Raw genomic sequence first — 72,089 nt, 5'->3', positions numbered from 1 at the left:
AGAGATGGTCAGTGTAGTAGGGCTAGAGTCTGCTAGAGTTGTGGCCAAGTTTTCTGGGTCTACTGATATTGCAACTGCACCTAATGGGATATTTGATTTATCAGTCGTCACTACCTTTTCCACTAGGTAGGGCATCTTGATGGGTGAATAAGATAGGGCATCTCCTCTGACTCCTCCACTAGGGAGCTACATTGACTTAGGTCTCCCTCTAGCTCAGAATCATTGTTAGGATCATATTCTGAGCATGAATCTGTAGGTGGAGAGCATTTGCATTTCATTGCATTGCATCCAGACTTGATTTCAGTCCCTTAATGCAAAGTTTGACAACCATGGCATTGTTCTGCTTTATTCTTTTCATGCGCGCAAACTCATAATCATTATAATGTTGTTCAGTATCTGAGATTCATGAAAACATAAAAAGTAGTCAATTATCTATGGAATACATTGCGGATTCAACTTGAAGAGTGTCTCACTACGAACCCCTACGTATACAAAGTTCATCCTCCAACCATGCTGACCAGACCACACACAGAAATACAAACCTCTTATGTCTCTATAACAGGCGGACACACATTTCAAAATTGAAGTAGGATCATTATAATCATATCAAATTCATATTTGAACAAATAAACTAAGGAATTATGAGTGGCATAATGTTTAGCTTCAAGGGTGGAGTGCTGGTAGTGTGACACAAAGCAAGTAGGCAGATTGTATTCCATGTAAAAGATCGTAGTCTATGTAAAAGGTGGATATGGCACTTTCTTTCTATACAATGAGTGTTCGTTGCCCACACACTGGTGCGCATCGGTCCTAAACAAACGGTTTAAAACCCCTTTCCGCGACGACATCTGGAACCGTCGCCAAGTGAGTGTGGGCGATAGGGGGGTCCTTCCCACACGACCCAAAAACCGTCGGGGATATGCCCTCCTGGCACATACGTTCGGCAAAATGAGGTCGTGTGTGACTGGCAAGTGCTCAAATACGAAAATACGTATAGTAGAGCTAAAAAATACAATTATACGGCGAAATTGTTTCCAGTCATAAGTACATCCCACAGAGTCTGTCCCTGCTAAACGTTTTCGTTTGTATGTACATCCCACACAATCGCTCCAAGGAAAACGTTTCCGTTCACAGGTACATCACACACAATTTTTCCCGTTAAATCATTTGTGATAGCATTGTCATTGCACATGATATTAATAATTTTACCGTTTGCGTTATTGAATGCATCACACACGGTGCGTAGAAATAAACTATCTGGCAAAGGCTGTCCATCACACACACTTTTTATGTGATAAACATTTGCGCAAGGTGGCCTAACGCAAACAATTTTCAAGAGAAAGTCGTGTGTGCAGTGGAGATTGATCGCACACGTAGTGGAGCCTAGAAACGTGTCCGATCTCCACGTATATCGCATACGTTTCACTTTCGCAAACTGTGTGCAGTGTAATCCTTATTTAATCCATAATTAATCCCTAATTTAAAAATCAAATGTTATGAATTTGGAAGTAGACAATCACTTATTTCATATCCAACCATGTTTATTACAAATATAGGTTCAACCACGAATCCATAATTCAATGCACAGGTACATATACTAAAGAACTACCGAAGCACCAAGTAAAGAATGATGAACCACAGTTGTACTAAAGACTGTAAAGGGAGAGGCAAAAGACATTCTGGTTGCTGGAGAAGGTGAAGCGGAATGCCCATATTGTGCCCTCCTCCATGCGCAAGGCACACACGACTCTAGGCCAACCCCCTGTGATGGCTGCCTGTCCATCCTGCACTGTCTTCGTTAGGACTTCTCGATGCTCATTGTAGTCTGGATGAAATACTTTAACCTTCATTGCGTGTCCACCAATCATGTACTTTGCGAGGTAATCTTGAGTGAACTGCTTCGGGAACCACTGGGAACGAAAAAAAGATTCAGACATTGTTGTGTAACAAATCATTATGGGCAGTAAAAAGAGAAGGTTGCAGAGTTTGTAGTTACCATCCTACAACTCACTGTTGTGTTGGATAGAGCATAAACAAATAATTTGCTTGCCACCATTCGTATCTTTTTGCTAATAATCCTTACTACTTTCCTCACTTGATGCTTGTTCATCAATATCTCATTGTCTCATACGCAAAAAGGGTCGATGCGTGGATCCTTGCCAAGGGCATATGTACCAACAAGCAACAAGTCAATATTAGAGGCTAACTAGTGTCCAGGCCTGGATCTATATGCACTACATTATGTAACGATGGGGGGAGTACAAGCCTAGGGATGAATCTAACCTCGGCGGAAAATGGTGGCCACTCCCATTGTTGTCCTGCATAAGTAGTGGAAAGGCATGATAAGTACATCAATCTTAACATCAAACAAATATAGCAAAGGCAAACATCATCTCCAAATGATAGCTTGAATTTGTTGGTTTTAGCATGCTGTTAAAGAAGATATAAAATGGAAGGCAATGTTACCGACAGCAGGCTTAACAGCCATCAAATATTGCAATTCAAACTGGTATTGTTGAAAATGAATACTCTCTCCGTTCTGAATTACTTGTCGCAAGTATGAATGTATCTAGATGTATTTTAGTTCTAGATACATCCATTTTTGCGACGAGTAATTTGGAACGGAGGGAGTAGAACGTAGGTAATGCTTAAACATCACACTGGATAAATGTGTAAAACTGAAAATAAAGGGCATGTGTTAACTACACCAGGAATAACTAGAACCAAATATAGCCGTTCAAACTGGTATTGATGTAGTCAAGCGGCACGGTTCCGACTTGCACATAATGAACCACACATTGTGAATGACTGAAATAAACAAGGCATAAATGACCAGTATAACAACCAAATATAGCCATTGAAAACTGGACAGAGTCTCACTGCAACCAACCTAACAAGCAAATACAGATAAACAAGGCATATGCTTGAAAACTGGACAAATGCTCACTGCACCAACCTAACAAGCAAATAAAGATAAACAAGGCATCTGCTTGATAACTGGAGAAATGTTAAAAAAAGCAACCTAACAACCAAATATAGATAAAAAAGGCATCTGCTTGATAACTGGACAAATGCTAAAAAAAGCAACCTAACAACCAAATACAGATAAACAAGGCGTCTGCTTGATAACTGGACAAATACTCACTACAACCAAACTAAGAACCAAATACAGATAAACAAGGCATCTGCTCGATAACTGAAAAAATGCTCACTCCAACCAACCTAACAACCAAATATAGATAAATAAGGCAGCTACTCACTATAAACAACCAAATATAGCCATTCATGAAACTAAAGTGGACAATTCGTACTTAAACATCACATAGACCTATTGAACAATACATTTTTGCATAACTGAAATAATTAAACATGGCACAGTTAAAGCACCACACGACAAATGCTACTACAACAAAGGGTACGGGTTGGCAAGCTGGAAAAGGTAATATTTGCTGATAGAATGTTGCCTCACATTTCATGGACGGGATCCTTCCAGTTGGAAGAGCACATACCCATGGTGCGCTCTTTGATGTCACAGATGGGCTGTTTCACCTTGGAAGAACCTTCGTGGGTGCCCTCCTCGTGGTCGTGGTCGATGAGATCTGACTTGGCAATTGAGGATCCCAAGCCGCAGCCGTAGAACGTGTCCTTCAGAAGTGACAAAATGGGCTCGATGGTGTATAAAGCTCGCAAATCCTTGACCGCTTGGTGGAGAAGATCAGTGACAGGGCCGTCAAAGAGATCGACGGCAGTTGAACCAGAGGGGTTGGGGATGGACCACTTAACCTGTGACATGGCCCGCATGAAGCCGTCGGTGTGGATGAGCTTGATGTCATAGCCAGCTTTCCCGAGATACAGTAATACGCTAGCCCGCTGACATGAAGCCTTTGGCATGGCAACATAGTCAACGTCTTCGCCGGCGTCTTGCTCCGGGATCGACAGGTCGGGGCGAACGGCGGCCACCTCGCCAACATCCACCGGAGAGGCCACGATAAACCTCTTCTTGGCTGAATGCTCGTCGGGCTCCCCGGGATACATGCTCGAGCTTAGGCTGCGACATTCTGGAGCAGGGGATGTGGATCTGGCGGGGAGGGACACCGCATGCCTCATCTAAAAACTCAGGGGAGTGGGGCCACGGTATGGGAATCGCTGGATAAGCTGAACTTTATTATCTAAGCTAGGAGGAACGGGCAGACCGACAGGGTTGGTGGCGGCACCGGCAGCGGCCGCGAGCTAGGGTTCGAAGGGGGGAGGGGGCGGGGACTATGGAGGGGGGGGTGTTTGAGGATATGCCGCGGCTACTGAAAATTTTAATAATAGTGGGTGGGGATGGTGGTGGACGAGGGAGGGCGACGGTTCAAATGCCTCGGCTACTAAAATTTTACTATAAGGTCGGTGCTGGAGGAGTGTGGGCGACGGTTGAAGTACGGCGGCTACTAAAATTTGGGTAAAGGAATTGATGCGGGGTGGGAGTGCCCAAGATCATGCACAGTCCAATAACAGTATGCGTGTATGATAATAAGGAAAAGTGGCACGAATCCGCCGATTTTTGCAACGCTCAAGGCGGGTAGTTTGTTTTTTATATTTCTAGCTAGCAGGTCTATCTCACACGGTTCGTCCTAATTTCCAAATAAACTTACCCGCCTTTAGCTTCCACGGGTGGTGGTTTTATAGCGCACTTGCATCCCACACGGTTAAGCCAGTACCTCCACCCTTAGCTCGCGCTTGCACGGTCGTGGTGATTTCAGCGCACTTGCATCGCACACGGTTGAGCCAGTACCTCCACCTTAATTTGCTCGCGCTTGCGTGGTCGTGGTGATTCACATCGCACTTGTATGGCACATGGTTTAGATATTATACCCCGTGTCCGTTAAGGATCGTCAGAGTCTTTGCAGCAAAATATAACGTTAGGGAGGGTCAAAAGATAGCCACACCAGCATGTGGCCCAAATATATATGAGTGAAAAGGGTGGTATGTGATGTTCAAAATTCCAATGCACAACTTTGACCCCGCGGGCCCACGGTTGGGCGCATCATTGAAGATCTACGAGAGGGGCCAGAAGTCAAGAACCACCTGGAAGTGGCCAAATATATATACGAATATTGGGGATGTTTAAAACTTTAAATACACAATGCATAACTTTGGTGGCACCTGCCTCGCAAACCCAAAAGCACCCTAACAGCCACCTAGCTAGGATATATATAATGACATAATGTCGTACCTAGCTAGGATGCTTGGCCCACCACCTCCCACTTCGTGTCAGCGGGGCGGATGCACGTAATGATCGATACTTTGGTCATACATGCATGTCGACATGACCTACATAAGACGGACCAATGAATCTTTCATTTGGTCAAATGACAGTTGTTGTTGTCGATAAACCGCTTGGGCTAATAGATTGAACCATCATAAACATTGCACGAGAGGGACCACAAAACCAGCACCTCTTACATGCGGCCCAAAATGATGTACGTTGGGAAGGGGTGATGTGTGTTTTCAATATAGAATAATGTACAATTTATATGTGGTGCCTACCTCTCGATACAGACAACAACTGTCGGCATTCTGGGAATGGGGGTCCCCGGACTTGCCTGCCTGCGGCCCGCGGCATGGCTGAGCCAGCAGGCCGTACGACCCATCTTCACTAGCAAAGCATCCATGACCCCCGCAAGGGTCCAAGCCTCGCGAGGCGGACAGTGCAAGACCTCCTCGGGAGTGGCCTAGCCGGGCAGGCTCACGAGGAGCGGAGATATCAAGGCGGGGCAAACCTCACGAGACCCTCGCGACGTGAGCCATGACGCATGACACCAGGCGGACGCCAGGCGGGCGCCAGCGCGCACAACGTCCTTGTTTCCTCTTTGGTGCAAAGGAGGCCAGCGCAGGCGAAGAGTACCGAGGCATCAGGCAAATGTTGCTATATTGGTGCAATGAGACCAAGACCAGGAGGACGGCAAGACGGAGGTCATCGTGGAGCCCAAGACGGCGCCACCACAGAGATTTTCGCAGGCGAAGACCACTTTTGTTAGGATAGCTTGTACTAGCTGCCCCCTTCAAATTGGCCCGCCATTGTTGGCTACCTTCCCGCTCGATATTTTGGAAGGGGACCAGGGCCAATATAAATAGGACTAGCCACCACCTTAGCAAAGGACGGATCATTCAGACCATCCTCACACACACAAGCTCACCGAGCTCAAGAACACCTCAACCTCAGGAGGCTGTTCTTCCCTTGTACTATTCATCATCAGCCCTAGAGGCAATCCACCACCACCACACTAGAGTAGGGTATTACACCACAACGGTGGCCCGAACCAGTATAAACCTTGTGTCTTTCTGTGTTGCGAGTTCGCCGAGTTCGTCCGCGAGATCTTAGTGAGCTAGGGCGTAGATCGATAGGAGGGAAAGGCGTGCACCCCAGTGTTCAAACCTTAAGGGTTTGCCTGAACCCCACATCCGACAACAACCATGAAGGCAAGGTAGTTAAGGACGAGATACGTACGAGGGTTTGATGTAGGTCAAACCAAGCAATCGGAGCATCTGGGAGGGAATCCTGACAACACATGAACTCGAGTTTTTGTTGACCGACATTTGATGGTGACCGGACCTAACATGAACTAGGAGGAATCCATTCATGGCAAATACATACCCCTCATTATCGGTCAAAGGGATGATATATATACACTCAGGGAGCCCACATATATCCGTGTCATCACAAAAACCGCACAAGGGAGACGTGGCCGATCAGAAGACCCTGTATACACTGCATGCGGCCCGAAAATATGTATGGGTACGATGGTGTATGATGTGTTTAAATCCCAAATGCACAACTTGGATGGGCCACACTAAGTACATTACAAACCGAACACCATACCCGACTCCAAGCCTGGTTCAATACCTATGATGTCAGTTTCCCAACTTCGAGGCGGCAGCGGGGGGGGGGGGGGGGGTCGTCCCACGCATGTGCTCAAACTTTATTTTGTCTAGCATGGGACACATCTATATATATCTATACATCTATACACATATATAGTGTGCGGATAACTATGAAAGTTGCTCATTGGATGAAGCCAATCCGACGGTACAGAGATGGCAAATCCGAGCACTACTGGTCGTTGGATATCATCTACATTCTACCAGATTCTGCCACATGTACAATCTAGAAGACTCCATGGTTGAACTTAAGCATAATGCACAAACCTCTAAACATAAGCACTTCTCCTTTGTTCTCTAGAATCTTCCATATCTTAATTTCCCAAACCTTTTTTTCTAAATGAATTGTCAGTATTTGTTTTTACCTTTACAATGCACAATTCCATGAATCTTAAAACAATTTTTTTTTACAAAACTAATTGATTTTGGATGAGATGAACTATAAGAATTAAACGAACATCTACATCATGCATATGTGGGAGAAGAGGCGGGAAACCGATGAGAGGAGTGGTGAGAAACGGTAGCCTGTTTTGAATGAAAACCTAGTAGAGAAGGAAGCATGAGCTACACGACGCATGCGCATAGTGCTTACCCATGTACTGCATGTGCTGTCGAAAGGGCTCAGGGTTTCCGTTCAATTTGGGATCGTCCAATGGTGCACACGTACGATCCGTGGGGTTTGGGTTCTGGCCAGTCAGAACACATGACTAAGATCGTGCGCGTAGCGAGGGGGGGGGGATATCATATGGAAACCAACATTCGGTGGAAACCGGTGAAAACCACGAGAAAAAGATGTTTTGAAGTTAAAAAAAAATTCAAAAAATGCGGGATGTTAAGACGATTATGTTTTATTGGCACACAAAATTTCAAGCTGGAACACATTAAGATATGTGAGCTATGAAAAAGACAAAATCAGTGTTGAATAGTGTCGAATAGTAATGTCACTATTTAGGGCGGAATTTGTCTTTTTCATAGATCACATCTCGTAATGTTTTTCAACTTGAAATTTTGTGTCACAATAAAACATCACCTTCTTAACATCCCACATTTTTTTCCAGATTTTTATGAAACTTTAAAATATGGTTTCCACAAAGTTTTCATTGAATATCGGCTTTCATGAGTGAACCGTGTGCTATTTGAAAACATTTCATGAGAAGAATCTTGGTTTTAAATCCCCGTAAATCCAAAACTAAGCTGGAAATCGTGAAACCTGCCATGGTGTCACGACATCGCACCTATATGTCGAGGAATTCTTTTCGTCCATTGTGGTGCAAGTTTTATTACAAGCCTCTTACAAACCGGAGCTTCTCTCAAAGAAGCCTCGTGGTTCCGATAGGGAAACATGTCCCCCTTGTGGGCGAAATGTAATCACTGCCTCGTTTCACCTTGTATTTTCTTCTACGTGCAACATGGAATGACAGGATATCCGTGCTGAAATTTAAACTTATTCAGGGTTCGTTTGGGCTTTTTATACACTAATTGAGTTTCCTAGGCATTTAATGTCCATAATTCAAATCTGAACTACAAATACATGCTCCAGTTCACCAAAATGGCTAGAAAAATTATACATGTGCCCTTGGGTGAATGTTTAGGTCCCATGCCAGGAATGGGAACGAATTACAACCGTACTGGTGTCATGGGTCATACTCAAACATTTTGAAACTCGGTTTTTAAGTCCCCATAAATCCTAAACTCACCAGAAAGTCATCAAAGGTGGCATGGTGTCACGTCATGGCACATATATGTTGTGGTAAAAACATTGTCCAATTTGGGCCAAGCTTTATTACAAACCTCTTACAAAAACTTGAGCTTCTCTCAAAGAAGCCTCATGGTTCTGATAGGGAAACGTGTTCCCCTTGTGGGCGAAACGTAATCACTGCCTCTTTTCGCCTTGTATTTTCTTCCATGGGCAACATGGAACCATAGGATATCCATGATGAAATTTAAACTTATTGAGGGTTTGTTTGGCCTTTTTATACACTAATTGGGTTTCCTAGGCATTTAATGTCCATAATTCAAATCTGAACTACAAACACATGCTCCATTTCATCAAAATGGCTAGAAAAATTATGCATGTGTCATTGGGTGCATGTTTAGGTCTCATGCCAGGAATGGGAACGAATTACAACCGTACCGGTGTCCTGGCTCTTCCTCAAACATTTCGAATCTCGGTTTTTAAGTCCCCATAAATCCTAAACTCACCAGAAAGTCATCAAAGGTGGCAAGGTGTCATGTCATGGCACATATATGTCGTGGTAAAAACATTGCCAATTTGGGCCAAGCTTTACTACAAACCTCTTACAAACCGGAGCCTGTCACAAGAACCCTCGTGGTTTCGATAGGGAAATGTGTCCCCTTGTGGGCCAAACGATAATCACTCCCTCTTCTAGCCTCGTATTTTCTTCTACACGGGACACAAAACAACTGGATATTCAGGCTGAACTTTGAAATTATTCAGGGTTCATTTGACCTTTTTTATTCACTAATTGAGTTTTCTAGGCATTTAATGTCCATCATTCAAATCCGAACTACAAATGCATGCTCCAGTGCACCAAAATGGCTAGAAAAAACGTACATGTTTCCTTGGGGTGCATGTTTAGATCCCATGGAACGAATGTGAACGAATTCAGCCGTCTCACCGTCCTGGCCACAAACATTGCGAATCTCAGTTTTTAAATGTCTGTAAATCCAAAACTCACCAGGAAATCATGAAACTTGGTATGGTGTCACTACATGGTATATATAATTGTCCAATTTGGGCGAAGCTATATTACAAACCTTTTACAAACCGGAGCCTATCGCAACCATCATGGTTCCGGTAGGGAAACATGCCCCTCTTGTGGGCGAAACGATAATCGATGCCTCTTCTCGCCTTGAACTTTGTTTTCTATAGGCAACATAGAATAACATGAGTGTCGGGCTGAAATTTGAAACTGTTTAGGGTTTGTTTGGCCATTGTATATGTATTACTAATTACTAAGTTTTCTATGCATTTAATGTAGTCCATAATTCAAATTTGAACTACAACCACATGCTCCAATGAAGCAAAATGGGTGGGAAATCGTACATGTGTCATTGGGTGCATGTTTAGGTCTCGTTTAAGGAATGAGAATGAACTACAAACTTGTCGTCGTCCTGAAACAATGAGAATCTCGGTTTATAAATCCCAGTAAATAAAGAAGTCACCCAAAAAACATGAAACTTGGCATGGTTTCATGACATGGCACATATATGCCGTGGTAAGAAAAATCGTCCAGTTTGAGAAGAGGCGCACACATTAATAGCCAATGAAGTCCTTTTTGAAAAAAAGCTGACACGTTAATATCGCAAACGGTTGTATTATATTTACCGTGTCGAAATTTAACCATACTCGATGGCGTGCGTGCAACTGTTCGATTAGACGGGACGAGCGCGAGAAGTCTGTCATGCAGCTTCGACGGGACGCGTGCAAGCAGTCCGCCGCACAGGCTCGACGGGACGCGTGCATCCTGTCCACCTCGCAGGCTCGACGAGACACGTGCGAGCAGCAAGGCCGCCCATGCTCACCGGGAAGCGAGCTCTTTGACCTCCATGCACCAGCTGCTGCCCGCCTCGCACACAACTTCTCCATTAATGGGTTAATTAAAGCACCTGGACGGAGGGTGTTTGCTTGTGATCCCATGGTGGCATTTGCTTTGTTCGTGTTTTCAACTAGTATTCCGCCCTAATTTAAATTGCCACATAGGGCAACAGATAATACGACTACAAATAAAATGGCAACGGATAATACGACGAAAAATTTACAATGGCGCACATAATAATTGTCTTACATATTCCTGATAATTTAAAATGCCACATGCGGCAAAGACCGAAAGACACGGGGGGCAAGAGAAGAAGGAAATTGCAGACAACGATCTGGGTCGCTACTGTCTCTACTCGTCGATGGATCGCCGGGCGGTGAAATCCTCCAACTCCTTCTTCAATTCCTCACGACTTTGCTTGAAAGCAGCCACGGATTCCTCCACCTCCACCTCCTGCTCGTGCTCGATCAGGAGCTTCCTCAAGCCACCCATCAGTTCCTCGACGACCGCTTTCAGCGCCATCTCCGAGGCACTGCTCTTCTCATGCAGCATCTTCCATCCGGCGGCCTCCTCCTCCTTCTCGGCGACCAACTTGAGGAGCTTTGCATTGTCATCCATGAGTTGCTCGACGAGGCCGGTCGCCTTGTCAACCGAGGCATCGCTGAGCTTGAGCAGCTTCATCAAACCGTTGACCAGCTCCCGCTGCGTAGTGACGCCAGCGAAAATGTCGTCGTCACCGGCGAAGGACTTCTGGAACGCCGGCTCGTCGCGATGGCCGACGCCGCAGATGCGCTTGTGAGAGCCCTCGCGTGCCCGTGAGAGCTCGTTCGAGGGCTCCGTGGCACGCCCGGACATCTCTGCTGTGGTTGTGGCTTCGTGGTGGACCTCTCTAGTGCTTGTGCGGCCTTGGTCTTTGCTGCCTGGTTATATGTCCATCCTAAACTCCTCCAACCGGTCATGGCGGAACGACTTGACAGAGAAAACTAGTTTTGTGGGTGATGAGGAGAGGAACTGTGAAGGAATTTTCGAGTGGATAGTTTTTATAGCCCGGTGCTAAGTGTGAACACATATTAGTTTGAGAGGTGTGAACAGATTTGCAATTACTTATTGCATTATAGTCAGCAATGTGATGAGAAACAAGGTCAAAATTTATTGATTTTAGAAGGTTGACCACGTGGTTGCTCGCCGTGGAGGCGGCCGCGGCGCGCTCCGCTCTGGCATCCCTGCGCGCGCTCTGCTCGCCGTTGAGGCAAAGTTACAATGACAACTGTTAATAATTCTTAATAATTGTCTTACATATTCAGGATAATTTAAAATGCCAAATGCGGCAAGGCCCAGAACACTCACGACTTACATATGCATACAATTATAATAAAATATAAGCTAAAAGGCTGAGCTGGCGGCCTTCCGAGGATGGTCTTCTCGGACTCCATGATCAGCATAGCACCCTTGAGGCCATTCACTCCGAGTGTCCCGACCCGCCTCCGCCTACGGAGCTGGTGGCGCTGATGGGAGGCTCTTGGGGCTATTGGGCCTCTTCCAGAGGAGCTTGATAGCGTGCAATCACGCGCATGACAACTCCGCGGAACCGCTCCATTTCCATGTCTCTGGCCTGGTAGCAAATTCCGTCGATCACCTGCATCCTCAAGATATCACGTTGGCGATGTTCTACTTCATAGGGGATGTCACCTCCGCCAAGGACGCGCTCGAGCCTGGCCACCACATCATCGGGATCGAGGTTGACACGGCCGTCGCGGGCAATGATGAAGACGTGGACTGCCTTTGTCTTGACTGAATTGCAGAGGTCCTGTGCCCATTCCTTGCGGGGCATCAGGCTCTCGATGAGCACTGGTGACGGCGGTTATTCGGGTGGGTCACCGATCATGCCGCCGAGCAGCTCTGGATCTTTTGCAAGGTGGATGGCAAACTGCTCATCACACCTCCTCTGTAATATGTCGATTGTGCTCCCAAGGACTGTGATGCCGATATCATTGCCGATGGGCCATGGTGCCTGCACCGGCCGATGAAGCTCTTGCTCCCCGACCTGCTTCGGCTCGTTCTCCTCACCAAAGATGTAACGCAGGTAGGTGTCGACGTCGAAGCTTTGGTCGTTGCCTGGCATGCTTGGAATAACTAATGGTAGATGGGTGAGGACTAGATCTTCGCAGAGTGTCGCGGCGGTGCGTTGCCGCCTGGGTTATATGCAGCAAGCCGTTAGCTGGTGGCGGGAAACCGGTGAGGGAATAGGCGTGGATTTTACAATTCACCCATGTGGAGCGCAAGAAGCATTAGCTGGAGCACGGGAAGACTAAGTGGAGCAGACACACAACCCGAATACCATAGCCGGTGCCACGTGTTATTTATCACACAAGTGTTAACATAAGTAAATGCAAGTGTAACTTACTAATCATCGCACACGAGTACTCGCAGACGCATCGTCTGCGATACTCCTAGCCACCGCAAGCAACTATTTTGCATTTTTCAAAGTTTTTTGTACACACAGAATCACACACGAACTAACTGTATTAACCGTCTATGTTGTAAATTTTCATCGCAAACAGTTCATCCAAGTCGGCTGTTTGCCACGTATCACACACATCTTGTTAAGTTGAACCGTTTCTATTGCGTTCGCTAATCAAAAATAGTTTGTCCGAGTGAACCGTATGCCCTATATCACACACACCTTGATGTGGCTAACCGTTTATGTTGCACTCCCTAATAGCAAACGGTTCATCGGAGCGAACTGTATGCCGTATATCCCACACACATTGATATGGCTGCCCGTTTCTGTTGTTCTGTCTCATCGCAAACAGTTCGAACAGGTTAACCGTGTGGCCTGAATCGCACACGCAACTAAAATCTGAACCGTGTTTGATGCATCCTCCATCGCAAATGTTTTGCACCTTTTTTGATGGTTTTCATACACCACCGTTTGCGATTACTGCATCGCACACAGTTTCTCGAAGGGTCTCTGATCGTAGTGTCGCGTTAGCAGCATCTTACAGTAGTGACACATGATGGAAGAGATCACACAGAGAAATACTATTTCACTCATGTCTGCGGTTCCAGTATTTTGAAACAGGGTGGTCCACCCTAAAACAATATTGACAAGGCAATGATACGTCTCCAACGTATCTATGATTTTTTATTGTTCCATGCTATTATATTATCTGTTTTGGATGTTTTAAATGCATTAATATGCTATTTTGTATTATTTTGGGGACTAACTTATTAACCCAGAGCCCAGTGTCAGTTTCCTTTTTTTCCCTTGTTTTTGAGTTTTACAGAAAAAGAATATCAAACGGAGTCCAAACGGAATAGAACTTTCGCGATGATTTTTCTTGGACCAAAAGACATCCACGTAACTTGGAGGCCACAAGCCTCAGGGGTGTGCCCTAGGGGGGCGATCTAAGGGCTTGTGGACCCCTCGGAGGTCCCCTAACCCTAATTTCAGCACTATAAATTCCCAAATATTCCCAAACGACCAGAAGCGTCCACCAAAATACTTTTCCGCCGCCGTAACCTTCTGTTCCCGTGAGATCCCATCTTGGGGCCTTTTTCGACACCCTGCCGGAGGGGGATTCTATCACGGAGGGCTTCTACATCAACTCTATTGCCCTTTCGATGAAGTGTGAGTAGTTTACCACAGACCCGCGGGTCCATAACTAGTAGCTACATGGCTTCTTCTCTCTCTTTGATCTTCAATACAATGTTCTCCTCGATGTTCTGGGAGATCTATCTGATGTAATATTCTTTTGTGGTGTGTTTGTCGAGATCCGGTGAATTGTGGATTTATGATCAGATTATCTATGCATATTATTTGAGTCTTCTCTGAATTCTTATATGCATGATTTGATATCTTTATATTTCTCTTTGAATTATCATTTTGGTTTCGCCAACTAGATTGGTTCTTCTTGCAATGGGAGGGTGCTTAGTTTTGGGTTCAATCTTGCGGTGTCCTCACCTAGTGACAAAGTAGGGGTAGCGAGGCACGTATTGTATTGTTGCCATCAAGGATAAAAAGATGGTGTTTTCATCATAATGCTTGAGTTTATCCATCTACATCATGTCATCTTACTTAAGGAGTTACTTCATTCTTATGAACTTAATACTCTAGATGCATGCTGGATAGCGGTCGATGTGTGGAGTAATAGTAGTAGATGCAGGCAGGCGTCGGTCTACTTGACACGGACGTGATGCCTATATTCATAATCATTGCCTTGGATATCGTCATAACTTTGCACTTTTCTATCAATTGCTCAATAGTAATTTGTTCACCCACCATATGTTTTCTTTCAAGAGAGAAGCCTCTAGTGAAACCTATGGCCCCCGGGTCTATTTTCCATCCTATATTTTCAGATCTATGAACCAAAAAACCCAAAAATACCTTGTTGCAACTTTTCATTTGTTTTATGTTTCAGTAATCTTTTATATCCATCTCTATCAGATCTCATCCTTGCAAGTGACCGTGAAGGGATTGACAACCCCTTTATCGCGTTGGGTGCAAGTGTTTGATTGTTTGTGCAGGTGCATATATTGGAGACTTGCGCGTACCTCCTACTGGATTGATACCTTGGTTCTTAAACTGAGGGAAATACTTATCTCTACTTTGCTGCATCACCCTTTCCTCTTCAAGTAAAAAACCAACGCAAGCTCAAGAAGTAGTAGGCAAGTATAGAGGTAGTGAATCAGTCATTACTTGTGAGCTTACTAGGACAAGTATGCAGAACTGTAACTATGGTAAGAGACCATCCAAAATCTGAATCAAGAAGTTGGTCCAGCACTTATTGTTTGCAACTAATCGACGTGAATAATTGGATATCATATCGAATGAGTAAGAAAGACAAGTAAAAGTGTAAACAAACCTGGCCTACAGTAGTAATCTGGGTCAATGTGACTATGACCAACAATCCAACACGACTAGTGTCTGTTCCTAGGGCCGGAAGTTTGAAACCCTATGAACTTTACAGGTACTAAAGATTACTGGAATATCTGAACCATTAAGTGTAGGTAGCACTCAGTAGACAACAAACCCTAATGACAGTCCTGCCTAATGAGTAATGAATCAATTAGAAAATGGGTGATGAGGAGTGGCTACTGGGTGTCGAGGGCGTATCTCAGGATAAATCGGGTGGGCTTAGTGGCTGATGCATGCCTGAGCCCTGAACGGACTGGGAAGGTAGGCACGGCGGCGTGCCTGAGCAGCGGTGACGCTGTTGGGCGAGCGACTCCTGACCTTCTGTTAGTCTGGCTTCTCCTCCTAGAGTCATACCACCCGGGGACGGCAAGTCACCGACGAGAAGGCGGCTGGGGGCGAGTAGAGATCGGAAGCGCAATAGAACAGAGGGGAATCGGGGTCTGGGCCGACCCAAAATCCCAGGGTAGGCTGCGGCCCATCGTGGCACCCTGTAGATCCACACCCTAGTGGTGTACATGCATTTTCGAAACTAAATTAGGAACATTTAGCTGACCAATTAAACGACACTATTTTAGTAATATCATATTCGTATTTGAACAACTAAGCTTGTTTAGCTTGATGGGTGGAGCAGTGCTATTATGACACGAAGCACGTATGTTGATCGTATAGTGATCATAAAAGAGGGGAAACCCTAAGCATGATCAATTAAATCCTATTATGACTGTGCCATGGCAGATTTGAAGCTGCAAACCGCAGAAATGCTATCTAGCAACCATTGTTTGCTTCGAACTAAGAATTAAATTCTAAGAGCTAAAAAGAAAGTATAGTAACCAAGTTACGATCTATTTTCTGGTTGAGATCAAAAAGTTGAGCAGATATGAAGTAGTGTCACCTCTCTTGCGGCGCCGTGTAGGCATCGGGGGTGTGGTGGTTGTCGGTGGCATTGAAGCAGATCTGCGATGGTAGACGGGTGCATCAGGGGATAAGTCCCGTTGCGGTGGACAATAAGGTCGTGGGAGCGGCCTCGACAAGGAGGACGATGGTGCCGATGAAGCGAGAGGACGCAATGCAAGGCTCCTGGTTCGTCGCCGTGGATGAGAAATGTCCATCTGTAGCAGTGGAAGACGCAGGCTTGGTAGGCGCTCGGGCATGGTGGAGGACGGCGGTGATGGATGGGGTTGAGGACAGCGGCAATGGATGGGGTGGTGGACAAAGGAAGTTGGTGTGGGGATGGTGTTCTAGCGCGGACAGTGTATGAATGGGAAAATGGAGGGAGAAGTATGGGGAACCATATTTTGGGACACGCTGATAACCCAGAAGTATAGGGGGTCGTTTGTAGCCTTCTTCGATAAATAAGAGCATCGAACCCAACAAGGAGCTAAAGGTAGAACACATATTCCCTCAAGTTCTATCGACCACCGATACAACTCTACACACACTTCACGTTTGCTTTACCTAAAACAAGTACGGAACTATTTTGCAAGAATAAAACTATGAGTACTTTGCGTGAATAAAACTATGAATAAATTGCAAGGTAATAAAAGTAGATAGTGACATGTCTCCGTCGTATCTATAATTTTTGATTGTTCCATGCCAATATTATACAACTTTCATATACTTTTGGCAACTTTTTATACTATTTTTGGGACTAACATATTGATCCAGTGCCCAGTGCCAGTTCCTGTTTGTTGCATGTTTTTTGTTTCGCAGAAAATCCATATGAAACAGAGTCCAAACGGGATAAAAACTTACAGAGATTATTTTTGGAATATATGTGATTTTTGGGAAGAAGGATCAACACGAGACGATGCCCGAGGGGGCCACGAGCCAGGGGCGCGCCCCAGGGGGGTGGGCGCGCCCATGACCCTCGTGGCGGCCCCGTAAGGCGGTTGGTTCCCTTCTTTCGCCGCAAGAAAGCCAATATCCGTATAGAAATCGTGTTAAAATTTCAGCCCAATCAGAGTTACGGATCTCCGGGAATATAAGAAATGGTGAAAGGCCAGAATCTAAAACACAGAAACAGAGAGAGACAGAGAGACAGATCCAATCTCGGAGGGGCTCTTGCCCCTCCGCCGCCATGGAGGCCATGGACCAGAGGGGAAACCCTTCTCCCAGCTAGGGAGAAGGTCAAGGAAGAAGAAGAAGAAGGGGGGGCTCTCCCCCTCTCTTCTGGTGGCGCCGGAACGCCACCGGGGCCATCATCGTGTCACCGCAATCTACACCAACACCTCCGTCATCTTCACCAACATCTTCATCACCTTCCCCCATCTGTCTACAGCGGTGCACTCTCCCGCAACCCTCTGTACCCTCTACTTGAACATGGTGCTTTGTGCTTCATATTATTATCCAATGATGTGTTGCCATCCTATGATGTCTGAGTAGATTTTCATTGTCCTATCGGTACTAACTTTGTTTCTTCTTTACCTAAAACAGTAGTTTTTATTTACGTGCTCTTTATATTCTTGCAAACCTATCCCATTACACCTACAAAGTACTTCTAGTTTCATACTTGTTCTAGGTAAAGCGAACGTTAAGCGTGCGTAGAGTTGTATCGATGGTCGATAGAACTTGAGGGAATATTTGTTCTACCTTTAGCTCCTCGTTGGGTTCGACACTCTTACTTATCCAAAGAGACTACAATTGATCCCTTATACTTGTGGGTTATCAAGACCTTCTTCTGGCGCCGTTTATAGCGTGGGGTGAATATTCTCGTGCGTGCTTGTTTGCTTTGTCACTAAGTAGTTTTTATTTTGTGCTCTTGTTTTCTATCTTTAGTTATGGGTAGGAAACGCAAAATACCAAAAAAATTAGTGGTACCTACTGAACCAATGGTTGAAGAACCACTCAAAATCTATCACACTACTGATGCTTTTTACTTGGATCATCTTCGATCCCTATGTGCTTGGGCTCAAACCCCAACTAGCTTAGTTGAGGGCAAATCTTTAGATGAGCATGCTTGTTATGTGCGACACCGCATATCTGAAAAAGGGGAAATTTTACTGGATCAAATTCATCGTCTGCAGTGCTATGCTTGGAATTTATGTGAAATATATGATTGTACTCGTTGTTCTAAAGACCCTAAGAAACACCTCCCTTACCAATGTGGGTTTAGTGATAATGGAATCGTATCTTCGTATACTAAGGGTGTTTATAATTACTATGATGTTCAACAAATTGAAGAATTTGTTGCTTTTAGGGGTACTTGTGAAATTGCTTCTTTTATTGAAGAGTGTGATACTACTCTCTACAAATCTGAAAATTTGGCCAGACTTAAATATTGCTATGATAATTATGCTTCTAATCCTTATATTAAACCATATATTGAGGACTCCTCCGCTTTCCAAGAAGGGACTAATATTTTGCAGGAGTGTATGGAAGAAGAAATTAATGACATTGTGAGCTCATTTGATGAAAAAAAGATGAGGAGGAGAGCAAAGAACAAAAGGAGGAAGAGCGGATTGATCACCCGTTCCCACCATCTTAGAGTAACTCTTTGTCCCATACATTGTTTAATTTCCCTTCGAATTTACCGAAGGATGAATGCTATGATGATTGTTATGATCCCGTTGATTCTTTCGAAATATCCCTTTTTGATGATACTTGCTATGCTTGTGGCCAAGATGCCAATATGAATTATGCTTATGAAGATGAACTTGCTATAGTTCCTTATGTTAAACATGAAATTGTTGCTATTGCACCCACGCATGATAGTCCTATCATCTTTTTGAATTCTCCCGACTACACTATATCGGAGAAGTTTGCCCTTATTAAGGATTATATTGATGGGTTGCGTTTTACTACCACACATGATGATTTTGATAGATATAATATGCATGTGCTTGCTGCTCCTACTTGCAATTATTATGAGAGAGGAACTATATCTTCACCTCTCTATGTTTCCCACACGATAAAATTGCAAGAAACTATTTATACTATGCATTGGACTTTACTATGTGTGCATGAATTGTTCTTTTATGACATTCCGATGCATAGGAAGAGAGTTAGACTTCGTCATTACATGATATATGTTACTTTGTGCTCACTACTAAATCACAAATCATTGTTAATTAAAATTGGCTTTGATATACCTTGGGATCCGGGTGGATCCATTACTTGAGCACTATATGCCCAGCTTAATGGCTTTAAAGAAAGCGCTGCCAGGGAGACAACCCGGAAGTTTTAGAGAGCCATTTATTTCTGTTGTGTGCTTTATGAAGTTTAAAAACAAAATAAATAAAGATGGGAACCTAAAACTTTTTCAAAAAGAAAAGCAAAAGTGAGAAAGACGAGCATTGTTAAAGTGGGAGCTAGCCTTGAACTTCATGCCAATGGAAACTTTGTGACCCTAGATTACACAAAATTTTCAACAAAAATAATTATCCCCTTGTACAAATCCATTGTATCATAAAAATAATGTGCCAAGATTTGCCTTTAGGATGTTTAGATTGCTTGTTGGTTCGTGCGGTGCAAAACAGAAACTTTGGCTGTAGTGCGCGATTTTACATTTTTTACTGGAATGTCAAACGGTTATGAAACCTTTTGCACTGTATTTATATACAAATTTTTTATTTTTCCTATTTGTTTCAGAATTTTTGGAGTAACAGAAGTATGGTGAATGTTCAGATTACTATAGACTGTCCTGTTTAAGACAGATTCTGTTTTTGATGCATAGTTTGCTTGTTTTGATGAAACTATCGATTTCTATCAGTGGATTAAGCCATGGAAAAGTTATATTAAAGTAGATACAATGCAAAAAATAAATATGAATTGGTTTCCAACAGTACTTAGAGTAGTGATTTTCTTTATTATACTAACGGATCTTACCGAGCTTTCTGTTGAGTTTTGTGTGGATGAAGTGATCAAAGATCGAGGAGGTCTCGATATGAGGAGAAGGAGGAGAGGCAAGAGCTCAAGATTGGGGATGCCCAAGGCACCCCAAGTAAATATTCAAGGAGACTCAAGTGTTTAAGCTTGGGGATGCCCCGGAAGGCATCCCATCTTTCTTCAACAAGAATCGATATGTTTTCGGTTTCGTTTCATTCATGTGATATGTGCAAATCTTGGAGCGTATTTTGCATTTAGTTTTCACTTTTCTTTGATGCACCATGATGGTATGAGATATTCCATGGTTTATTTATAGAATCCTCTTTGCACTTCACTTATATCTTTTGAGTATTGTTTTATATAATCCTTCATGTGCTTCGCTTATATCATTTGAAGTTTGGATTGCATGTTTCCCTACACATAGAAAACCGCCATTTGTAGAATGCTCTTTTGCTTCACTTATATTTTTTATAGTGTGGGCATATCTTTTGTATAAAGTATTAAACTCTCATGCTTCACTTATATCTATTTAGAGAGTTGACAGGAATTGGTCATTCACATGGTTAGTCATAAAATCCTACATAAAACTTGTAGATCACTGAATATGATATGTTTGATTCCTTGCAATAGTTCTGTGATATAAAGATGGTGATATTAGAGTCATGCTAGTAGGTAGTTGTGGATTGTAGAAATACTTGTGTTGAAGTTTGTGATTCCCGTAGCATGCACGTATGGTGAACCGTTATGTAACGAAGTTGGAGCATGAGGTATTTATTGATTGTCTTCCTTATGAGTGGTGGTCAGGGACGAGCGATGGTCTTTTCCTACCAATCTATCCCCCTAGGAGCATGCACCTAGTACTTTGTTTCGATAGCTGATAGTCTTCTGCAATAAGTATACGAGTTCTTTATGACTAATGTTGAGTCCATGGATTATACGCACTCTCACCCTTCCATCATTGCTAGCCTCTTCGGTACCGTGCATTGCCCTTTCTCACCTCGAGATTTGGTGCAAACTTCGCCGGTGCATCCAAACCCCGTGATATGATACGCTCTATCACACATAAGCCTCCTTATATCTTCCTCAAAACAGCCACCATACCTACCTATCATGGCATTTCCATAGCCATTCTGAGATATATTGCCATGCAACTTCCATCATCATCATATACATGACTTGAGCATTCATTGTCATATTGCTTTGCATGATCGTAAGATAGCTAGCATGATGTTTTCATGTCTTGTCCGTTTTTTTATTTCATTGCTACGCTAGATCATTGCACATCCCGGTACACCGCCGGAGGCATTCATATAGAGTCATATTTTGTTCTAGTATCGAGTTGTAATATTGAGTTGTAAGTAAATAAAAGTGTGATGATCATCATTATTAGAGCATTCTCCCATGTGAGGAAAGGATGATGGAAGCTATGATTCCGTCACAAGTTGGGATGAGTCTCTGGACTTCACAAAAAAAATAAAAGAGGCCAAAGAAGCCCACAAAAAAATAAAAGAGGCCAAAGAAGCCCACCAAAAAAACAAAAAAATGAGATAAAAGAGAGAAGGGACAATGTTACTACCCTTTTACCACACTTGTGCTTCAGAGTAGCACCATGTTCTTCATATAGAGAGTCTCTTGAGTTATCACTTTCATATACTAGTGGGAATTTTCATTATAGAACTTGGCTTGTATATTCCGATGATGGGCTTCCTCAAATGCCCGAGGTCTTAATGAGCAAGCAAGTTGGATGCACACCCACTTAGTTTCCAATTTGAGCTTTCATACACTTATAGCTCTTAGTGCATCCGTTGCATGGCAATCCCTACTCCTCACATTGACATCAATTGATGGGCATTTCCATAGCCCGTTGATTAGCCGCGTTGATGTGAGACTTTCTCCCTTTTTGTCTTCTCTACACAACCTCCACCATCATATTCTATTTCACCTATAGTGCTATATCCATGGCTCACGCTCATGTATTGCGTGAAAGTTGAAAAGGTTTGAGAACATCAAAAGTATGAAACAATTGCTTGGCTTGTAATCGGGGTTGTGCATGATTTGAATACCTTGTGTGGTGAAGATGGAACATACCCAGACCATATGATTTTGTAGGGATAACTTTCTTTGGCCATGTTATTTTGAAAAGACATGATTGCTTTATTAGTATGCTTGAAGTATTATTGTCTTAATGTCAAATGATAGACTATTGCTTTGAATCACTCGTGTCTTAATATTCATGCCATGATTAGATTACATGATCAAGATTATGCTAGGTAGCATTCCACATCAAAAATTATCTTTTTTATCATTTACCTACTCAAGGACAAGCAGGAATTAAGCTTGGGGATGCTGATACGTCTCTGTCGTATCTATAATTTTTCATTGTTCCATGCCAATATTATACAACTTTCATATACTTTTGGCAACTTTTTATACTATTTTTGGGACTAACATACTGATCCAGTGCCTAGTGCCAGTTCCTGTTTGTTGCATGTTTTTTGTTTCGCAGAAAATCCATATCAAACGGAGTCCAAACAGGATAAAAACTTACGGAGATTTTTTTGGAATATATGTGATTTTTGGGAAGAAGAATCAACACGAGATGATGCCCGAGGGGGCCACGAGGCAGGGTGGCACGCCCCTGACCCTAAGGCGGTTGGTTCCCTTCTTTCGCCGCAAGAAAGCCAATATCTGGATACAAATCAGGTTGAAATTTCAGCCCAATCGGAGTTACAAATCTCCGGGAATATAAGAAACAGTGAAAGGCCAGAATCTGAAACGCGGAAACAGAGAGACAGATCCAATCTCGGAGGGGCTCTCGGCCCTCCGCCGCCATCGAGGCCATGGACCAGAGGGGAAACCCTTCTCCCAGCTAGGGAGAAGGTCAAGGAAGAATAAGAAGGGGGGCTCTCCCCCTATCTTCCGGTGGCGTCGGAACGCCGCCGGGGCCATCATCGTGTCACCGCAATCTACACCAACACCTCTGTCATCTTCACCAACATCTTCATCACCTTCCCCCATCTATCTACAGCGGTACACTCTCCTGCAACCCGATGTACCCTCTACTTTAACATGGTGCTTTATGCTTCATATTATTATCCAATGATGTGTTGCCATCCTATGATGTCTGAGTAGACTTTCGTTGTCCTATCGGTAATTGGTGAATTGCTATGATTGGTTTAATTTGCTTGTGGTTATGTTGCTATCCTTTGGTGCCCATCATATGAGCGTGCGCGTGGATCACACCATAGGTTTAGTTGTATGTTGATAGGACTATGTATTGGAGGGCAAGAGTGACATAAGCTTCAACCTAGCATAGAAATTGATGTATACGTTATTGAAGGGGGACCAATATATCTTAATGCTATGGTTGGGTTTTACCTTAATGAACGTTGGTAGTTGCGGATGCTTGCTAATAGTTACAATGATAGGTGCATAGAATTCCAAGTCAGGGATGACATGCTAGCAGTGGCCTCTCCCACATAAAACTTGCTATCGATCTAGTAAAGTAGCCAATTGCTTAGGGACAATTTCGCAACTCCTACCACCACTTTTCCACACTCGCTTCACTAACTTTATTGCTTCTTTACCTAAAACATCCCCTAGTTTTTATTCACGTGCTCTTTATATTCTTGCAAACCTATCCCGTTACACCTACAAAGTACTTCTAGTTTCATACTTGTTCTAGGTAAAGCGAACGTTAAGCGTGCGTAGAGTTGTATTAGTGGTCGATAGAACTTGAGGGAATATTTTTTCTACCTTTAGCTCCTCGTTGGGTTCGACACTCTTACTTATGAAAAGAGGCTACAATTTATCCCCTATACATTGGCTTATCAGATAGCATTTGGCAACAAGAAAATCATTTGTCCCTAGGCAATCGATAACAAGTAATGGTAATCATTCTTGTAATTTTACATGAGGGAGAGGCATGAGCTAACATACTTTCTCTACTTGGATCATATGCACTTTTGATTGGACCCCGAGCAAGCATCCACAACTACTACAGATCATTAAGGTCGTGAAACCCAACCATAGCATTAAGTATCAAGTCCTCTTTACTCCCATATGCCATAACCCACTTATATGCCCTAGAGGCAATAATAAAGTTGTTATTTATATTTCCTTATATCATGATAATAAAGTTGTTATTTATATTTCCTTATATCATGATAAATGTTTATTATTCATTCTAGAATTGTATTGACCACAAACTTAGTACATGTGTGAATACATAGACAAACAGAGTGTCCCTAGTATTCCTCTACTTGACTAGCTCGTTAATCGAAGATGGTTAAGTTTCCTGACCATAGACATGTGTTGTCATTTGATGCACGGGATCACATCATTAGAGAATGACCCGATGGACAAGATCCATCCATTAGCTTAGCATAATGATCGTTTAGTTTTATTGCTATTGCCTTCTTCATGACTTATACATATTCCTCTGACTATGAGATTATGCAACTCCTGAATACCGGAGGAACACCTTGTGTGCTATCAAACGTCACAATGTAACTGGGTGATTATAAAGATGCTCTACAGGTGTCTCCAAAGGTGTTTGTTGAGTTGGCATAGATCAAGATTAGGATTTGTCACTCTGAGTATCGGAGAGGTATCTCTGGGCCCTCTCGGTAATGCACATCACTATAAGCCTTGCAAAAATGTGACTAATGAGTTAGTTGTTGGGGAGCGTAGTATTTCATAAAAATTCCTACGACCACGCATGATCTATCTAGGAGAAGCATAGCAACGAGCGGGGAGAGTGTGTCCACGTACCCTCACAGACCGAAAGCGAAAGCGTTAAGTAACGCGGTTGATGTAGTCGAACATCTTCGCGATCCAACCGATCAAGTACCGAATACACGACACCTCCGTGATCTGCACACGTTCAGCTCGGTGACGTCCCTCAAACTCTAGATCCAGCTGAGGCCGAGGGAGATATTCATCAGCACGACGGCGTGGTGACGGTGATGATGAAGTTGCCGATGCAGGGCTTCGCCTAAGCACTACGACAATATGACCGAGGTGGAAATCTATGGATGGGGGCACCGCACATGGCTAAGAGATCAACTTGTGTGTCTATGGGGTGCCCCCTCCCCCATATATAAAGGAGTGGAGGAGGGGGAGGGCTGGCCTCCTATGGCGCGCCCCAAGGGGGGATTCCTACTCCTACTAGGAGTAGGTTCCCCCCCCTTTCCTAGTCCAACTAGGAGGGGGGAGGAACGGGAAGAGGGAGAGAAGGAAAGGGGGGCCGGCCCCCTCCCCAATTCAGATTGGGGTTGGGGGCGCGCCCCACCACTTGGCCGCCTCGTCCTCTCTTCCACCATGGCCCATTAACTCCCTGGGGGGTTCCGGTAAGCCCCCGGTACTCCCAAAAATGCCCGAACTCATCCGAAACCTTTCCGGTGTCCAAACTATTGGGGAGTGTAGTAATTTCAAAAAAATCCTACGCACACATAGGATCATGGTGATGCATAGCAACGAGAGGGGAGAGTGTGTCCACGTACCCTCGTAGACCGAAAGAGGAAGCGTTAGCACAACGTGGTTGATGTAGTCGTACGTCTTCACGATCCGACCGATCCTAGTACCGAACGCATGACACCTCCGACTTCTGCACACGTTCAACTCGATGACGTCCCGCGAGCTCCGATCCAGCAAAGCTTCACAGGAGAGTTTCGTCAGCATGACGACATGGTGACGGTGATGATGATGCTACCGACGCAGGGCTTCGCCTAAGCACCGCTACGATATGATCGAGGTGGATTATGGTGGAGGGGGGCACCGCACACGGCTAAGAGATCAATGATCAATTGTTGTGTCTATGGGGTGCCCATGCCCCCGTATATAAAGGAGCAAGGGCGAGGAGGCGGCTGGCTAGGGAGAGGCGCGCCAAGGGGGAGTCCTACTCCCACTAGGAGTAGGACTCCTATTCCTAGTAGGAGTAGGAGAGGGGGAAGGAAAGGGAGAGGAGGAGAAGGAAAGAGGGGGCCGGCCCCCCTTGCCCTAAACCAATTCGGTTTGGGCCTTGGGGGGGGGCCCACACTCCCCTTTCTGCCCTCTATTTCCACTAAGGCCCCATGTAGGCCCATTAAGCCCCGGGGGGGGGGGGGGGTTCCGGTAACCCCTGGTACTCCGATATATGTCCGAAACCTTTCAGAACCTTTTCGGCGTCCGAACATAGTCGTCCAATATATCGATCTTTACGTCTCAACCATTTCCAGACTCCTCGTCATGTCCGTGATCACATCCAGGACTCCAAACTACCTTCGGTACATCAAAACACAAAACTCATAATACCGATCGTCACCGAACTTTAAGCGTGCGGACCCTATGGGTTCGAAAATTATGTAGACATGACCGAGACACGTCTCCGGTCAATAACCAATAGCAGAACCTGGATGCTCATATTGGCTCCCACATATTCTACGAAGATCTTTATCAGTCAAACCGCATAACAACATACGTTGTTCCCTTTGTCATCGGTATGTTACTTGCTCGAGATTCGATCGTCTCAATACCTAGTTCAATCTCATTACCGGCAAGTCTCTTTACTCATTCCGTAATACATCATCCCGCAACTAACTCATTAGTTACAATGCTTGCAAGGCTTATAGTGATGTGCATTACAGAGTGGGCCCATAGATACCTCTCCGACAATCGGAGTGACAAATCCCAATCTCGAAATACGCCAACTCAACAAGTACCTTCGGAGAAACCTATAGAGCACCTTTATAATCACCCAGTTATGTTGTGATGTTTGGTAGCACACAAAGTGTTCCTCTGGTAAACGGGAGTTGCATAATCTCATAGTCATAGGAACATGTATAAGTCATGAAGAAAGCAATAGCAACATACTGAACGATCAAGTGCTAAGCTAACGAAATGAGTCAAGTCAATCACATCATTCTCCTTATGATGTGATCCCGTTAATCAAATGACAACTCATGTCTACGGCTAGGAAACATAACCATCTTTGATAAACGAGCTAGTAAAGTAGAGGCATACTAGTGACACTCTGTTTGTCTATGTATTCACACATGTATCATGTTTCCGGTTAATACAATTCTAGCATGAATAATAAACATTTATCATTATGTAAGGAAATAAATAATAACTTTATTATTACCTCTAGGGCATATTTCCTTTAGTCTCCCACTTGCACTAGAGTCAATAATCTAGATTACAGAGTAATGATTCTAACACCCATGGAGCCTTGGTGCTGATCATGTTTTGCTCGTGGAAGAGGCTTAGTCAACGGGTCTGCAACATTCAGACCCATATGTATCTGGCAAATCTCTATGTCTCCCACCTGGACTTGATCACAGATGGAGTTGAAGCGTCTCTTGATGTGCTTGGTTCTCTTGTGAAATCTGGATTCCTTTGCCAAGGCAATTGCACCAGTATTGTCACAAAAGATTTTCATTGGACCCGATGCACTAGGTATGACACCTAGATCGGATATGAACTCCTTCATCCAGACTCCTTCATTCGCTGCTTCCAAAGCAGCAATGTACTCCGCTTCACATGTAGATCCCGCTACGACGCTCTCTTTGGAACTGCTCCAACTTATAGCTCCACCATTCAATAAAAACACGTATCCGGTTTGCGATTTAGAATTGTCCGGATCAGTGTCGAAGCTTGCATCAATGTAACCATTTATGATGAGCTCTTTGTCACCTCCATAAATGAGAAACATATCCTTAGTCCTTTTTAGGTATTTCAGGATGTTCTCGACCGTTGTCCAGTGATCCATTCCTGGATTACTTTGGTACCTCCCTACTAAACTAATAACAAGGCACACATCAGGTCTGGTACACAGCATTGCATATATGATAGAGCCTATGGCTGAAGCATAGGGAACATCTTTCATTTTTTCTCTATCTTCTGCAGTGGTCGGGCATTGAGTCTTACTCAACTTCACACCTTGTAACACAGGCAAGAACCCTTTCTTTGCCTAATCCATTTTGAACATTTTCAAAACTTCGTCAAGGTATGTGATTTGTGAAAGTCCAATTAAGCGTCTTGATGTATCTCTATAGATCTTGATGCCCAATATGTAAGCAGCTTCACCAAGGTCTTTCATTGAAAAACTCTTATTCAAGTATCCTTTTATGCTATCTAGAAATTCTATATCATTTCCAATCAACAATATGTCATCCACATATAATATTAGAAATGCTACAGAGCTCCCACTCACTTTCTTGCAAATACAAGCTTCTCCAAAAGTCTGTATAAAACCATATGCTTTGATCACACTATCAAAACGTTTATTCCAACTCCGAGAGGCTTGCAGCAGTCCATAAATGGATCGCTGGAGCTTGCACACTTTGTTAGCACCTTTTGGATCGATAAAACCTTCAGGTTGTATCATATACAACTCTTCTTCCAGAAATCCATTCAGGAATGCAGTCTTTACATCCATTTGCCAAATTTCATAATCATAAAATGCGGCAATAGCTAACATAATTCGGATGGACTTAAGCATCGCTACTGGTGAGAAGGTCTCATCGTAGTCAACTCCTTGAACTTAACAAAAACCTTTCACAACAAGTCGAGCTTTGTAGACAGTAACATTACCATCAGCGTCTGTCTTCTTATTGAAGATCCATTTATTTTCGATGGCTTGCCGATCACCGGGCAAGTCAACCAAAGTTCACACTCTGTTCTCATACATGGATCCCATCTCAGATTTCATGGCCTCAAGCCATTTTGCAGAATCTGGGCTCATCATCGCTTCCTCATAGTTCGTAGGTTCGTCATGGTCAAGTAACATGATCTCCATAACAGGATTATCGTAACCGGTTTCTATGATGAACTACTTTCCAATAAGGGAGCAGGTACAGTTACCTCATCCAGTTCTACTTTCCTCCCACTCACTTCTTTCGAGAGAAACTCCTTCTCTAGAAAGGATCCATTCTTAGCAACGAATGTCTTGCCTTCGGATCTGTGATAGAAGGTGTACCCAATAGTTTTCTTTGGGTATCCTATGAAGACACATTTTTCCGACATGGGTTTGAGTTTACCAGGTTGAAGCTTTTTCACATAAGCATCGCAGCCCCAAACTTTAAGAAACGACAACTTTGGTTTCTTGCCAAACCATAGTTCATAAGGCGTCGTCTCAACGGATTTTGATGGTGCCCTATTTAACGTGAATGCAGCCGTCTCTAAAGCATAACCCCAAAACGATAGCGGTAAATCAGTAAGAGACATCATAGATCGCACAATATCTAGTAAAGTACGATTACAACGTTCGTACACACCATTACGCTGTGGTGTTCCGGGTGGCGTGAGTTGCGAAACTATTCCGCATTGTTTCAAATGTAGACCAAACTCGTAACTCAAATATTCTCCTCCATGATCAGATCGTAGAAACTTTATTTTCTTGTTACGATGATTTTCCACTTCACTCTGAAATTCTTTGAACTTTTCAAATGTTTCAGACTTATGTTTCATTAAGTAGATATACCCATATCTGCTCAAATCATCTGTGGAGGTGAGAAAATAACGATACCCGCCGCGAGCCTCAATAATCATTGGACCACATACATCAGTATGTATGATTTTCAACAAGTTTGTTGCTCGCTCCATTGTTCCGGAGAACGGTGTTTTAGTCATCTTGCCCATGAGGCATGGTTCGCAGGATTCATAATCAAGTGATTCCAAAAGTCCATCAGTATGGAGTTTCTTCATGCGCTTTACACCAATATGACCCAAATGACAGTGCCACAAATAAGTTGCACTATCATTATCAACTCTGCATCTTTTGGCTTCAACATTATGAATATGTCTATCACTACTATCGAGATTCAACAAAAATAGACCACTCTTCAAGGGTGCATGACCATAAAAGATATTACTCATATAAATAGAACAACCATTATTATCAGATTTAAATGAATAACCGTCTCGCATCAAATAAGATCCAGATATAATGTTCATGCTCAACGCTGGCAGCAAATAACAATTATTCAGGTCTAATACTAATCTCGAAGGTAGATGTAGAGGTAGCGTGCCGACGACGATCACGTCAACTTTGAAACCATTTCCCACGCACATCGTCACCTCGTCCTTAGCCAGTCTTCGCTTAATCCATAGTCCCTGTTTCGAGTTGCAAATATTAGCAACAGAACCATTATCAAATACCCAGGTGCTACTGCGAGCTCTGGTAAGGTACACATGAATAACATGTATATCACATATACCTTTGTTCACCTTGCCATCCTTCTTATCCACCAAATACTTGGGGCAGTTCCGCTTCTAGTGACCAGTCTGTTTGCAGTAGAAGCACTTAGTCTCAGGCTTAGGTCCATACTTAGGTTTCTTCTCCTGAGCAGCAACTTGTTTGCTGTTCTTCTTGAAGTTCCCCTTCTTCTTCCCTTTACCCTTTTTCTTGAAACTGGTGGTCTTGTTGACCATCAACAATTGATGCTCCTTCTTGATTTCTACCTCCGCTGCATTTAGCATTGCGAAGATCTCGGGAACTGTCTTATTCATCCCTCGCATATTATAGTTCATCATGAAGCTTTTGTAGCTTGGTGGCAGTGATTGAAGAACTCTATCAATGACACTATCAACAGGAAGATTAACTCCCAGTTGAGTCAAGTGATTACGATACCCAAACATTTTGAGTATATGTTCACTGACAGAACTATTCTCCTCCATCTTGCAGCTATAGAACTTATTGGATACTTCATATCTCTCAATCCGGGCATTTGCTTGAAATATTAACTTCAACTCCTGGAACATCTCATATGCTCCATGACGTTCAAAACGTCCTTGAAGTCCCGGTTCTAAGTTGTAAAGCATGGCACACTGAACTATCGAGTAGTCATCAACTTTACTCTGCCAGACGTTCTTAACATCATCAACAGCATCTGTAGTGGGCCTCGCACCCAGCGGTGCTTCCAGGACGTAATTCTTCTGTGCAATAATGAGGATAATACTCAAGTTACGGACCCAGTCTGTGTAATTGCTACCATCATCTTTCAACTTAGCTTTCTCTAGGAACACATTAAAATTCAATGGAATAGTAGCACGAGCCATTCATCTACAACAACATAGACATGCAAAAAAAACTATCAGGTACTAAGTTCATGATAAATTAAAGTTCAATTAATCATATTAATTAAGAACTCCCACTTAGATAGACATCACTCTGATCATCTAAGTGATCACATGATCCAAATCAACTAAACCATGTCCGATCATCACATGAGATGGAGTAGTTTTCAATGGTCAACATCACTATGTTGATCATATCTACTATATGATTCATGCTCGACCTTTCGGTCTCAGTGTTCCGAGGCCATATCTGCATATGCTAGGCTCGTCAAGTTTAACCTAAGTATTCTGCGTGTGCAAAACTGGCTTGCACCCGTTGTAGATGAACATAGAGCTTATCACACCCGATCATCACGTGGTGTCTCGGCACGACGAACTTTGGCAATGGTGCATACTCAGGGAGAACACTTTTACCTTGAAATTTAGTGAGAGATCATCTTATAATGCTACTGTCAAACAAAGCAGAATAAGATGCATAAAGGATAAACATCACATGCAATCAATATAAGTGATATGATATGGCCATCATCATCTTGTGCTTGTGATCTCCATCATCGAAGCACCGTCATGATCACCATCGTCACCGGCGCGATACCTTGATCTCCATCGTAGCATCGTTGTCGTCTCGCCAACTATTCCTTCTACGACTATCGCTACCGCTTAGTGATAAAGTAAAGCAATTACAGAGCGATTGTATTGCATACAATAAAGCGACAACCATATGGCTCCTGCCAGTTGCCGATAACTTGGTTGCAAAACATGATCATCTCATACAACAAAATATAGCATCATGTCTTGACCATATCACATCACAACATTCCCTGCAAAAACAAGTTAGACGTCCTCTACTTTGTTGTTGCAAGTTTTACGTGGCTGCTACGGGCTGAGCAAGAACCGTTCTTACCTACGCAACAAAACCACAACGATACTTCGTCAAGTTAGTGATGTTTTAACCTTCGCAAGGACCGGGCGTAGCCACACTTGGTTCAACTAAAGTTGGAGAAACTGACACCCGCCAGCCACCTGTGTGCAATGCACGTTGGTAGAACCAGTCTCACGTAAGCGTACGCGTAATGTCGGTTCAGGCCGCTTCATCCAACAATACCGCCGAACCAAAGTGTGACATGCTGGTAAGCAGTATGACTTGTATCGCCCACAACTCACTTGTGTTCTACTCGTGCATATAACATCTACGCATAAACCAGGCTCGGATGCCACTGATACATCTCCGTCGTATCTATAATTTTTGATTGTTCCATGCCAATATTCTACAACTTTCACGTACTTTTGGTAACTTTTCATACTATTTTTTGGGACTAACATATTGATCCAGTTCCCAGTGCCAGTTCCTATTTGTTGCATGTTTTTTGTTTCTCAGAATATCCATATCAAACAGAGTCCAAATGGGATAAAAACGGACGGAGATTATTTGTGGAATATATGTGAAATATGGGTAGAAAATCAATGCGAGACGGTGCCCGAGGGATCCACGAGGCAGGGGGCGCGCCCCTGACCCTTGTGGCCCCCCCGTAAGGCGGTTAATGCTCTTCTTTGGCCGCAAGAAAGCTAATTTTCTATGACGCCCCCGATTCAATAGTACACTAAACATACACGCAAACGTGTATGATCAAGATCAGGGACTCACGGGAAGATATCACAACACAACTCTACAAATAAAATAAGTCATACAAGCATCATATTACAAGCCAGGGGCCTCGAAGGCTCGAATACAAGAGCTCGATCATAGACGAGTCAGCGGAAGTAACAATATCTGAGTACAGTCATAAGTTAAACAAGTTCGCCTTAAGAAGGCTAGCACAAACTGGGATACAGATCGAAAGAGGCGCATGCCTCCTGCCTGGGATCCTCCTAAACTACTCCTGGTCGTCGTCAGCGGGCTGCACGTAGTAGTAGGCACCTCCCGAGTAGTAGTAGTAGTCGTCATCGACAGTGGCGTCTGGCTCCTGGACTCCAACATCTAGTCGCAGCAATCGGATATAGGAAAGGGGAAAAGGGGGAGAAAAGCAGCCGTGAGTACTCATCCAAAGTGGTCACAAGCAAGGAGCTACACTACATATGTATGCATTGGATCAAATGGAATAAGGCTATCATATGTGGACTGAACTGCAGAATGCTGGAATAAGAGGGGGATAGCTAGTCGTATCGAAGACTATGCTTCTGGCCACCTCCATCTTGCAGCATGTAGAACAGAGCAGAAGGTAAGTCCACCAAGTAGCATCGTGTAGCATAATCCTACCCGGCGATCCTCTCCTCGTCGCCTTGTTAGAGAGCGACCACCGGGTTGTATCTGGCACTTGGAAGGGTGTGTTTTATTAAGTATCCGGTTCTAGTTGTCATAAGGTCAAGGTACAACTCCAAGTCATCCTGTTACCGAAGATCACGGCTATTCGAATAGTTTAACTTCCCTGCAGGGGTGCACCACATTTCCCAACACGCTCGATCCCCTTTGTCCGGACACACTTTTCTGGGTCATGCCCGGCCTCGGAAGATCAACACATCGCAGCCCTACCTAGGCACAACAGAGAGGTCAGCACGCCGGTCTAAATCCTATGGCGCAGGGGTCTGGGCCCATCGCCCATTGCACACCTGCACGTTGCGAGGGCGGCCGGAGAGCAGACCTAGCCTCCTTTATACAAGAGCAGGCGTTCCAGTCCAACCCGGCGCGCGCCGCTCAGTCGCTAACGTCACGAAGGCTTCGGTTGATACCACGATGTCGAGTGCCCATAACTATCCCCGCGTAGTTGGTTAGTGCGTATAGGCCAGTAGCCAGACTCAGATCAAATACCCAAATCTCGTTAAACATGTTATTTTGAAGTAACCGTGAATGCCGACCAGGGCCAGGCCCACCTCTCTCCTAGGTGGTCTCAACCTGCCCTATCGCTTCGCCTCAAAGTAACAGTCGAGGGCCGTTGGGAACTCAGGCCCACCACTACCTGGATGGAGCCACCTGCCCCTTCAGCCCCCACATCCGAATCACTTGCGGGTACTCAACGAGTCGACCCGTCTTTAGTCACCACATGTATAGTATGTATATATGTATAAGTTATACCCGTGATCACCTCCCGAGTGATCACGACCCGATCGTATAGCATGGCAGACTGACAAGAATGTAGGGCCACTGATGATAATCTAGCATCCTATACTAAGCATTTAGGATTGCAGGTAAGGTATCAATAGTTGTAGCAACAATGACAGGCTATGCATAAGAATAGGTTTAACGGAAAGCAGTAACATGCTACACTACTCTAATGCAAGCAGTAGAGAGAAGAGTAGGCGATATCTGGTGATCACGGGGGGGGGGGGGGGGGGCTTGCCTGGTTGCTCTGGCAAGAGAGAGGGGTCGTCAACACCGTAGTCGTACTGGGTAGCAGCGGCGTCGGTCTCGGTGTCTAGCGAGAGAAGAGGGGGAAAACAATAAATATTAAGCAAACATATGCATAGCGATGCATGACATGACAAGTAGCGGTGCTAGGGGTGCCCTAACGCGGTATGAGGTGGTACCAGTGAAGGGGGGAAACATCCGGGAAAATATCCCCGGTGTTTCGCGTTTTCGGACAGATGAATCGGAGGGGGAAAGTTGCGTGTTCGCTATGCTAGGGACGCGTGGCAGATGAATGGCCCGTGCATCCGGATTCGTCTGGTCATTCTAAGCAACTTTCATGTACAAAGTTTTTCCATCCGAGCTACAGTTTATTTTATATTAATTTTAAAAGATTTAAATCATTTTTAGGATTTATTTAATTATTTAAATCAACATTATCCAGAATAGTGTTTGCTGACGTCGTCATGACGTCAGCAGTTGGCCTGCTCAACCTGACAGGTGGGTCCCACCCATCATAGACTGTTTAGTTAATTAAGAGTAGTTAATTAGGTTAATTAGTCATTAGGTTAATTAATCATTATTAGTTAATTTAATCAGAATTAATTAAGTTAATTAATTAATTTTATTATTATTATTATTAATTTTATTTTATTTTTATTTTATTTTTTAATACGTTCTGGGGCCGGGCCCCACTTGTCATAGATCCTAGGGGCCTTATCGGGCACACGGGCGTGGGTGGGCGCCGGGACGTGCGGGTACGAGCGCCCGAACTGGACGCAGCCAGTTAGGGCCACGGCGAGGGGAAAAACGCCGGCGTGGCACCAGCATGGCAGCGGCGAGGCCACGACGAGGCAAAAGGGGAAGAGCAGGGCGGCGGCCGGCGTGGAGCTCCGGCGGGAGGCAAAGGCGAGCATTGTCGGACCGTGCGGGGAGGAGGCCAGGGCGCGCGGGGCACGGACGGAGCGCGGCTATGGACGTCGTGACCGCTGGCGCGAGCGGGGCATGTGCGCAGAGAGCGGGGGGGGGGGAGCGGAGGGAGGCGGGGCCTCACCGGCATGGCCTGGACGCGCGAGGGGCACCCAGCGCACGCAGTCGGTCGCGTTGACGGAGCGGCCCCGGTGGGCGGTGCGAGCACGGGAAGTGGTCGGGTGCATCCACGACGCGGCGAGCGTGGTGGAAGCAGCAGACAGCGGCGACATAGCAAAGTAGTAGCGGGGCAGAGCAACAGAAGCAGCGGCGTGGGTGCTGGTTCGTGCCGGCGAGCGCGCATAGGGCGACCAAGGTCGTGGTCGTACGCGGACAGAGGCGGGGGAGCACAGGGCGCAGAGAGGAAGAGAGGCGGGGCTCACTGGGGGCACAGGGAACGGGGCAGTGGGGCTCGAGGAGGAGGTCGAAGATGGTGCGTCGCAGAGGAGGCAGTTCGACGAGGAAGGGCTCCGGGAATGGTGGTCCGGCGATGGTGAGGTGGCGCCGGCGATCCGGCAAACGACAGCGATGGCGTTCCGGTGGCCGCGGCGTCGAGCGTAGACGAGGTGGGCGGGCGCCGAGCACTGGACGGCTGGTCAGGGAGGAGGTGAGGACGGGGCTGCGTCGGTGCACCGGCGAGGCGGTTCGGCGACGGAATCGGGCCCCGATCTAGATCGGGGGCGATTGGGAGGAGAGAGTGGGGGGATCATGTGGGGGGAGTGGGTGCACTGGGAGGCCGGGTTGGACTAGGTTACAGGGTAGTGGGGGGTTAGGTGGACCGGGGTGGGCCGGCCAGGTGGGGTGGTCGACTGGGTCGAGGCCCAGTGGGGGAAGGGGGGGTTCTCTCTTTTTTCTTTTGTTCTTTTCTTTATTATTTATTTTCTTTTCTGTTTTATTTCATATTAATGTATTTAGGCATTTTCTAAAAAGGTGTTTTCTGCACTATAATTACCTAGGCATTTAACTGCACACTCCGAATATTTTTGTTTTGCAGTTTGAAGAAATATTATTTCGACTTGCAATTTAATTTTAAAAATGACTTTGATTTTTTAAGGGGAAAATTGGCTTAGTCAAACTTGATGACCTGGCACCATTAGTGTGAGGTCCCTGTAGCTTAAATATTCGGGCGTCACAATTCTCCTCCACTACAAGAAATCTCGTCCCGAGATTTAAGAGGTAGAGTAAGGGGGAAAGGTCGGGTTATGATATTCTAACGGATCTTCTCGAAGAAGTTAATCCCTTTCATTGGTGTCTTCATTTCTCCGCTTTAGTTCATCATGATGAAGCCGTCATCCTTTCTTCAGGATCTCCATCGTTCTTATGGAAAAGATAAGGGGGGAGACTTGGGAAGGACGGAGCTCAACACATGTTAGGTACTTGGGGCTATCTCAGTGAACGAGGTATAGAGGCATCTCTCGAGTTGAAATTCCAGAAAGTCATCGAGAGCAAGGTAAGAAAGTGCAATAAGAAATTTCAAGCGGATAGGCAATCGTTCATTGCCTGTAACAGAGTGTGAAAGGGTTCAAAGCAATGGGAATAAGTATTGTCTAATACCAGAATAGATCATCTCTAGAAAGGTGGCTCGTGAATTATGTACGAGGCCACGCGTGAGGAGTAACTTGGGAACATGAGTGTACAGGAGAGTCAGGTTTCGATCATGTGGAGCTGTGGGTTATGGGCCCACCATGTGGGTTAAAGTAGGAGGGCACTGACATCTTGCACGGTCATGATAGCAAGGCATCATGATAGCCAGGCATGTCAGAGAAGAGACTGTCGGTTATGTTGGAAACAACGTTGGTACCAAGGGCGAGGGACGAAGGAGCAAGGGGGGGAGGTGGCCGGCCAGGGAGAGGCATGCCAAGGGGAAGTCCTACTCCCACTAGGAGTAGGACTCCTCCTATTCCTAGTAGGAGTAGGAGAGGGGGAAGGAAAGGGAGAGGAGGAGAAGGAAAGAGGGGGGCGGCCCCCTTGCTCTAAACCAATTTGGTTTGGGCCTTGGGGGGCGCGCCCCACACTCCCCTTGCTGCCCTCTATTTCCACTAAGGCCCATGTAGGCCCATTAAGCCCCCGGGGGGTTCTAGTAACCCCAGGTACTCCGATATATGTCTGAAACCTTCCGGAACCTTTAAGGTGTCCGAACATAGTCGTCCAATATATCGATCTTTACGTCTCGACCATTTCGAGACTCCTCGTCATGTCCGTGATCACATCTAGGACTCCGAACTACCTTCGGTACATCAAAACACAAAACTCATAATACCGATCGTCACCGAACTTTAAGCATGCGGACCCTACGGGTTCGACAACTATGTAGACATGACCGAGACACGTCTCCGTCAATAACCAATAGCGGAACCTAGATGCTCATATTGGCTCCCACATATTCTACTAAGATCTTTATCGGTCAAACCGCATAACAACATACGTTGTTCCCATTGTCATCAGTATGTTACTTGCTCGAGATTCGATCGTCGGTATCTGAATACTTAGTTCAATCTCGTTACTGGCAAGTCTCTTTACTCATTCCGTAATGCATCATCCCGCACTAACTCATTAGTTACAATGCTTGCAAGGCTTACAGTGATGTCCATTACCGAGTGGGCCCAAAGATACCTCTCCGACAATCGGCGTGGCAAATCCTAATCTCGAAATACGCCCACTCAACAAGTACCTTCGGAGACACCTGTAGAGCACCTTTATAATCACCCAGTTATGTTGTGATGTTTGGTAGCACACAAAGTGTTCCTCCGGTAAACGGGAGTTGCATAATCTCATAGTCACAGGAACATGTATAAGTCACGAAGAAAGCAATAGCAACATACTAAACGATCAAGTGCTAAGCTAACGAAATGGTTCAAGTCAATCACATCATTCTCCTAATGATATGATCCCGTTAATCAAATGACAACTCATGTCTATGGCTAGGAAACATAACCATCTTTGATAAACGAGCTAGTCAAGGAGACGCATACTAGTGACACTCTGTTTGTCTATGTATTCACACATGTATCATGTTTCCGGTTAATACAATTCAAGCATGAATAATAAACATTTATCATGATATAAGGAAATAAATAATAACTTTATTATTGCCTCTAGGGCATATTTCCTTCACAATCATAACCTTCCAATATATCAATATTCATGTCTCGACCATTTCAAGACTCCTCGTCATGTACGTGATCTCATCCGGGACTCCGAACAACCTTCGGTACATCAAATCACATAAACTCATAATACCAATCGTCATCGAACGTTAAGTGTGCGGACCCTACTTGTTCGAGAACTATGTAGACATGACCGAGACTCATCTCCGGTCAATAACCAATAGCGGAACCTGGATGCTCATATTGGTTCCTACATATTCTACGAAGATCTTTATCGGTCAAACCGCACAACAACATATGTTGTTCCCTTTGTCATCAGTATGTTACTTGCCCGAGATTTGATCGTCGGTATCATCATACCTAGTTCAATCTCGTTACTGGCAAGTCTCTTTACTCGTTCCGTAATGCAACATCCCACAACTAACTCATTAGTCACATTTCTTGCAAGGCTTATAGTGACGTGCATTACCTGAGAGGGCCCAAAGATACCTCTCCGACAATCGGAGTGACAAATCCTAATCTCAGTCTATGCCAACTCAACAAACACCATCGGAGACACCTATAGAGCATCTTTATAATCACCCAGTTACATTGTGACATTTGGTAGCACTAAGTGTTCCTTCGGTATTCGGGAGTTGCATAATCTCATAGTCATAGGAACATGTATAAGTCATGAAGAAAGCAATAACAACAAACTAAACGATCAAAGTGCTAAGCTAACGGATGGGTCAAGTCAATCACATCATTCTCTAATGATGTGATCCCGTTCATCAAATGACAACTCATGTCCATGGCTAGGAAACTTAACCATCTTTGATTAATGAGCTAGTCAAGTAGAGGCATACTAGTGACACTTTGTTTGTCTATGTATTCACACATGTACTAAGTTTTCGGTTAATGCAATTCTAGCATGAATAATAAACATTTATCATGACATAAGGAAATATAAATAACTACTTCATTATTACCTCTAGGGAATGTTTCCTTCAGTCTCCCACTTGCACTAGAGTCAATAATCTAGATTACATTGTAATGATTCTAACACCCATGGAGTCTTGGTCCTGATCATGTTTTGCTCGTGGGAGAGGCTTAGTCAGCGGGTCTTCAACATTCAGATCCGTATGTATCTTGCAAATCTCTATGTCTCCCTCCTTGACTTGATCGCGGATGGAATTGAAGCGTCTCTTGATGTGCTTGGTTCTCTTGTGAAATCTGGATTCCTTTGCCAAGGCAATTGCACCAGTATTGTCACAAAAGATTTTCATTGGACCCGGTGCACTAGGTATGACACCTAGATCAGATATGAACTCCTTCATCCAGACTCCTTCATTTCTTGCTTCCGAAGCAGCTATGTACTCCGCTTCATTATTAGGGAATGAGTTGTCATTTGATTATCGGGATCACATCATTAGAGAATGATGTGATTGACTTGACCCATTCCGTTAGCTTAGCACTTGATCGTTTAAGTATATTGCTATTGCTTTCTTCATGACTTATACATGTTCCTATGACTATGAGATTATGCAACTCCCGAATACCGGAGGAACACCTTGTGTGCTATCAATCGTCACAACGTAACTCAGTGATTATAAAGATGCTCTACAGGTGTCTCCGAAGGTATTTGTTGGGTTGGCATATATTGAGATTAGGATTTGTCACTCCGAGTATCGGAGAGGTATCTCTGGGTCCTCTCGGTAATGCACATCACTATAAGTCTTGCAAGCAATGTTACTAATGAGTTAGTTGCGGAATGATGCATTACGGAACGAGTAAAGAGACTTGCCGGTAACGAGATTGAACTAGGTATGATGATATCGATGATCGAATCTCTGGCAAGTAACATACTGATGACAAAGGGAACAAAGTATGTTGTTATGTGGTTTGACCGATAAAGATCTTCGTAGAATATGTAGGAACCAATATGAGCATCCAGGTTCCGCTATTGGTTATTGATCGGAGATGAGTCTCGGTCATGTCTACATAATTCTCGAGCCTGTAGGGTCCGCACGCTTAATGTTTGGTGACGATCGGTATTATGAGTTTATGTGATTTGATGTACCGAAGGTTGTTCGGAGTCACGGATGAGATCATGGACATGCCGAGGAGTCTCGAAATGATCGAGATGTAAAGATTGATATATTGGAAGGCTATATTCCCGACATCGGAAAGGTTTCGAGTGATTCAGGTATTTTTTCAGAGTACCAGAGAGTTACGGCAATTCGCCGGAGGGGTCAATGGGCCTTCATGGGCCTTAGTGGAAAGAGAGGGCAGCAAGGAAGTGTGGGGTGTGCCCCCCTTCGGCCCTAACCGAATTGGTTTAGGGCTTTGGGGGCCGGCCCCCTCTTTCCTTCTCCCCTCCTCCTCTTTCCTTCCCCTCCTAGTTGGACTAGGAAAGGGGGAACCTACTCCTAGTAGGAGTGGGATTCCCCCCTTGGGGCACATCCTATGAGGCCCCCGGCCCCCTCCCCTTGCTCCTTTATATATGGGGGCAGGGGGCACCCTAGAACACACAAGTTGATCATTGATCTCTTAGCCGTGTGCGGTGCCCCCCTCCACCATAATCCACATCAGTCATATCATAGCGGTGCTTAGGCGAAGCCCTATTCCAGTAGTGTCATCATCACCATCATCACAATGTCGTGCTGATGAAACTCTCCATCGGCCTCAACTAGATCAAGAGTACGAGGGACATCACCGAGCTGAACGTGTGCAGATCGCGGAGGTGCCGTATCTTCGGTGCTAGGATCGGTCGGATCGTGAAGACGTACAACTACATCAACCGCGTTGTCATAACGCTTCTGCTTACGTTCTACAAGGGTACGTGGACAACACTCTTCCCCTCTCGTTGCTATGCATCACCATTATCTTGCGTGTGCATAGGAAATTTTTGAAATTACTGCGTTCCCCAACACCTTCTTCTTCGCCAAATACTTGGGGTAGTTCCGCTTCTAGTGACCAGTACCTTTGCAGTAGAAGCACTCAGTCTCAAGCTTAGGTCCATACTTGGGCTTCTTCACTTGAGCAGCAACTTGCTTGCCGTTCTTCTTGAAGTTCCCCTTCTTCCCTTTGCCTTTCTTCTCAAAACTGCTGCTCTTGTTGACCATCAACACTTGATGCTCCTTCTTGATTTCTACTTCCATAGCCTTTACCATTGCGAAGAGCTCGGGAATAGTCTTATCCATCCCTTGCATATAGTTCATCACGAAGCTCTTGTAGCTTGGTGGCAGTGATTGAAGAACTCTATCAATGACACTATCATCAGGAAGATTAACTCCTAGTTGAGTCAAGTGGTTGTGGTACCCAGACATTCTGAGTATATGTTCACTGACAAAACTATTCTCCTCCATTTTGCAGCTGTAGAACTTATTGGAGACTTCATATCTCTCAATCCGGGCATTTGCTTGAAATATTAACTTCAACTCCTGGAACATCTCATATGCTCCATGACGTTCAAAACGTCGTTGAAGTCCTGGTTCTAAGCCGTAAACATGGCACACTGAACTATCGAGTAGTCATCAGCTTTGCTCTGCTAGGTTTTCATAACATCTAGAGTTGCTCCTGCAGTGGGTTTGGCACCTAGCGGTGCTTCCAGGACCTAATTCTTCTGTGCAGCAATGAGGATAATCCTCAAGTTACGGACCCGGTCCATGTAGTTGCTATCATCATCTTTCAACTTAGCTTTCTCTAGGAACGCATTAAAATTCAATGGAATAGTAGCACGAGCCATTCATCTACAACAACATAGACATGCAAAAAAAACTATCAGGTACTAAGTTCATGATAAATTAAAGTTCAATTAATCATATTAATTAAGAACTCCCACTTAGATAGACATCCCTCTAATCATTTAAGTGATCACGTGATCCATATCAACTAAACCATGTCTGATCATCACGTGAGATGGAGTAGTTTTCAATGCTGAACATCACTATGTTGATCATATCTACTATATGATTCATGCTCGACCTTTCGGTCTCAGTGTTCCGAGGCCATATCTGCATATGCTAGGCTCGTCAAGCTTAACCCGAGTATTCTGCGTGTGCAAAACTGGCTTGCACCCGTTGTATGTGAACGTAGATCTTATCACACCCGATCATCACGTGGTGTCTCGGCATGACAAACTATAGCAACGGTGCATACTCAGGGAGAACACTCATACCTTGAAATTTGGTGAGAGATCATCTTATAATGCTACCACCGAACTAAGCAAAATAAGATGCATAAAGGACAAACATCACATGCAATCAAATAAGTGATATGATATGGCCATCATCATCTTGTGCCTTTGATCTCCATCTCCAAAGCACCGTCATGATAACAATCGTCACCGGCTTGACACCTTGATCTCCATCGAAGCATCATTCTCGTCTCACCAACTATTGCTTCTACGGCTATCGCTACCGCTTAGTGATAAAGTAAAGCAATTACATGGCGATTGCATTTCATACAATAAAGCGATAACCATAAGGCTCCTGCCAGTTACCGATAACTTTTACAAAACATGATCATCTCATACAACAATTTATATATCATCACATCTTGACCATATCACATCACAGCAAGCCCTGCAAAAACAAGTTAGACGTCCTCTACTTTGTTGTTGCAAGTTTAACGTGGCTGCTACGGGCTTCTAGCAAGAACCGTTCTTACCTACGCATCAAAACCACAACAATTTTTTGTCAAGTTTGCTGTTTTAACCTTCAACCAGGACCGTGCGTAGTCACACTCAATTCAACTAAAGTTGGAGAAACAGACACCCACTAGCCACCTGTGTGCGAAGCACGTCGGTAGAACCAGTCTCATGAACGCGGTCATGTAAAGTCGGTCTGGGCCGCTTCATCCAACAATACCGCCGAATCAAAGTATGACATGCTGGTAAGCAGTATGACTATTATTGCCCACAACTCTTTGTGTTCTACTCATGCATATAACATCTACACATAGACCTGGCTCTGATGCCACTGTTGGGGAACGTAGTATTTCAAAAAAATTCCTACGATCACGCAAGATCTATCTTGGAGAAGCATAGCAATGAGCGGGGAGAGTGTGTCCATGTACCCTCGTAGACCGAAAGCGGAAGCGTTAAGTCACGCGGTTGATGTAGTCGAACGTCTTCGCGATCCAACTGATCAAGTACCGAACGCACGACACCTCCGCGATCTGCACACGTTCAGCTCAGTGACGTCCCTCGAACTCTAGATCCAGATGAGGCCAAGGGAGAGTTTCGTTAGCACAATGGCATGGTGACGGTGATGATGAAGTTACCGACGCAGGGCTTCGCCCAAGCACTACGACAATATGACCGAGGTGGAAATCTGTGGAGGGGGCACCACACACGGCTAAGAGATCAACTTGTGTGTTTATGGGGTGCCCCCTCCCCCATATATAAAGGAGTGGAGGAGGGGGAGGGCCGTCCTCCTATGGCGCGCCCCAAGGGGGATTCCTACTCCTACTAGGAGTAGGTTTCCCCCTTTCCTAGTCCAACTAGGAGGGGGAAGGAAGGGGAAGAGGGAGAGAAGGAGGGGAGCGGGGGCGGCCCCCCTCCCCAATTCAGATTGGGCTTTGGGGGGCGCGCCCCACCACTTGTCCTCCTCCTCCTCTCTTCCACCATGGCCCATTAAGGCCCATTAACTCCCAGGGGGATTCCGGTAACCCCCGGTACTCCCGGAAATGCCCGAACTCATCCGAAACCTTTCTGATGTCCAAACATAACCTTCCAATATATCAATCTTCATGTCTCGATAATTTTGAGACTCCTCATCATGTCCGTGATCTCATCTGGGACTCCGAACTACATTCGGTACATCAAATCACATAAACTCATAATACCAATCGTCATCAAATGTTAAGCGTGCGGACCCTACGGTTTCGAGAACTATGTAGACATGACCGAGACTCATCTCTGGTCAATAACCAATAGCGGAACCTGGATGCTCATATTGGTTCCTACATATTCTACGAAGATCTTTATCGGTCAGACCGCACAACAACATACGTTGTTCCCTTTGTCATCGGTATGTTACTTGCCCAAGATTCGATCGTCGGTATCATCATACATAGTTCAATCTTGTTACCGGCAAGTCTCTTTACTCGTTCCGTAATGCAACATCCCGCAACTACTCATTAGTCACATTGCTTGCAAGGCTTATAGTGATGTGCATTACCTAAGAGGGCCCAGAGATACCTCTCCGACAATCGGAGTGACAAATCCTAATCTTGATCTATGCCAACTCAACAAACACCATCGGAGACACCTGTAGATCATCTTTATAATCACCTAGTTACATTGTGACGTTTGATAAAACACTAAGTGTTCCTACGGTATTCGGGAGTTGCATAACCTCATAGTCATAGGAACATGTATAAGTCATGAAGAAAGCAATAGCAACAAACTAAACGATCGAAGTGATAAGCTAACGGATGGGTCATGTCAATCACATCATTCTCTAATGATGTGACCCCGTTCATGAAATGACAACTCATGTCCATGGCTAGGAAACTTAACCATCTTTGATTAACGAGCTAGTCAAGTGGAGGCATACTAGTGACACTTTGTTTGTCTATGTATTCACACATGTACTAAGTTTCTGGTTAATACAATTCTAGCATGAATAATAAACATTTATCATGATATAATTGAAATATAAACAACAACTTTATTATTGCCTCTAGGGCATATTTCCTTCATTAGTTGCGGGATGATGCATTACGGAACGAGTAAAGAGACTTGCCAGTAACAAGATTGAACTAGGTATGAAGATAGCGACGATCGAATCTCGGGAAAGTAACATGCCAATGACAAAGGGAATGGCGTATGTTGTTATGCGGTTTGACCAACAAAGATCTTCGTAGAATATGTAGGAACCAATATGAGTATCCAGGTTCCGATATTGGTTATTGACCGGAGATGTGTCTCAGTCATGTCTACATAGTTCTCGAACCCGTAGGGTCCGCACACTTAACGTTCGATGACGATTTGTATTATGAGTTATGTGTTTTGGTGACCGAAGTTTGTTCAGAGTCCCGGATGAGATAACGGACACGACGAGGAGTCTCAAAATGGTCGAGAGGTACAGATTCATATATTGGAAGGTTATATTCGGACATCGGAATGGTTCCGAGTGATTCAGGTATTTTATCGGAGTACCGAGGGGTTACCGGAACCCCCTGAGGGAAATCATGGGCCTCATAGTCATAGGCCATGGGAGAGAAGAGGGGACAACTCACAAGGGGGAAGTGCGCCCCCAAGGGGAGTCCGAATAGGAAGGGGAGGGGGCGCGGCCCCCCTTTCCCTCTTCATGTCCTCTCCTTCCCTCTTTGCCCCTCCATTGGAAGGAGAAGGTGGGGGGGGGGGGTCGACTCAAGTAGGACTCCCCCATTGGCGCGCCCCTCCTAGGCCGCCGGCCTCCTCCTCCCCCGTTTATATACGGGGGTGGGGGCACCCAAAAGGCAAACCAATATTTCTCTTAGCCGTGTGTGGTGCCCCCCTCCACAGTTTACTCCTCCGGTCATAGCGTCATAGTGCTTAGGCGAAGCCCTGCGCGGATCACATCACCATCACTGTCAGCACGCCGTCGTGCTGTCGGAACTCTCCCTCGACCCACTACTGGATCAAGATTTCGAGGGACGTCATCGAGCTGAACGTGTGCTAAACACGAAGGTGCCGTACGTTCGGTACTTGGATCGGTTGAATCATGAAGACGTTCGACTACATCAACCGCGTTAACATAACGCTTCCGCTTTCGGCCTACGAGGGTACATGGACACACTCTCCCCCTCTCGTTGCTATGCATCTTCTAGATAGATCTTGCGTGATTGTAGGATTTTTTTTGAAATTGCATGCTACGTTCCCCAACAAGTAGCTAAGTACCTTGCTAACAAAACTTGTTAAAAGATCCGCACATGTTGTCAACATAATCACAGTTGGACCCCACTTTATGTAGGCCCTACTTAAGTGCACTCGATTAGTGTTCATCATGTCTTTAGCTCCCTCAATAGTGAACTGTGCAAGCCTTGCTCTATTGTAGTTGAACAATACTGTATTAGGAGATTTAGCACACCTCCAAAACCATTTAGATAATGTTCAAGATGTTTTTTCTTCCAATTTGCATATGTGTCTTGCACACATTCAATGCTTTGCTTTTGGGAGAATATCCACAATAGACCTAACGCCTTCTGGCTAATCCGAGATAAATACCCAACCACAACCCTTGTTCTTTTATTTCCAAATCCATGTGAAGTTCGACAAGAAACCAGAACCATGATTAATATGTCTCTTTCTCAACAAATGTCCAATCAATATGATACATTTGATTGCTTGGAACTCTTTTATAGCACATAACATATGCCATAGCAAGCCCCTTTAAATAAACACCCATCAACCCCTATTGCTTTTCTACACCCAATGAGAAACCTTTTTACATGCATCAAAACACATGTAAAACATCTGAAAAGATACGGGCTATCTGTTTCATATAGATCCAATTCTACTGCAACTATGCTACCTGGGTTTGTTTTGAGCAGCTCTAACTGACAGTTCAAAAACTTTTGAATACTCTCCTTCTATAGAATGCATCATTTCCTGCATGACTATTTTCTTTGCCCTCCTGCACTATGCAATGGTCACATTAGCAGAGAGCTCCTCAAGCATTGTTTTCCTTATGTCCTGTTGCTTCCAATCACTACTGCAGGATGCTTCTAACGCGACACTATGATCAAAGACCCTTTGACGAAACTATGTGCGATGCATTAATCGCAAACGATGATGCAAAAAACCTGTCAAAAGATGCAAAATGTTTGCGATGAAGGATTCATCAAATATGATTCAGATTTTAGTTGCGTCTGCGATGCAGGGCAGACAATTTAGTTCAATTAACTATTTGTGATGAGGAAGAACAAAAGAAATAGGGAGCCAGATGAAGGCATGTGCAATATACGGCATACAGTTCACTCGGATAAACTGTTTGTGATGAGGCGGAACAATAGAAATGGGCAGCCAGATGAAGGTGTGTGTGATATACGGCATACAGTTCACTCGGATGAACTGTTTTTGATTAGGTATCACAAAAGAAACAGTCAGCCATATCAAGGTGTGTGCGATATACGGCATACGGTTCACTTGGATGAACTGTTTTTGAGTAGGCAATGCAACAAGAACAGTTCAGCCAGATCAAGGTGTGTGCAATGGAGGGCATACAGTTCATTCTGATAAACTGTTTATGTTGAGCCAAGAGAACAGAAACATTTCACATAAACAAGATGTGTGTAATACGCGGCAAACATCCAATTACATAGGTGGCTAGTACACACATGACATTTCCACACACCAAAGTAAACTATTACATGGATAATTAACTATGATAAACGATCATCTGATCATCATCTACTTCTTGTGCTAGTTCGATGTTCCTTCTATGATAAGTTTCCATTAATTGATGATGTTTTAAGAACACACCACTGTTTCCCACCATTTCCTCACTGGTTTCCTGCCACCCAGCGATATTGCGCGTAAACCTAGGCGGCGTGTGACGCTTTGAGGCAACAAGTGCAGCCTGTAGCACACCCACCTTTTCCAAGCATGCAAACCCACCAAAGCGCTGCCTTTGCCATCAACCTCGTTGATGAGGAAAACGAGAAGGCGCCACTACCCGTCTGGGCCGAGGTGCTCCCCGGCAACACGATGGACGACGCCATGATGCGCGTCATCGCCAGGGTTGAGCAGACCCTTGGCGCATGGCGCTTCAGCGTCGCAGATCAAGATAGGCATGTTAGCGTCGAGAGGCTGCAGCTCACCGCACAATATGATCAATGGCACTCCACAGAGCAAGGTAGGTGCATCCACGCAGATAGGCTGCGGCTCACCGCACGACGAGACCGTTGGAGCGCCGCAGAGCGAGAGGCGTGGCGCGCCTGTCGGTGTCAAAACCGGCAGATCTCGGGTAGGGGGTCCCAAGTTGTGGGTCATGGATCGATGGGTACCAGGAGACAGGGGATGTTTACGCAGGTTCGGGCCCTCTTAATGGGGGTAATACCCTACTTCCTACTTGATCGATCTTGATGAATATAGAGATTACAAGAGTTGATCTACCTCGAGATCATATGTTGTGGTTTAAAACCTAAGGGTATGATGAGTAATATCATAATGATCTAGCATATATCCCTATCGACTAGCCCGGCCTCGGCTTATATAATGTACCAGAGGCCTAGGATAACAAGAGTCCTAGTCGAATACATCGGTGGAGAGGAGTCCTTGTCTTGATCACCAAGTCTTGTGGAATCTTCCTCATGTATACATCGGCTGTCCGAACTGGCCCATGAGTAAACAGCCATGGGGTTCCTCGACCCAATCCAACTGATCAGGAGATGACATGGTGAGTACCCCCTAGTCCAGGACACCGTCAGTAGCCCCCTGAACCGGTCTTCAAGTTGGGGACGCTCCTCGATTCTTCCGAACTGTTCTTCATCTTCGGTCGTCGGCCTTGAAAACGGGTTCAACAAATCTTTCTCATCTTCAATCTTGAGGATCACCGAAGTGAATCCGAAGAGTTTACACGTCGGGTATCCGAGGAGCCCCTTTAATTTCTCGGCCTTTATCAATGCCTTGTTATTTTTTACACCACACCTCGGGTTTGAAGTTGTTCCCGTGCGGCGGTGTCCTCTTGCATCCGAGCCGCAACACCGGACTGCATTCGAGGTATCCATTGTAGCCGAGCACCAACGCCGGACTGTATCCGAGCTCCAACGCAGGACTGTATCCGAGTTCCAACGTTGGAGTATATCCGAGGTGTTATATATCACATTGGCTTGAAGAAGTTTGAAGGAGGTTAGCTGAGCTTAATGCCGGAAATGCCCTCTATAGAGCCAGCCACTGGCATCCGAGCTTTATGCCAGACTGCTTCCGAGGTGATGCACCACCTCGTGCTTGGGCTGATTGTTTGCAGATTTTATTTCTGATTGATGCAATTTATTTAATGATGAGATATATAGCCAGTAGCCCTCAAGGTGTGTGTCGGCCAAAAATCCGAGATGCACCTGAAGGAAAACATAAAAACCGCTGATCCCAGTAGCCCCTGAGACTCAGGTCGATTCACGAAATCGGCCTGAGGATCAACTCCTAGCTCTCCAGCATACTTAGGAATAGAAACACGGTGCAATATATTAGAGGAAATAGTGATCAGCAGACGGGCCCTTGAGAGAGGGTCTTGAGAAGTCGCCGTAATATACTAGCTTGATGCCGGATAGGTTCCAGATGGTGCCTATTGTTGTCCGAAGACGCGTTTGCCCTTAGCTCGGTCAAGCCGAACACTTGAGCACTTTGAATTTTCTGCATTGAATAGGCACTGCAGTAGCTCCCGAGCCACTAGTCGGGTGGCAACACCAGATCAGGGGATCGATGTGCCCCTTTAATATTTATAAATAGTGAGCGCGAAGCCCAGTAGCCCCCGAGCCTTAATGTGGGCACGGGTGGCCGAATTAAGGATCGACATCCGTTCGACATAAAAATTTGTTATGTTTAACACAAACTTCTCAAGAAGAGAATAAGATCTCTTAAAGGAGCTTAGAGCTGGTCGAAATCCAAGCTCGCCAAGGTAGGCCCCAAGGGGTTTAAAAGATGGGTGGTAGTAAATGGATTTTACTCACAATTTTTATATGTAATGATTCTATGCATCCAAGTACTTTACATTATTAATGCTCGCATTCGCATGGTACAAAACTTTGTTGACCAACCATCGGCTTCAACCTCCTCGACCAGTAGCTGGGGAGTGTTTGTCCTACTTTATAAAGCCTTTACAAGGGCAAAGTTTTAGGACAAACAAGGCAATTCGTCCATACGGTTTTATAAACAAAGGTATGCGAAGATATATGCTATATTGCTATTAAATATAAAAAACATCTTCCAAAGAAAATAGTCCCGCTATCGGTTCCTTTCTTTGGGTTGTCATGCTGATCATGATCATGAAACCTCACCTCCGATCAATGTGGGAGGAAAATATTGAGGATTTAGTTTGGGAAATTTCCCGAACTATGTGGTCCATAGCGAACCTAAATTTTCACTTCCGTCGTTTCCAACCAATTATATCCTTTAAGATTGCTAGCTTTTGGCTTCACCCAGTCCGAGGTACTAACTCGGATGACCCGGTAGTAACAATCACAGAGGTGCTCCCTTTACCGCCTAGCCGAACAATCGGGAACGTAGGGGTAAGCACAGGAGCCAGGCAACCCAGCTTGGCAAAAATCTTAAGTCAAATGGATGCATATTTATGGCTTTATAATGATGATTACGGAAGGTAACCCTCATATATTAAATACAAACACCGATGATATGTTTATTTTGACTTCGTTGCGACCGTTTATCAGTTGAAAGTGGCCCATCGTCGGCTTCCACCCCTTTGTAGATGCTACGCAGGGTGTTTCCGCAATAAAAAAACAACCCTTAGTCGACGTCTCGGTGCCCGAAGGCGGTTGTGTTAGCGGAAACGAGGCAATCAGATATGCGGGCTTTATAACTTTCACTTAGTCATAGGAGCTTAATGTTGGGAGGCTAGTTACTAGCCCCCAGTTAGTGTTCGGTGACAGACGAGGTCAAGCTGTAAACACTTCGGCCAATGTTATGAATGGCCCATCATTTGACATGGGGTGACCAGATACGTCCATTTTGCATCATGCTTTTATATCGATATTTATCGCATTATGGACTGTTATTTCACTTTATGACACAATACTTATGGCTATTCTCTCTTATTTTACAAGGTTTACATAAGGAGGGAGAATGCCGGCAGCTGGAATTCTGGGCTGGAAAATGAGCAAATATTAGAGACCTATTCTGCGCAACTCCAAAAGTCCTGAAACTTCACGGAACATCTTAAAATAAATAAAGAAAAATCCTCGCCAAAGATGAAGGCCAGGGTGCCCACACCCTTCTCACGAGGGTGGGGGCGCGCCCTAAGAAAAATCCTCGCCAAAGATGAAGGCCAGGGTGCCCACACCCTTCTCACGAGGGTGGGGGCGCCCCCATAGGGCGCGCCCCCTACCTTGTGGGCCCCCTGGTGGCTCTCTGACGCCCATCTTCTCCTATATGAAGTCTCTCGATGAGAAAAAAATTAGAAGGAACTTTTCGGGACGAGACTCCGCCGCCACGAGGCGGAACCTTGGCTGATCCAATCTAGAGCTCCGGCAGAGCTGTTCTGCCAGGGAAACTTCCCTCCGGGAGGGGGAAATCATCACCATCATCATCACCAATGCTCCTCTCATCGGGAGAGGGCAATCTCCATCAACATCTTCACCAGCACCATCTGAACTCCAAACCCTAGTTCATCTCTTGTATCCAATTCTTGTCTCAAAGTCCGGGATTGGTGCTAGTAGGTTGCTAGTAGTGTTGGTTACTCCTTGTAGTTGATGCTAGTTGGTTTATTTGGTGGAAGATCATATGTTCAGATCCTATATGCATATTATTACCCCTCTGATTATGAACATGAATATGCTTTGTGAGTAATTACGTTCGTTCCTGAGGACAAGGGAGAAGTCTTGCTATTAGTAGTCATGTGAATTTGGTATTCGTTTGATATTTTGATAAGATGTATGTTGTCTAGCCTCTAGTGGTGTTATGTGAACGTCGACTACATAACACTTCACCATTATTTGGGCCTAGAGGAAGGCATTGGGAAGTAATAAGTAGATGATGGGTTGCTAGAGTGACAGAAGCTTAAACCCTAGTTTATGCGTTGCTTCGTAAGGGGCTGATTTGGATCCATATGTTTCATGCTATGGTTAGGTTTACCTTAATACTTTTGTTGTAGTTGCGGATGCTTGCAATAGAGGTTAATCATAAGTGGGATGCTTGTTCAAGTAAGAACAACACCCAAGCACCGGTCCACCCACATATCAAATTATCAAAGTATCAAACGCGAATCATATGAACGTGATGAAAACTAGCTTGACGATATTCCCATGTGTCCTCGGGAGCGCTTTTCCTATTATAAGAGTTTGTTCCGGCTTGTCCTTTGCTACAAAAGGATTGGGCCACCTTGCTGCACTTTATTTACTTCTGTTACTCATTGCTCGTTACAATTCATCCTAGCACAAAACTATCTGTTACCACTTATTTCGGTACTTGCAGAGAATACCTTGCTGAAAACCGCTTATCATTTCCTTCTGCTCCTTGTTGGGTTCGACACTCTTACTTATCGAAAGGACTACGATAGATCCCCTATACTTGTGGGTCATCAAGACTCTTTTCTGGCGCCGTTGCCGGGGAGTGTAGCGCCTTTGGTAGGTGGAATTTGTTTAGGAAAAATTTATATAGTGTGCTGATATTTACTGTCACTTGTTACTATGGAAAGTAATTTTCTGAGGGGCTTGTTCGGAGTATCTTCACCCCGTCCAGTAGAGCAAAGAGTTGCTCCTCAACCTACTGAACCTATTGAAAATGAAACTCCTTTTAAATTTCCTTCGGGTATGATGGAAAAACTGCTAGCTAACCCTTTTACAGGAGATGGAACAAAGCATCCTGATAATCACTTAATATATGTGGATGAAGTTTGTGGATTATTTAAGCTTGCAGGTATACCCGATGATGTTGCTAAGAAGAAGGTCTTCCCTTTATCTTTGAAGGGAGACGCATTGATATGGTATTGGCTATGTGATGATATGAGATCATGGGACTATAAAAGATTGAAGCTGGAATTTCATCAAAAGTATTACCCTATGCATCTTGTTCATTGTGATCGCAATTATATATATAATTTCTAGCCTCGCGAAGGAGAAAGCATCGCTCAAGCTTGGGGGAGGCTTAAATCAATGTTATATTCATGCCCCAATCATGAGCTCCCGAGAGAAATAATTATGCAAAGTTTTTATGCTCGGCTTTCTGAAAACAATCGCACCATGCTCGATACTTCTTGTGCTGGCTCTTTTATGATGAAGACTATTGAATTCAGATGGAATTTATTGGATAGAATTAAACGCAACTCTGAAGATTGGGACCTCGACGAAGGTAAGGAGTCAGGTATGACACCTAAGTTTGATTGTGTTAAATCTTTTATGGATACCGATATTTTCCTAAGTTTAGCACTAAATATGGACTTGACTCTGAGATAGTAGCTTCTTTCCGTGAATCTTTTGCTACTTATGTTGATCTCCCTAAGGAGAAGTGGTTTAAATATCATCCTCCCATAGAAGTAAAAGTAGCTGAACCTATTAAAGTTGAAGAAAATACTGTCACTTATAATGGTCCTATTGTTCCTACTTTTTATATTGAGAAACCACCTTTCCCTGTTAGAATAAAGGATCATGCTAAAGCTTCAACTGTTGTTCGTAAAAGCAATATTAGAACTTATACACCTCCTGAGCAAGTTAAAGTAGAACCTAATATTGCTACTGTTAAAGATCTCTTGTCTGATAATATTGATGGGCATGTTATTCAGTTCGAAGGTGAAACTGCTAAGAATTGCTAAACCTTGTGCTAAAGATAAACATAGACCTGTGGTAGGCGTGCCTGTTATTTCTGTTAAAATAGGAGATCATTGTTATCATGGCTTATGTGATATGGGTGCTAGTGCTAGTGTTATACCTCATGACTTATACAAATAAATTATGCATGATATTGCACCTGTTGAGTTAGAAGATATTGATGTCACAATTAAACTTGCTAATAGAGATACTATTGCACCAATTGGAATTGTTAGAGATGTTGAAGTCTTGTGTGGGAAGACTAAATATCCTACTGATTTTCTTGTTCTCACTTCTCTGCAAGATAGCTTTTGTCCCATTATATTTCATAGACCCTTCTTAAATACTGTCAATGCTACCATAGATTGCACAAAGAATGTGGTTACTGTTGGCTTGGATGATATGGTTCATGAGTTTAATTTCTCTAAATTTAGTAAACAACATCGTGAGGAAGAATTACCTAGTAAGGATGAAATTATTGGTCTTGCTTCTATTGCCGTACCTCCTAGTGATCCTTTAGAACACTATTTGCTAAACCATGAAAATGATATGTTCATGAATGAAAGAAGGGAAATAGATGAAGTATTATTTAAACAGGAACCTATGCTGCATCACAATTTGTGTGTTGAAATTTTAGGGGATCCTCCTCCACCCAAGGGTGATCCCATGTTTGAGATTAAACCGTTGCCTGATAATCTGAAATATGCTTATCTTGATGAAAAGAAGATATATCCTATTATTATTAGTGCTAACCTTTCAGAGCATGAAGAAGAAAGATTATTGAAAACTCTGAAGAAGCATCATGCTGCTATTGGATATACTCTTGATGATCTTAAGGGCATTAGTCCCACTCTATGTCAACATAAAATAAATTTGAAAGCAGATGCCAAACCAGTTCGTGATCCTCAACGACGTCTGAATCCTAAAATGAAAGAAGTGGTAAGAAAAGAAATACTAAAGCTTCTGGAGGCAGGTATAATCTATCCCGTTGCTGATAGTGAGTGGGTAAGTCCTGTCCATTGTGTCCCTAAGAAGGGAGGTATTACTGTTGTTCCTAATGATAAAGATGAATTGATTCCACAAAGAATTATCACAGGTTATAGGATGGTAATTGATTTCCGCAAATTAAATAAAGCTACTAAGAAAGATCATTACCCCTTACCTTTTATTGATCAAATGCTAGAAACATTATGCAAACATACACACTATTGCTTTATAGATGGTTATTCTGGTTTCTCTCAAATACCTGTGTCGGCTAGGGATCAATCAAAGACTACTTTTACATGCCCTTTTGGTACTTTTGCTTATAGACGTATGCCTTTTGGTTTATGTAATGCACCTGCTACCTTTCAAATATGCATGATGGCTATATTCTCTGACTTCTGTGAAAAGATTTGTGAGGTTTTCATGGACGACTTTTCCGTCTATGGTTCCTCTTTTGATGATTTCTTGAGCAATCTTGATCGAGTTTTGTAGAGATGTGAAGAAACTAATCTTGTCTTGAATTGGGAAAAGTGCCACTTTATGGTTAATGAAGGTATTGTCTTGGGGCACAAAGTTTCTGAAAGAGGTATTGAAGTTGATAAAGCCAAGGTTGATGCTATTGAAAAGATGCCATGTCCCAAGGACGTCAAAGGTATAAGAAGTTTCCTTGGTCACGCCGGATTTTACAAGAGGTTCATTAAGGACTTCTCAAAAATTTCTCGGCCCCTGACTAATTTATTGCAAAAAGATATACCATTTGTCTTTGATGATGATTGTGTAGAAGCATTTGAAATACTTAAGAAAGCATTAGTCACTGCACCTGTTGTTCAGCCACCTGATTGGAATTTACCCTTTGAAATTATGTGTGATGCTAGTGATTATGCTGTAGGTGCTGTTCTAGGGCAAAGAGTTGATAAGAAATTAAATGTTATTCATTATGCTAGTAAGGCTCTAGACAATGCTCAAAGAAATTATGCTACTACTGAAAAAGAGCTTTTAGCAGTCGTATTTGCTTGTGATAAGTTCAAATCTTATATTGTTGATTCTAAAGTAACTATTCAAACTAATCATGCTGCTATTAAATACCTTATGGAAAAGAAAGATGCTAAGCCTAGACTTATTAGATGGGTTCTCTTGCTACAAGAATTTGATTTGCATATTGTTGATAGAAAGGGAGCTGAGAACCCCATTGCAGAAAACTTGTCTAGGTTAGAAAATATTCTTGATGACCCACTACCTATTAATGATAGCTTTCCTGATGAACAATTAAATGTTATAAGTACTTCTCGTAGCACTCCATGGTATGCTGATTATGCTAATTATATTGTTGCTAAGTTTATACCACCTAGCTTCACATACCAACAAAAGAAAAAGTTTTTCTATGATTTGAGACATTACTTTTGGGATGACCCACATCTTTATAAAGAAGGAATAGATGGTGTTATTAGACGTTGTGTACCTGAGCATGAACAGGAACAGATCCTACGCAAGTGTCACTCCGAGTCTTATGGAGGACACCACGCTGGAGATAGAACTGCACATAAGGTATTACAATCAGGTTTTTATTGGCCTACTCTCTTCAAGGATGCCCGTAAGTTTGTCTTGTCTTGTGATGAATGTCAAAGAATTGGTAATATTAGTAGACGTCAAGAAATGCCTATGAATTATTCACTTGTTATTGAACCATTTGATGTTTGGGGCTTTGATTATATGGGACCTTTTCCTTCCTCTAATGGATACACACATATTTTAGTTGCTGTTGATTACGTTACTAAGTGGGTAGAAGCTATTCCAACTAGTAGTGCTGATCATAACACTTCTATTAAAATGCTTAAAGAAGTTATTTTTCCGAGGTTTGGAGTCCCTAGATATTTAATGACTGATGGTGGTTCACACTTCATTCATGGTGCTTTCCGTAAAATGCTTGCTAAATATGATGTTAATCATAGAATTGCATCTTCTTATCACCCACAGTCTAGTGGTCAAGTAGAGTTGAGCAATAGATAGCTCAAATTAATTTTGCAAAAGACTGTTAATAGGTCTAGAAAGAATTGGTCCAAGAAACTTGATGATGCATTATGGGCTTATAGAACTGCATACAAAAATCCTATGGGTATGTCTCCGTATAAAATGATTTATGGAAAAGCATGTCACTTACCTCTTGAACTAGAACATAAGGCATATTGGGCTATTAAAGAGCTTAACTATGATTATAAACTTGCCGGTGAGAAGAGGTTATTTGATATTAGATCACTTGATGAATGGAGAACCCAAGCTTATGAAAATGCCAAGTTGTTTAAAGAAAAAGTTAAAAGATGGCATGACAAAAGGATACAAAAGCGTGAGTTTAATGTAGGTGATTATGTATTGCTATACAACTCTCGTTTAAGATTTTTTGCAGGAAAACTTCTCTCTAAATGGGAAGGCCCCTTTGTTATCGAGGAGGTCTATCGTTCCGATGCCATAAAAATCAACAACTTCGAGGGCACAAATCCGAAGGTGGTAAACGGTCAAAGAATTAAAAATTATATCTCAGGTAATCCCATAAATGTGGAAACCAATATTATTGAAACCGTAACCCCAGAGGAATACATAAGGGACACTTTCCGGAACGTTTCAGACTCAAAAAAGGAATAGGTATGTGGTACGGTAAGTAAACCGACTCCAAAACAATTTTTAAGGCAATATTTCTCCGTTTTGGAATATTTAGAAAAATAGAAAAATAAGTAGCAGTCCGGGAAGGACACGAGGGCCCAACGAGGGTGGTGGGCGCGCCCCCTACCTCGTGAGCACCTCGTGTGCTTTCCGGACTCTGTTTTCTTGCACGATACGTATTTTGGTTGGTAAAAATTCATTATATAACCTCCCGAAGGTTTTGACTCCCGTATTACGCAAACCTCCTCTGTTCTTGTTTCGAGCTGTTTTCTGTCAGGATTTTCTAGGCTAGGCATCATGTCGTCTCCCTCCTCCAACTATGGTGACAATGATGCTTGGGTAATGAAGATAGATCTGAAGAGGGAAGAACCCATGAGGGTCAACAAGGATGAAAGGATCAAGAAGGCCACAGAGGATCAAGCTCCAGCAGCAAAAGACATACTTCAATTTGATCATAACCTTCTTACCCCAACTGAGATCGAAGCTTTCAAGATGATTGAGTTAGCTCGTATACAAAACAAGTATCTCACACAAGAAAATATTTTGTTGAAGGATCATATTGTCACACTCAAGGGCATTATTCGCAAGCTGGAGGACCTCTTAAGATCGATGTGCGATTATCCGTTACCTCCACCTTCTTCACCGACAAAGGAGATATAATCACATGGGTATGGGCACTCCCCTTGGCAACTGCCAAGCTTGGGGGAGGTGCCCCGGTATCGTATCACAATCACAACTCCTATCTTTACCATTTTTCTTAGTTCGATCCTATTAGTAGTATCTTGATCTAGTAGAATAAAGTTTATGGCATGATCTAGTTTTGAGTTTTGCTTTATGATCTCTCTTTGTAATTGAGTCTGTGAGCTATATATAATAAAGATTAATGTTGAGTCAAGGGCTTGATTATTTTGCCATGATCTTGGGTGAATAAAAGAAAAGAGAAAAAGAATAAAAAGAAACAAAAAGTTCATATTGATCTTATTGAGAGTAATGACTTCACATAGAAAGAGTATGATGATTAAAAGTTGTTGGGAGTCGGCAGACATAGCTTTGGTCATTGTTGCAATTAATAGGAAGTAATAAGGAAAGAGAGGTTTTCACATATAGATATATTATCATTGACATCTTTTATGATTGGGAGCACTCATTAAAATATGACATGCCAAAGAGTTGATGTTGGACAAGGAAGACAATGTAATGAGTTATGTCTTTCTTATATCTGAGATAAAGTATGTTGTCATGGATTCTCTAACTTGTTGAGCTTGCCTTTCCCCCTAATGCTAGCCAAATTCTCAGCACCAAGTAGAAATACTACTTGTGCTTCCAAATACCCTTAAACCAGTTTTGCCATGAGAGTCCACCATATCTACCTATGGATTGAGTAAGATCCTTCAAGTAAGTTGTCATCGATGCAAAGCAATAAAAAATGCTCTAAATATGTATGATTGATTGGTGTGGGAGAAATAAGATTTATACGATCTTGTGATGTGGAAGTAATAAAAGCAACGGACCGCATAATAAAGGTTCATATCACAAGGGGCAATATAAAGTGACGTTCTTTCGCATTGAGATTTTATATATCCAACCATAAAAGCGCATGGCAACCTCTGCTTCCCTCTGCGAAGGGCCCATCCTTTATTATTATCTTCTACCTTATGCAAGAGTCATGGTGATCTTCACCTTTTCTTTTTCATTTTATCCTTTGGCAAGCTCAGCATGTTGGAAAGAACATGATATATATATATATAATTGGATGTATGGGAGCATGAACCATTATTTTTGACATTACCCTTGAGGTAAAAGGTTGTGGGGCAAAACTATAAGCCCCTATCTTTTTCTGTGTCCGATTAAAACTCCGTAACCACAAGTATCGCGTGAGTGTTAGCAATTATGGAGGACTAAATGATAGTTGAGTATGTGCACTTGCTTTTTAGCTCTGACATAGACTCTTTCCTATGTTATGATAAATTGCAATTGCTTCAATGACTGAGATTATAGTTTGTCGGAGCCCAATAAGGTTTATGATTTATACTCTTGCATTGTGAATAGATCATCACTTGAACGTAAGTAATCATATGACAAAATCTATATATGTTGCTGTTATGAGAATAATCATGATGCCTTCATGTTCGTATTTTATTTTTATCAACGCCTCTACCTCTAAACATGAGGACATATTTATTGTTATCGGCTTTTCGCTTGAGGACAAGCGAGGTCTAAGCTTGGGGGAGTTGATACGTCCATTTTGCATCATGCTTTTATATCGATATTTATCGCATTATGGACTGTTATTTCACTTTATGTCACAATACTTATGGCTATTCTCTCTTATTTTACAAGGTTTACATAAGGAGGGAGAATGCCGACAGCTGGAATTCTGGGCTGGAAAAGGAGCAAATATTAGAGACCTATTCTGCGCAACTCCAAAAGTCCTGAAACTTCACGGAACATCTTAAAATAAATAAAGAAAAATCCTCGCCAAAGATGAAGGCTAGGGGGCCCACCCCCTTCTCACGAGGGTGGGGGGGGGGAATGCCCCCTACCTCGTGGGCCCCGTGGTGGCTCTCCGACGCCCATCTTCTCCTATATGAAGTCTTTCGATGAGAAAAAAATAAGAAGGAAATTTTCGGGACGAGACTCCGCCGCCACGAGGCGGAACCTTGGCGGATCCAATCTAGAGCTCCGGCAGAGCTGTTCTGCCGGGGAAACTTCCCTCCGGGAGGGGGAAATCATCACCATCGTTATCACCAACGCTCCTCTCATCGGGAGAGGGCAATCTCCATCAACATCTTCACCAGCACCATCTCAACTCCAAACCCTAGTTCATCTCTTGTATCCAATTCTTCTCAAAGTCCGGGATTGGTGCTAGTAGGTTGCTAGTAGTGTTGATTACTCCTTGTAGTTGATGCTAGTTGGTTTATTTGGTGGAAGATCATATGTTTAGATCCTATATGCATATTATTACCCTTCTGATTATGAACATGAATATGCTTTGTGAGTAATTGCGTTTGTTCCTGAGGACAAGGGAGAAGTCTTGCGATTAGTAGTCATGTGAATTTGGTATTCGTTTGATATTTTGATAAGATGTATGTTGTCTAGCCTCTAGTGGTGTTATGTGAACGTCGACTACATAACACTTCACCATTATTTGGGCCTAGAGGAAGGCATTGGGAAGTAATAAGTAGATGATGGGTTGCTAGAGTGACAGAAGCATAAACCCTAGTTTATGCATTGCTTCGTAAGGGGTTGATTTGGATCCATATGTTTCATGCTATGGTTAGGTTTACCTTAATACTTTTGTTGTAGTTGCGGATGCTTGCAATAGAGGTTAATCATATGTGGGATGCTTGTTCAAGTAAGAACAGCACCCAAGCACCGGTCCACCCACATATCAAATTATCAAAGTATCAAACGCGAATCATATGAACGTGATGAAAACTAGCTTGACAATATTCCCATGTGTCCTCGGGAGCGCTTTTCCTATTATAAGAGTTTGTTCCGGCTTGTCCTTTGCTACAAAAGGATTGGGCCACGTTGCGGCACTTTATTTACTTTTGTTACTTGTTGCTCGTTACAATTCATCCTATCACAAAACTATCTGTTACCACTTATTTCAGTACTTGCAGAGAATACCTTGCTGAAAACCGCTTATCATTTCCTTCTGCTCCTAGTTGGGTTTGACACTCTTACTTATCGAAAGGACTACGATAGATCCCCTATACTTGTGGGTCATCATGACCTCTATCGATCTTATAGTTTAACACAGTCATCGGATCACTGACCAGTTTGCGCTTATTGTGACAGTCAGTTTTCAGCTTTCTCCACTAAGGCGCTTTAACCATGCGAGTTGGAAGCACAATTGCAGTGGTTCTCCCTTTGCACACCTAGCCCAACAAAGTGGAACATAGGAGGCAACCACAGGATCTGGGCAACCCAACTATTGACCGAGACACAATTCGAAACCGATGCATATTAAGCAGTATCCGCGAATGTTTTGCCGAATCTCTAAAGGTGTCCGACGTTGCACCGCGAGACTTATGATGGGAACACACAAATAGTTTAAAAGTGCCATAGGCTTGGAAAACCAAAAAAACTTTAGTAAAATTTTTACGCTCGAACTAAATCAAGTCATTTGGCGCCAATCCGAAAATTGGTCTTTCTTTTGCGCTTTTGTGATGCATTAATATGACACATCCGATCTCAAAACTTCAAGCGGGTCAGCCTACGGCTTGCAACCTCCTATCCCGTAGGCGGAGTACTGCTCGCTAAGCTAGTTTAGAGAACTAAACTCGAGCGGTATTAGAGAGAAAACAGGTTATCCGGCTATTGACCACACACTCGAGTCGAGAAAGGAGTGATAGAAAAAGACTTTGCAATGACAAAGAAGAAAACACCTATTATAAAATGGCTCATGTAAATTTTAAGAGCCCCTAGTTAACATGGGTAAAGGGAGTTTCTTTTAAAAAACAACGTATGTGAGCACGGTCGAACCGAACACAAATTTAAAATTCTGAGCATGAAAGCGACTTAGATGGTTAATGTGCTCGGTTTCGATGCACGGCCCGAGCTTTCGGCGGGACAAGATCCCAGCCCCCAAGGCGGTCCTGAGGTGGCGGAGCGAAGAGCTCGGCACTCCGAAGTAGCGACATAGCACGACCAATGTAGGCTAACACTGTGACGCCGAAGTCCTTGGCGTGGGTTAATGAAGTGATGATGAAGCCCCCGATCGAGCTGAGATGACGTGGTACATCAGTACACCGAGGTGACAGCACTGCCCGACCCGGATCATTTAGCTGTGCACAGAAAATAGTGCAAGCCAGAGATAATAGTAATAATAATAAATAAAAAAATCGTTGCATAATTAATAATTTATGCAAAGTGAGTAATAAAAGAAATATGACCCGTGTGCTGAACACTCGATGAGGTAGAGTTCTCTCAGCGATGCCGAAGTCCCTGAGGCAACCGAACATATCGGTATGGCAATTCGACCAACAAGGTGATCACGCGAGCCGATTTATGCCGATTGGGACGACGACGTCGGCTTGTCGAAGTGACCGCGTGATGCAGTCAAAGTCGATTACCTACACATGAAAAATAGTGCAATCCAAAAAAAATCCTCGCATAATTAATTTACGCAAAATAATTTATTTAAAGATATGTGGTCTGGTGCAGAAGTCAATGTCTATGCAGGGCGTTGGCGTGATAAAGCCTATATTCACAGGGCGGTTCGAGTACCAGATGAGGTGTTCGCCGAACTGTGAATGGGAAACTGACCGAACCATCACACAACCATCGTTAATGCGGCCATCATTTGACAGACCTGTGTATAGATGATGGAACAAATCAGAGTAATAATTCCTCAGAAAACATAAACCCAAGCAAGAAAAATTACTAGGATTAATAGCACATGGTTTATCTGTTGTAGCAATCTGAAGAAAGGTTACTCCCAAAATTGGGACTCAATCCGCACACCCATTGCCAGATGGGCGATGAAGCGACGATATGGTGATGCTGGCAAAGGTTGGCTCGCCGAGGCACAACCCCCGGTCCAGCTGACGTGACAAAGCTGGTTCGCTGGTGACGCCAAAGTCTCCGGAGTAGGTTGATGAAGAGATGGCGAAGCCCCCGGTCTAGCCGAGGTGACCAAGCGTGTCGGAAAGGAGATGTTGCAGCTGCCATGTCAGCCGAGGTGTTGAAGCAGTTCGGCATGATGGACATCGGCTTGAAGAAGCAACAGTGCGGCCATGACGACACTCGTCATAACTTGTGACGCGGTCAATGCCAGATCGATGAAGTGACCGAGCGGCGATGTCGGCGTGCCTGACCCGTGCAATCCGTGGGGCGATGGTGTTGATGATGATTTAGCCTTCGCGATGCCAAACTCTTGTTCGGCTTGCCGAGCTGATGATCCGATAGGGTTAGGCTCGGCTCGATGAAGCGACGATTTGTCTAGCGCGGGTCGGCAGACGTGGAGCAATGTCTGATTTGACACTGGTGCGACGGTGAAGATTACCTCCGAAAAGGAGCAAAATTTATGAGCATGTGTTCGGAAACAAAACACAATACCTAGAAAAAGATTCTTCCAAAAAGGTTATCCAATATCCTGTTCATGAAGAAAGGTGAACTCAGGCCGGATTCGTATTCGCATAGAAAACAGATCCGAAACGTGATGCACTAATCGGAAGGTTCCTGGAGTTTGAACGGTCGGATCGAGTTAAAATTTTGAGAGGTGGTAGATATGGAAATTCCGCAGAAGTTGAACGGTTGGATCTTCCAAATAACCTCCGAGCTAGGCTCTGGAGACCACGTCCTAAACTTGTCCAGATTTGACAGGGCTCCTGTATATCGTAGATTGCCGGAGATTCATCCATCGGAACTCGGTGAAATTTTGCATGATTGTTGTAGACATAATTCCACACAATTCCACTGAAGCAATCGTTAAATAGATACTCGAGGAGGCGGTGACGGAGGATACAAATTTGCTGTCCAGAAAAACAACACGGTCGCTCAAGGGCAATGTTGACGTTGAGCCCCCGGGCTCCATGAAATATTCCTCCATGATCTTGAGAGAGATCGGAGTTGATGTTGATGAAGGTCATCGTCCGAACATGACGATCTGACGCGGAGTGCAGTCCTCGGTCGAGCCAAGGTGACCAGTCGAGCCAGTGACGAAGATGACGACGTCGTAGTTGATCTGCAGGCGAGCCATTGGTCCTTTGTCGATCACACAGCGGAACTCTCAACGAAAGCACCATTGTTGGTGTCAAAACCGGCAGATCTCGGGTAGGGGGTCCCAAGCTGTGTGTCATGGATCGATGGGTAACAGGAGACAGGGGACACGATGTTTACCCAGGTTTGGGCCCTCTTAATGGAGGTAATACCCTACTTTCTGCTTGATTGATCTTGATGAATATAGAGATTACAAGAGTTGATCTACCTCAAGATCATATGTTGTGGTCTAAAACCTAAGGGTATGATGAGTAATATCATAATGATCTAGCATATATCCTTATCGACTAGCCCGGTCTCGGCTTATATAATGTACCAGAGGCCTATGATAACAAGAGTCCTAGTCGAATACATCGGTGGAGAGGAGTCTTGTCTTGATCACCAAGTCTTGTGGAATCTTCCTCGTGTATACATCGGCTGTCCGAACTGGCCCATGAGTAAACAGCCATGGGGATCCTCGTCCCAATACAACTAATCGAGAGACGACGTGGTGAGTACCCCTAGTCCAGGACACCGTCAGCGCCACACAGCAAGAGCGGATCTATCAGCGCTTGCCTGCTGTCGACAGGGCGTCGAAGCTAGGTACACGTCCCGTCAATACCCCCATTCCTCACCAAGAGTGACAGAGGCCCTTTGCGCCGTACTTGCACCAGAGGACGAGTGTGCCGTACTTGCACCGAACGCCCACTGCACCGTTCGCATGGGTCGCGTCGTTCGCCTTGTCCGCGACCCGCTCAATGCCAACGCTATGGTAGCTAGGCTCGACCACCTCCATGGCCTAGGTGTCCACCACGGCGCAGTAGAGGAACATGACGGTCGCATCCTCTAGCTGGTGATCTCCAAGGAAATAGCCAACTTCGAGCTCGAGATCGTGCTCCAGATGTATTGTGAGTGTGTCGACCACTTGGACGAATGACTACACGAGTTCAGGCAGAGCCAAGAGCTACCGTAGACAAGGGCTGTTGGTCATGGTCTCATGGACGCGTTTTTTTGTTGAGTCGTTTTGATGTGGATTGCTATGTATTCACAGCAATCATAATATTGCTATGTTTCAATATGTGTACTCTATTTTCCGTTCTTCTATGTTCTGTTTTAATGTGTGTATATATGCTTTCTATTCTATATATGTGGATGATAACAGCTAGATACAAATTAGTGTATAAAAACAGATAGAAAATGGTATTCATAATATATATATTGATTTTTCATTAGTTCATCACAGAATATATATATATATACATATATAATATCATCACATATACATGATGATACTTAACTACTAGGTACAATGCATAAAATTGAAAATGAACAATACTAAAACTAATAATCCCTCCCAGGGGCAGTATTCCGACAACCCCTCGCCAGCAGCTCCCTGGTGCGCGACGTCTTCCCAGCGTGGAGGCAGTACTCCGTCTCCTCCGCCTCCCAACGCTTGACGTACCGATCTGCATCTTGATGGTGGACGAGCATGAACGATCTTTCCATTTCATTGGGCGCCCACCGGAGCTCCTCGTTGATACGTCTCCAACGTATCTATAATTTTTGATAGCTCCATGCTATATTATCTACTGTTTTAGATGTTTATGGGCTTTATTATACACTTTTATATCATTTTTGGGACTAACCTATTAACCCAGAGCCCAGTGCCAGTTTCTGTTTTTACCTTGTTTTAGGGTTTCGAAGAAAAGGAAAATCAAACGAAGTCCAATTGACCTGAAACTTCACGGAACTCATTTTTGGAAGGAAAGAAGCCCCGAAGACTTGAAGTGCACGTAAGGGAAGCTTCGAGGAGGCCACGAGGTAGGGGGGCGCGCCCACCCCCCTAGGGCGTGCCCTCCACCCTCGTGGGCCCCTCGTGGCCCCCCTAACGTACTTCTTCCACCTATATATCTCCATATACCCTAAAACTTCTAGGGAGCACAATAGATCGGGAGTTCTGCCGCCAGAAGCCTCCGTTGCCACCGAAAACCAATCTAGACCCGTTCCGGCACCCTGCCGGAGGGGGGAATCCCTCTCCGGTGGCCATCTTCATCATCCCGGTGCTCTCCATGATGAGGAGGGAGTTGTTCTCCCTCAGGGCTGAGGGTATGTACCAGTAGCTATGTGTTTGATCTCTCTCTCTCGTGTTCTTGAGGTGATACGATCTTGATGTATCGCGAGCTTTGCTATTATATTTGGATCCTATGATGTTTCTCCCCCCCTCTACTCTCTTGTAATGGATTGAGTTTCCCCTTTGAAGTAATCTTATTGGATTGAGTCTTTAAAGATTTGAGAACACTTGATATATGTCTTGTCGTGCGTATCTGTGGTGACAATGGGATATCACGTGAATCACTTGATGTACGTTTTGGTGATCAACTTGCGGGTTCCTCCCATGAACCTATGCATAGGGGTTGGCACACGTTTTCATCGTGATTCTCCGGTAGAAACTTTGGGGCACTCTTTGAGGTTCTATGTGTTGGTTGAATAGATGAATCTGAGATTGTGTGATGCATATCGTATAATCATCCCCACGGATACTTGAGGTGACATTGGAGTATCTAGGTGACATTAGGGTTTTGGTTGATTTGTTTCTTAAGGTGTTATTCTAGTACGAACTCTAGGGCTGTTTGTGACGCTTATAGGAATAGCCCAACAGATTGATTGGAAAGAATAACTTTGAGGTGGTTTCGTACCCTACCATAATCTCTTCGTTTGTTCTCCGCTATTAGTGACTTTGGAGTGACTCTTTGTTGCATGTTGAGGGATAGTTATGTGATCCAATTATGTTATTATTGTTGAGAGGACTTTCACTAGTGAAAGTATGAACCCTAGGCCTTATTTCCTATCATTGCAATACCGTTTATGCTCACTTTTATCACTTGCTACCTTGCTGTTTTTATATTTTTAGGTTACAAATACCCATATCTACTATCCATATACCACTTGTATCACCATCTCTTCGCCGAACTAGTGCACCTATACAATTTACCATTGTATTGGGTGTGTTGGGGACACAAGAGACTCTTTGTTATTTGGCTGCAAGGTTGCTTGAGAGAGACCATATTCATCCTACGCCTCCTACGGATTGATAAACCTTAGATCATCCACTTGAGGGAAATTTGCTACTGTCCTACAAACCTCTGCACTTGGAGGCCCAACAACGTCTACAAGAAGAAGGTTGTGTAGTAGACATCAAGCTCTTTTCTGGCGCCATTGCCGGGGAGGTGAGTGCTTGAAGGTATATCTTTAGATCTTGCAATCGAGTCTTTTAGTTTCTTGTTTTATCACTAGTTTAGTTTATAAAAGAAAACTATAAAAAATGGAATTGAGTTTGTTTCATACGCTTCACCTTTTTAATATCTTTCGTGAGTATGATGGAAAGGATAATTGTGCTCAAGTGCTAGAAGAAGAAATCTATAAAATGTTTGGCACTAAATATTTGAATTATGAGCATGATTGCAATGTTGTTAGTATGAATTCCTTGAATATCCATGATGCTAATGATATGCAAAGCCACAAGCTTGGGGAAGCTATGTTTGATGAAGATGATATTTTTTGTCCCCCAAGTTTTGATGAGCAAATTTATTATGATGAAAGCATGCCTCCTATCTATGATGATTATTGTGATGACACGTATGCTTTAAATAATAATGATAACCATGAAACTTGTCATCTTGATCTTAATTTTCAATCACATGATAGTTATTTCGTTGAGTTTGCTCCCACTATTATTCATGAGAAGAATTTTGCTTGTGTGGAGAGTAGTAAAATTTCTATGCTTGTAGATCATGAAAAGAATGCTTTAGGTACTGGTTATATTGTTTAATTCATTCATGATGCTACTGAAAATTATTACGAGGGAGTAATTTATGCTTGTAGTAATTGCAATAATATCAAGTTTCCTCTCTATGTGCTTAAAGTTTTGAAGTTATGCTTGTTTTACCTTCCTATGCAAGTTGATTCTTGTTACCATAAGTTGTTTTCTCACAAAATCCCTATGCATAGGAAGAGGGTTAGGCTTAAATGTGTTAGTCATATTCTTCATGATGCTCTCTTTATGTTACAATTCTTATCCTTCATGTGAGCATCATTGAAATCATCATGCCTAGCTAGGGGCGTCAAACGATAGCGCTTGTTGGGAGGCAACCCAACTTTATTTTTGTTCCTTGCTTTTTGTTCCTGTTTACTAATAAATAATTCATCTAGACTCTGTTTAGATGTGGTTTTATGTTTTTAATTAGTGTTTGTACCAAGTAGAACCTTTGGGAAGACTTTGGGAAAGTCTTGTTGATCATGCTGTAAAAAACAGAAACTTTAGCGCTCACGAGAATTGCTCCCATTTTTATTGGAAAGTGATATTTAGTTAATTATTTTTGCAGAAGATTAATATATAAATTCCTCATGTCCAGAAATTTATTTGAGAATTTTATGAGTTCCAGAAGTATACGTTTGATCCAGATTACTACAGACTGTTCTGTTTTTGACTTATTCTGTTTTTCATGTGTTGTTTACTTATTTTGATGAATCTATGAGTAGTATCGGAGGGTATGAACCATAGAGAAGTTGGAATACAGTAGATATTGAACCAAAATGAATTTAGAATGAGTTCATTACAGTACCTTATGATGTTTATTTATTTTCTTATACTAACGGAGCTTACGAGTTTTCTTTTAAGTTTTGTGTTGTGAAGTTTTCAAGTTTTGGGTAAGGATTCGATGGACTATGGAATAAGGAGTGGAAAGAGCCTAAGCTTGGGGATGACCAAGGCACCCCAAGGTAATATTCAAGGATAGCCAAGAGCCTAAGCTTGGGGATGCCCCGGAAGGCGTCCCCTCTTTCGTCTTCGTTCATCGGTAACTTTACTTGGAGCTATATTTTTATTCACCACATGATATGTGTTTTGCTTGGAGCGTCAATTTATTTATTTAAGATTTGCTTGCAATATGCCCTAGAGGCAATAATATAGTTGTTATTTATATTTACTTATACCATGATAAATGTTTATTATTCATGGTAGAATTGTATTAACCGGAAACTTGGTACATGTGTGAATACATAGACAAACAGAGTGTCCCTAGTACGCCTCTACTAGACTAGCTCGTTAATCAAAAGTTGGTTAAGTTTCCTAACCATAAACATGTGTTGTCATTTGATGAACGGGATCACATCATTAGAGAATGATGTGACGGACAAGACCCATCCGTTAGCTTAGCATAAATGACCATTTAGTTTTATTGCTATTGCTTTCATCATGATTTATACATGTTCCTCTAACTATGAGATTATGCAACAACCGAATACCGGAGGAACACCTTATGTGATATCAAATGTCACAACATAACTGGGTGATTATAAAGATGCTCTACAAGTGTCTCCGATGGTGTTTGTTCAATTGGCATAGATTGAGATTAGGATTTGTCACTCCGTGTATCGGAGAGGTACCTCTGGGCCTTCTCAGTAATGATCATCACTATAAGTCTTGCAAGCAATGTGACTAATGAGTTAGTTATGGGATGATGCATTACGGAACGAATAAAGAGACTTGCCGGTAACGAGACTGAACTAGGTATGATATGATGATACCGACGATCGAATCTCGTGCAAGTAACATACCGATGACAAATGGAATAACGTATGTGTTATGCGGTTTGACCGATAAAGATCTTCATAGAATAAGTAGGTGCCAATATGAGAATCCAGGTTCCGCTATTGGTTATTGACCGGAGATGTGTCTCGGTCATGTCTACATAGTTCTCGAACCCGTAGGGTCCTCATGCTTAACGTTAGATGACGATTTATATTACGAGTTATGTGATTCGATGACCGAAGATTGTTCGGAGTCCCAGATGAGATCAAGGACATGACGAGGAGTCTCCAAATGGCCGAGAGGTAAAGATTCATAAATGGGAAGGTTATATTCGGACAGCGGAATGGTTTTGGGAAGTTTTGGAGTACCAGGGGTTACCGGAACTCTCCCGAGAAGTTAATGGGCCTTCATGGGCCCTTGTGGAAAGGAGAGGAGGGCCGCAAGGGAGCCCCCCCCATGGCCAGTCCGAATTGGACTAGGGAGGGGGCGGCGCCCCCTCTTTCCTTCTCCCTTCTCCCCCCTTCCCTCTCTCCCTCTCTTGGAATGGAAGGGGACTCCAACTAGGATTGGGAATCCTAGTTGGACTCCCCTATGGCGCGCGCCCCCTATGGCTGGCCTCCTCTCCTCCCCTCCTTTATATACGGATGAGGGGGCACCCCAAAGACACACCAAGTCTTCTCTTAGCCGTGTGCAGTGCCCCCCTCCACAGTTACACACCTCGGTCATATCATCGTAGTGCTTAGGCAAAGCCCTGCACCGGTAACTTCATCATCACTGTGCTGAACACGGAAGTGCCGTATGTTCGGTGCTTGGATCGGTTGGATCGCGAAGACGTTCGACCACATCAACCGCGTTACTAAACGCTTCCGCTTTTGGTCTATGATGGTACGTGGACACACTCTCCCCTCTCGTTGCTATGCATCTCCTAGTTAGGTCTTGCGTGATCGTAGGATTTTTTTTGAAATACTACGTTCACCAAGAGTGGCATCCGAGCCAGATCTATGTGTAGATGTTATATGCACGAGTAGAACACAAAGAGTTCTGGGTGATAATAGTCATACTGCTTACCAGCAACGTCTTACTTTGATTCGGCAGTATTGTTGGATGAAGCAGCCCGGACCGACATTACATGACCGCGTTCATGCGACTGGTTCTACCAACGTGCTTTGCACATAGGTGGCTAGCGGGTGTCTATTTCTCCAACTTTAGTTGAATCAAGTTTGACTATGCCCGGTCCTTGTTGAAGGTTAAAACAGCACACTTGACGAAAAATCGTTGTGGTTTTGATGCGTAGGTAAGAACAGTTCTTGCTAGAAGCTCGTAGCAGCCACGTAAAACTTGCAACAACAAAGTAGAGGACGTCTAACTTGCTTTTGCACGGCATGTTGTGATGTGATATGGTCAAGACATGATGAGATATAAATTATTGTATGCTATGATCATGTTTTGTATAAGTTATCGGCAACTGGCAGGAGCCTTATGGTTGTCGCTTTATTGTATGAAATGCAATCGCCATGTAATTGCTTTACTTTATCACTATGCGGTAGCGATAGTCGTGGAAGCAATAGTTGGCAAGACGACAATGATGCTACGATGGAGATCAACATGTCAAGCCGGTGACGATGGAGATCATGACGGTGCTTTGGAGATGGAGATCAAAGGCACAAGATGATGATGGCCATATCATGTCACATATTTTGATTGCATATGATGTTTATCCTTTATGCATCTTATTTTGCTTAGTACGGTGGTACCATTATAATATGATCCCTCACTAAATTTCAAGGTATAAGTGTTCTCCCTGAGTATGCACCATTGCTACAGTTCGTCGTGCCGAGACACCACGTGATGATTGGCTGTGATAAGCTCTACATTCACATACAACAGGTGTAATCCAGTTTTGCACGTGCAGATTACTCGGGTTAAACTTGACAAGCCTAGAATATGCAGATATGTCCTCGGAACACTGAGACCGAAAGGTGAAACATGAATCATATAGTAGATA

This window comes from Triticum urartu, chromosome 7A (assembly GCF_056163025.1).
Source record: "Triticum urartu cultivar PI428250 chromosome 7A, HENAU_Tu73, whole genome shotgun sequence".
Classification (NCBI taxonomy): domain Eukaryota; kingdom Viridiplantae; phylum Streptophyta; class Magnoliopsida; order Poales; family Poaceae; genus Triticum; species Triticum urartu.
The sequence above is the reverse complement of the archived record's forward strand: the minus strand, read 5'-3'. Positions refer to the sequence as shown.